The 72,089-nt window shown below is 37.8% G+C and overlaps 1 protein-coding gene across 1 annotated transcript; it reads right to left on the reverse strand.

Annotated features, from left to right (window-relative positions):
- Window positions 1–17,248: 17,248 nt before the first annotated feature.
- On the reverse strand, window positions 17,249–21,197 carry LOC104218199 (protein SOSEKI 2). Its single transcript, XM_009768633.2, has 5 exons — window positions 20,889–21,197; window positions 20,718–20,787; window positions 19,666–19,778; window positions 18,630–19,422; window positions 17,249–17,621 (listed from the first exon to the last, which is right to left on the reverse strand). Exons 1-5 carry the CDS (start codon window positions 21,091–21,093, stop codon window positions 17,498–17,500), a joined length of 1,305 nt encoding a protein of 434 aa, XP_009766935.1. The 5' UTR covers window positions 21,094–21,197; the 3' UTR covers window positions 17,249–17,497.
- Between the last annotated feature and the right edge of the window lie 50,892 nt (window positions 21,198–72,089).

Here is a 72,089-nt window from a genome sequence, read left to right on the forward strand (position 1 = left end):
CTCTTCTTCATTTTCGACACGAAGCAAGAAGACACCGAATCTTGATATGTTCTTACTTTATATTTCTTGTGAGTTGAATCCTTTTAATTTAAGCCAAAAGTATAACTTTGGCAAATTAGCTTTTACAGTCTATGCTTTTGTCAATTTTGGAACTACTTGTAGTACTTGACAGAAATCACCTCTCAAACCATTAATTTTTTACCAAACGGTTCATTAATATCCAATATATATTTAGAACTCCGGGCAATTATTTCGATCGTTTGACACTTAGCCATAAGCGCTTCATCCCATATTAACAATTTTGCTTTTCTTATAAATTTGTGATGGTTATTTAAATTGTTTGAAGATGTATATCAAATTTAAAGTGGGTGGTCTCATAATAAAATCGTTATTGGTATATCACTTGCTATTATTGTTAACAATGTTATGTCTCTTGATATGATATTTGCAAGTACTGCATGACATAGAAATATTATTTCGATTCCACCAGAGACATCTACAAAGAATAATCCCGTTATAACAGTGTCGACTCTTTATAATATAGTCTTGAAAACTTGTTCTTGTTTATGATTTAGCTTTGATTGTGTTTCCTCAGACACTTATATAATATTTTGATTCTTAATAATATACTAACATTTTAAATTTATGTTGTAATACTCTTTTTATGGAATAAATTTATGTACACTAAAAAAATTTTAAACTCGAAGAAGAATTTTACTCATGAATTTAAAAAATAATTGAATTGGATTCTCTTGCTAAATAATTAATTAAAATATCTAATTATTTGGAATATAAAAATATTTTATTCTATGTTGATCCAGATCTTAATATTAGTTCACCTCCTGTTCTGAATATTTAATCTTAATTATAATTTTATCCACCATAAATTTTATTTTCAAAGACTAAAAGATTGATCTGACATTTCGCATTTAGATCTTTATGTTTGTAGAATCATTAGTAGTATTGACTCTTATAAACCATTTTCCCCCTCTTCCTCACATATTTATATTCTTAAATATTTTTAGTTGTTGTTTAATAATTGGATATTTTTTAATATTACACGAAAAATTAATAAAAAGATATTATTTGAGTAGGAACACAATTGAAATATAATATAAAAATATATTATCGTAGAGGTATTTTTTTCTCAATTTTAACTCTTTATGCAATCCATTTAATATTACCTTTTTTTGGGTATTGGACATTATGAAGTGGTAATGTATTGCCAATACGGAGGATTTTTATGAAATTGATTTTACTAAACCATCCTACATATTTATAATAAGAAATTAATAGATAGAATTTTATTAATTTTAAAATGTTAAATACTAAACATTAGCTTCTAAAGTCGACTAATATTATTTATATAAAATTATGTATAATATAAAGTCGACTCTAGTGGAATGTTAGTCGACTGTAGAATGTATAATCGAGATTCTATGTGTATTAGTCGACTCTAGGAACATAAAAAATAGTATTAGCTTAATATATTGTGTAGTATTATGTCCTAAAACTAATAAGATTATAAGACTAATATTTAGAATTCCGATTATATCCTTTTTTATGAGTTATTATGCTTAATATTTTAACGTTATTTTTGTAAACCGACATCGTATTCATGCTTTTATAATAATATAGATTAATTACACTCCTAATTTAATGGTACCGTATATTCTTTCTATTACCACTCCCCCCACGTTTCTCTCTCCAATTCCCACACCTTCACCCACGTTCCCCTCCCACACCCACGATTTCTGTATCAAAATCCCATTATTTCTTCCATAGCCAAGGCTTTGAATTCGAATTTGGGTTTTCAAAAGACATTGTTTGTTTGGATTGGATGTTGTTGCAAAGAATTGAGAATTCTCTTTACGTCTCTCTCTATCTCGCAATCTCAAATTTCAGTAATATAAGAGGAAAGGAAAAGAGAGCAGCAATTCCACCATTGATAGCCATTAAAAAGCTTTGAAGCTTTGAATTCTAATTTGAGTTTTCAAAAATCATTATTTGTTTGGATTGGGTGTTGTTGTAAATAATTGAGAATATGATTCAGAGCTTATATCTCAATTTTGAGGGATTTTAGTGAAGATTAGACTTGGTTTTGGCTGAATTTCAGATTGAAACTCGAAGAAGAAGAAGAAGAAGAAGAAGAAGAAGAAGAAGAAGAAGAAGAAGACATGACATACATTATATTGCAGAAATTGTAGAAAAATTGTAGACTGTTGTTTATTTATTTTTGAGCTTTGCGTTTTTGTGTTAAAAGTTTTGATGGGAGCTTGTTATTCCACTTCGTCTGTTTTGGAGCTAACTTGTGCAGAGAAGAAGATGTTTTTTAAGTTATATATATTGTTATAACTTTAAATTCAAGAAAGTATGGTTGTATTGTATTTAAAGAGGCGTGAATTTGTAGAATAGATTGAATGTGAGGAATGCGTCAAATAAGACTCACAATGGCTTGTTTTCTACATTTAATCTACAACAAAACTACATATCATTTGAAAAACTAATATGAAAATACAGAATTTTAATGTTTCTGCAAATTATCTACAAAATTTCTTAGGAAGATTTATCCCTTCATCATGTTTTTTTGGATTCCATATTTAGCATAGCAGTTTCGTAAAGAGTAACAAGAGCATATAGGAGAATCACAGAAATTGTAGCATAATCGGGATTTTCGACATAATACAAATAATCTACAATTTATCGACAAAATAAATACAAACTGGGTACATTGAATTTTAATATCCCAATTCCCATTCAATTGTAGCATAATTGAGATTTTCGATATAATTGCATTTTTTGCAGAAGATTTGTAGAAGTTTAGTCATTTTTGATTTGTGAAAACAGAAAACAAAGCATCTACAATCAGAATACAAATAATATATAATTTATCTACAAAATATCTACAAACTGGGTACATTGAATTTTAATATCCCAATTCCCATTCAATTGTACCAAAATTGCGATTTTTGACATAATTGTATTTTTTCAGAAGATTTGTAGAAGTTTTATTCATTTTTTATTTGTGAAAAAAGAAAATAAAGCATCTACAATCAGAATACAAATAATCTACAATTTATCTACAAAATATCAACAAACTGGGTACATATTTGGAGTCGACATGATTCCCCTGAAATGTATGTTTCATATTTTTTATACATATTTTTGTTCAAAACAGTACTAAATCATCCACTTAAATACAATTTTTATACAATATTGTTCAACTTTGATACAATAGGTAAATGAATAAAAGAAAAATAAATAAACAATAGTCTACAATTTTTCTACAATTTTCTGCAATATAATATATGTTATGTCTTCTTCTTCTTCTTCTTCTTCTTCTTCTTCTTCTTCTTCTTCTTCTTCTTCTTCGAGTTTCAATCTGAAATTCAGTCAAAACCAAGTCTAATCTTCACCAAAACCCCTCAAAATTGAGATATAAACTCCAAACCATATTCCCAATTATTTTCAACAACACCCAATACAAACAAATAATGATTTTTGAAAATCCAAATTTGAATTCAAAGCCTTTTAATGGCTGTCAATGGTGGAATTGCTGCTCTCTTCTGCAAAAAACGCAATTATGAATGTGCTTGATTATGTCGAAATACGCAAATCTTCTGCAAATTCGCATAAAACAGAGTGTATACAAATCTTCTGCGTTATGCGACATAATTGCGTTATTCGACAAATTCGCATAAAACAGAGTGTATCACGCAGATTCGCATACAGAGTGTATCGCAAAAATAGAGTATGGAAAATTTGAAACGAAGCCGACGATAATTATGAATGTGCGTGATTTGCGTTGTGGAAGATCTGGAAGAATATTTAATTTCCCAATTTTAGCGCGTCTAAATAAGGAATCCTACAGCTACAATGATTCCTTGTTTAATGCATTGTCTATATTTTGTAGAAATACTATTAGCATAAAGGGTAATATGTAAACTATGAACATATTTGATAATATAGTTTCATATATGGTATAGGAACGAAAATTTCCCGCTTACTTATGAAACATGAGTTCGTGAGACTTCGATAAGTCAGAGATGGTGAGCCTGCTTAATTTGCCACAAATTCTGTCTCGCAACCAAAAGTTGTATATGTTGCTCAATTGTTCATAGATTATGACAAATGAGCAAGAGTTGGTACAATTCATTATACATATGGTGTTAAATTGGTTACCAGTTATTCTGTATTGGCAAAAGCTATCTATATTGTTCAATCGTTACAGCTTTTTTCTCCATTTTAAAAAGAGTCATTCTTATAATCCACAAAATAATGTTTTACCTTTTTAACTGAAGATATATGTTGTTAAATTATTGTTGAAAAAATTAATTTAATTTATCATTATTAATTTAAATAAAAGTAGGTTAGTCAACACAGTTGAAAATCCTGCCCAATAGACAATATAGTATTTCAGTATCTTCAATCTTTGTAATTTAATTAGATATTCCCAACTTCTACCTTATATTATGCGCGTATTTGAACTAGAAAATTATGTCTGATGGGCAAAATAAGTTTTTGCCCAACGATTTTTTTAAAGTAAAGGTCACTATTTAAATTTTTTGCTAAGCAGTGATAAAATCGCAAATCATTCCTTGTAGTATTTTATTGGGAAAACTACATTGTATAGCCTTTTCAAAAAATAATAGCTGACAATATATATATATATATATATATATATATATATATATATATATATATATATATATATATATACGCGTATATACACACACATAAAAAATCAGTATATACTTTTATATATTTGGCTAGCGAATAACGAATATAATTATTTTTGACTGACCGCAAAATTTATAACTTGCCCTATTTGGAAAGTTACCCTGTAATTGAATTTGAATGTAATTGAGTATAATTGAGAGGGTATAACTACACTCTCCGATTCTCAAGAAGGGGTTGAGAATCGCTGGTAATTACATGGTATAATTACAATGTTATTCATCTGCAAACTTGACTTATAATGAGTGATGTCATTAAAGTTGATAGCTATGTTAAAATGATAGACTACATTTTTTAATATTTAAATAATATTTTCATTTTTCAATCTTTAATTTTTTGTGATTCTAGGTAGGTGCTCGTATCCCCCCCCCCCCTCCCTCATTTAGTGTAATTGTGTAATTATTCTAGTTTTTAAACTATACCTCATAATATTAGAAATAGTGAGTCACTTGGCATAAAATGAGTAATATCATTAAGGCAAAATCTCATTGTCGAATGGGGTTGTAGACTTATTAATTCAGATTGCATGCATTTATTTTTCACTTAAAAATTGATAGATTTTTTTTTTGTAAAACATGTGAGTAATGTTATGATATTATATTTATAAATATTAATATTTTTATCAAGCATACAGTCCATGATGTTCTTGCAAAATATGTACTTTTATTTTTTTGAGTTAATGAAGTAAAAATATTATTAATTTACTTAATAGTATTAGTTACAAAATATGATCAGTAATCAATATATTTTCAAGAAATAATATGTATCTTACATGTCAAATTTTATATTATTTATAAAGGCATATATTTGTTAAATCTTAACTTTTAATTTTTAATAATTGATTTTATATTTAAAATGTAAGTTAAATGTGTAATTACACTTGTTCAACCAAACAGTATAATTACACAAATTCTAATTACCTTAATAATTACACAAATTCTAATTACCTGGTGGCTTTCGAAACAAACCCTATATTTAAACCGTACCAACTGTTTCCGTCTCCTAGGGGGAAATAGAAGAAGCCCAATTTAGAAAGAGAGTACAATAAATGGAGTCCAGTTTGAAATGTATGGCCTTTCATTATAATCCAATTTTAGAAAGCCACTTTAATTGACCCATTGAGTTAGTCTGTCAAGAAGTCGATGCTTAACGAGAGAGAAAGGAGAACAAACGACTCCAGCTCTAACTCATAAGAACAGCGTCCCTTAGTTCAATGAGACCATTTCAAAGCTTCTCACCGTTAGGAGTTTTTGCAAACTATCACCAAAAAAGAAAAAGATTTCTCCATCCACAAACTTCTTTTAAAAGTTGATAATATGAAAACGTTGGAATTATAGCTAAGTTATCACGTGTAAGAAATATAGGATTTGTTTCACCGACTATTCGGAAAATTTTCTTCTAGACGTAATGTAGCTAAAGGACCTGAAGATACGAGGTATTAGATTTGTCATATTGTGCAAGTATTAATTTCTTCAAGTACAAGATAGTGCTTACTTTTACTTTTTGGTTTAATACGATATACTTAAAAAAGTTCTCTTAGCAATATGTGTTTAACCAGAAAATAGAAATTTTGGTCAAAACTTAGTTTTAGAAGAATTTGGGTGACTGATAATCAAATAAGGAAACAATAATGTAATGAAAAAGAAGAATTGAATTGAAATGTAGCCGAGTAAGTAAAATAAAGCAAGGTAAATCAGTGTATTCCAATAATAATCCGTGTCCCAATACAAATGTTATTTCTCTTCTTTTATAGCTATTTCTAAGTACTACGTTTCTTTCCTCTCATAATAGAGCCATTATGAGTAATTAATGGCATTAATGTAGCGTTATAATTGTCAATCGTAACTGTTTCGTGAAGATTCTATAACGTTTCCCATCATTTATGCTCATTAATTACAGATAATACGTATTGGTACTTTTTGCTAACTAGGTTCATTCCTCCGATGTCTCTTCAAATCATCAAGAGATTCGAGTAACCGTTCCTTCTTGTTTTCTTGAATCTTTGCCCGTGCCTGTTAATGCTCGCGGCTCTTTGAATACTCTTTGCCAGCTGTCATTCTTCCATTGATCCACGTGTCTTGACATGTCAGCACATAATTAATTCCAAATGTTAACTTGTTTTTTCCAATACAGATAGTCCTCCCACTTGCCATTTATTCAGCAATTAAATATTTGGGAAGTGAATCTCATTAAAGCGAGAATTTTTGCCGTCATTCTCACTTATCATTACACCTTTTCCAAAATTGACGCTTCACATGTCACTTCCATTTAATGCATGTGACACATGGTGATTTTTGATTGGTTCTGCAATCCTTCAGCGTCTTTTAAGGCTTTTTACGGCTTCATCAATCACGAAGTGGCAATTTTCATTATGACGTTCTCATCATTACCTTTTTGTTTGACGGTTGCTTCTGAGTATAAATATATCCTTTGCCTCTTCTTTCATAGAAAAGTTTTCCATCTTTAACTTATTCAATCTCCTTTTCTCCTTCGTATAGCTATGTCTTCTTCAAACCCCGATCCTCAAAAAGTTCTTATCGTAGATGAACTTTCCCTTGCTCCTACTAGGAGCAGGAGAGGGGGTAGGCTACATAGCTTAGAGTCAGTTTCCATTCGAGGCTCTTCTTCTTCTCTACCTAGTTCTACTCCTCCTTCATCTTCTAGAACTAGGGATTCTCTTACACATAGGTCTTCTGCCAGAAGTAGGGATTCCAAGGAGCCAATACGTGAACCTACAGTAGATGAAATTGTCCCTTCTGAACTTTCTTTTTATACAAACAGAGAATCAATTAAAAACCAGGTTTCTTACTATGTCTTCTCATGATCGTGCCGATGTCTATTCTTCACAGATTACTGAAGGTTTGATCTCCGTTGTCCGTAGGGATTGTCATTGGAGGTTTGATTTCCCAATTCTGATCCCTAATGCAAATCAAAGGATTACTTCTTTCAAGGCTGGTTTTTCTTTCGTGTATATATACCCTTTTACATTGGACTTTAGACCCCCTATTGATCCAGTTATCATTGAATTCTGTTGCTTCTTCAATGTATGTTTAGGACAAATTGGCCCTATTGTATAGAGGGTAGTTGTATGTTTAAGGTATTTGGCTAATTTAGCTCAATTGCCTTTCACCTTCTTTCATCTAATCCACCTCTACTCCCCTAAATTATTCCGTCATAAGATTTTTACTTTGGTGGCGAGGAGTAAGAGGGTATTAGTCAGCCCTGAGGATGATAAGTATCGTGGCTGGTATGCCCGATTTGTTAATGCTCCTACGTCAGGGTTAGTAGGTGAAGAAAATATGCCATTCCCTGAAAAGTAAAATTTTACACGTAAGTTTTCTTTACAACTTTCTCTCTTCTCTTCTCTTTTATTTTTCTTTTAAATAAGGTCTGCACTTCTCGTGACTGTTTGGCTTTTCTTTTTTCAGCAACCATGGGAACTATTTAAGAGATTCCCAATTTTCGTGGTTGGGTAGAGAAATTATTGACCATCGCTTCGATGGAAGTTAGATCTTGGAAGTACCTCTCAAACAAGTTTGGATGGAAGGTTAAAACTCACGGTAAAATTTCATTCTTTTCCTTTTATTTTTGTTCATTCTTTCTTTAGAATGTATTTAACCCTTCTTTTTATCAGGGTTTCCTATTCGTGGTGTAAGTGCTGAGTCGATTGCAGCTTCTAGACTTTCTTTGGCAAGAGCTCAGGAGATAATCTTGAGTTCTTCATCGAAAAGGAAAGCTGACAAATCCCAGGATTCTGAAGAGGAGGATGAATGAGATGGAAGTTCTTTGGTTAAAAGGTCGCGGGCTAGAAGACGCGTCATTTCGGATAATGAAGTTACTCCTCCCCGTTCTGTTCCCATGACCGATCCTGTTGAAGCCACTTTAGTGAGTTCTGATGAAGATACTCTCATGACAGCTCGTGACTCTGATGAAAAACTTTTTCACGTGGTTTTGATAGTAAAGGCTTTGATTTGGTGTCTGATGAAGTACCTTATGCCTTTTCCCCGTATCTGTCCCAGTGGAATGCTCTTTGCCTACTTTTACTGCTATTGTTTCTGCTTCGCTTCAAGCCATTATGACTTCCTCTACAGTCCCCGCTACTAATATTTCTCGAACTGAAGTTGGTTCTTCAAGTGGAAGTAGAGTGATGAAGCAAATTACCATTAAGGTTCCTGCCGATGGTATTCTTCTGAAGAAGTCAGGCCAAGTTGACGTATGGTTGAAACCCTTGATTGGTCTAGTTGAAAAGTGCAAGCTAGAAAGTCATAGTTCTTTGACTTGGATGAATGACATCGTGCAATCATCATTGAAGGTATTGACTTCTTTTCATGTTCTATTCCATTTTCCTTTTGCTAAGATTCTTATCCTTTTTTTTGTAGATCATTCTCATCGGTACGGAGATGATGAAAAGGATTTCCCATGCAGAGCAATTGATGCATGATTACTAGATTAAGGCAGATAATTGGAAAGAGCAGTATGAAAGTTTTCAGCTTGAGATGAAAGTTTTAGAAGAAAACAAATATACCTTAGAGCAGCAGCTAAGAGTTGAGAAAACTTCTTCCAACCAGACGGGCAAAGATAAAAACCTCCTCGCGTCATCTTTTGCTGAACAGCTCTCCAAAGCCACTGAAGAGATCAGAGGTATGAAGGCCTTGTTGAATGAGAAAGAGATTTATGTTAGTGAGCTTGTTCAAACATTCACCAAGACCCAAAAAGATCTCCGAGTGTCTTCTAATAAGGTCAAGTTTTTGGAGAGTTCAGTTGCCCCTTTACAATCTTCTTACGATGCTGCTTTGGCTGAGAGGGAGGAGCTCAAGAGTGAAATTGATCATTGGGAAAGAGACTATGAGGCTCATGAGGACAAAGCTGTTGTTGAAGTAAGTTGGGCCATTTTGAACACGCGCCATGATACCCTTATGGAGGTTAGCCAATAAGGTTTTAACTTGGATGCTGAGTTAGCAAAGATTAAAGAAACCATTGAAACAACTCAGCAAAGCCAAAGTTTCTCTTCACCCATGGCTGATACTCCCGAGAATGTTGAAGGTAATCCTGGTGCGGTGGATGTCCCAGCTCACTCTGACCAAATCGAGCCTTCTGTTGCTGATGATGCCGTCTTGAATTCTTCTTCATAACCTACTCCACAGTGAAAGTTTATTTGTGAAGTTTGACTCTTTTTTTTCTTGTTGGTGGAATGTTTGGTGGTTTTACTTCTGGTCCCATTTGGGGGTAATGTTTTTGGTAACAACATATCCCTAGGTCTTTTCGGGGATTTTGTAATGACAATTAAGTTAGGACTAAGTTTACACTTAGTTTTAACTAAATATTATAAAGTTTTTGTTTCAACTTATAATACCTTCGACTTGAGTTTCTGTTATACTCTTTTAATGATTTACCCTTCTCTTCTTTCTCTATAAGTTCAGGGTCTTGCTTCTATTTAATTTCAATGTGCGGGTTTTTGTTTTACCCTTTTAACTTTTTGCATTTTTAGAAATGCTTAGTTAATTTCATGGATTTTTGAATCAAACATAAATTATAAAAGAGGACCCTTTTATATACGACACTTATTGAAGAAGACGTCTCAACTTCATAATGGTGTAAACATACGAAATGAGAAATAAGAACACACATGTTTCTTGGAATAACTTTGATAAAGTTTTCATTCAAACTTTGTCAGGTTTAAATAACATCTTATATGTATTATCTTATATAACTTTTCCGTAACTATTTTCTTTATAACAGATGTGAAAACCAAAAATATCCAAGGGTTTCTTTATGACCCATGGCTAAATATCCAAGGGTTTCTTTATGACCCATGGCTAAATACTGCCTTTAACCTAAACCTCTGTAGGAGTTTGAGATTTGTATCCACGAGTGTATTCATCATAGGTTTTTTGGATCAGACTTGCATTTTTTGGCTCGTGACTTTAGGTTTGACTTGAAAGTTAATTGTTTCTGCCTTCTTTGCCTTCCTTATACATATATCATATGTATATTATATAGTCCCCAAGTGTTTAAGCTTTGAAGTATGAAATCTCGAGCACTTGACTATTCCTTCCATGCGGTTCTTTTCCTGAAAAGGAAAAACATACGGGACTCGGAGGTACAATTTTAGATGAAGACTGCTTAACCCATTATATTTCCATCAGAATAGTTGTAACCCTAGACCAGAAATTATGTTCTTTCCTCGTGTCTTTCGGGTCGTAATTCATCATTTAGTGTGGGCTAGCTTTTTGCCTATCTTCTAAAATCTTTAGTAAAATTTTAACACTTCAAAAATAAAAATCATGAGTGGGGATACCTGACCGTTGGTATTTCCTTCCCTTAGAAGTAGTATTTCTTCAAATGGACATCATTCCAATGTGAAGGTAGAATCTTGCCATCCAATGTTTCAAGCTTGTATGCACCTTTTCATGCGATACCATGAATCTTGTATGGCCCTTCCCAATTTGGACTTAACTTTTCTGCATTAGCTGCCCTCGTGGATTGGAAAACTTTCTTGAGTACGTAGTCCCCAATCTTGAAGTATCTGAGATGAGCTTTCCGATTGTAATACTGCTCAATAACTTGTTTTTGCGTTGCCATCCTTATTAATGCAGTTTCCCTCCTTTCTTCAAGTAAATCCAGGTTTACCCGCATCTCTTCTTCATTCGACTTTTCGGTAGCTTGAGTATATCTCGTACTAGGCTATCCTGTTTCGACTGGAATTAAGGCTTCAGCTCCGTATACAAGTGAAAACAGTGTTTCTCCAGTACTTGTTTTTGTTGTTGTTCGGTAAGCCCACAAGACTCCAGGTAATACCTCTGGCCAATTGCCCTTTGATTCTTTTAGTCTTTTTTTCAAGTTTTTGATAATGATTTTATTTGTTGATTCAGCTTGTCCATTACCCACCGGATGGTAATGTGTCGAGGTAATTCTTTTAATTTACCAACTTTGGAAGAATTCTATGATTTGTGCACCTATGAATTGCAGGCCGTTATCACATACGATCTCCTTTGGCATCCCAAATCGGCATATGATGTTTCGCCAGATGAAATCTCTGACCTCTTTTTCTCGTACCTGTTTGAAGGCTCCTGCTTCTACCCACTTAGTAAAATAGTCAGTGAGTACTAACAAAAATCTTACCTTACCTTTGGCTTGTGGTAGTGGACCTACGATATCCATCCCCCACTTCATAAAAGGCCATGGTACTATAACTGGATGTAACAATTCAGCTGGTCGATGCATAGTGTTGCCATATCTTTGGCACTTGTCACATTTTGCCATAAAACTTTTCGCCTCTTCTTCCATTTTTGGCCAGTAATAGCTAGCTCTAATTATGGTTTTTACTAAAGATCTTCCTCCGGCGTGATTTCCACAATGTCCCTTGTGTATTTCTTTCATCACATATTCCGTTTGAGAAGGTCCGAGACATCTTGCTAGAGGCCCACCGAACATTTTTCGATATAAATTGCCTTGATTTAAACAGTAACGAACAACTTTTTGGCGAAGTGCTCGAGCCTTTTTCTTTTATTCAGGTAGTATTCCATACTGCAAAAAATTGACAATCTCGTTTCTCCAATCCCAAGTCAGATTATTGTAATTTACCTCATTTTTGTCTTGATCAAGCACTGAATGAAACAAATGTATCACAGAAGCATTTTCTTCATTTGTTACTTCTGCAGTGGATGCAAGATTAGCTAGAGCGTCTGCCTCAAAATTTTCTTCCCTTGGTATCTGCGTGATTTTCCAAGTTTGTAATTGTTTAACTAAATTCCGTGCCTTTTCCAGGTATTGTTGCATCCTTGACTCTCTAGCCGTATAAGTCCCCTGCATTTGGTTAACTACGAGTTGCGAATCACTTTTGATTATGACCTGCTCTATTCCGAGCTCTCGTTCCAATTCTAAACCTACAATCACATCTTCATATTCTGCCTTATTATTAGTGATTGGATGACATTTTATGGCTTGTCGTATGGTTTCACCCGCAGGTGGTACCAGGACAATGTCTAGACCTGCTCCTTTTACATTTGATGAACCGTCAGTAAATAAGGTCCAAGTACATGGATTAGACCCGTTAAATACCTGTAGTTCTTTCTCTCCTTCCAATTGTATTCCTTGGCTAAAATCTGCCACAAAATCTGCTAAAACTTGTGATTTTATTGCAGTTCTAGGTCGATATGTAATGTCATATTCGCTTAGTTCTATAGCCCACTTGGCTAATCTACCTGATAACTCTTGCTTATGCAAGATATTACGTAAGGGGTAGGCGGTTACCACAGAGATAGGATGACATTGGAAATAAGGTCTTAATTTTCTAGATACCACAATTAAAGCTAATGCAAGTTTCTCTAAATGAGAGTATCGAGTCTCAGCATCTAGCAAAGATTTGCTAACATAATGAATCGGAGATTGTTTACCTTGGTCTTCTCGAACTAATACGGCACTTACCGCTACTTCTGAAATTGCGAGGTAGATAAGTAATTTCTCCCCATCTTTTGGTTTGGCTAGCAATGGTGGATTTGACAGGTACGCCTTTAAATTTTTAAGCGTTTGTTGACATTCTTCAGACCATTCAAATTGATTTTGCTTTTTTAACGCTGAAAAGAATTTGAAGCACTTTTCTGATGGCTTGGAATAAACCTTCCTAAGGCTGCTATCCTTCATGTCAATTGTACTTCTTTTTTGCTCGTGAGTATATCCGGAATTTCTTTAATAGCTTTAATATGCGCGGGATTTACTTCAATGCCATGATTAGAAACAAGAAATCCCAAGAACTTACCTGATGACACGCCAAATGCACATTTTTCAGGATTAAACTTCATGTTAAATTTGCAAAGAATCTGAAATGTATCAGTCAAATGTTGAATATGATCCCCTGCTTGTTGTTATTTGACCAACATATCATCTATATACACTTCCATGGTTTTTCCTAGATGTTCTTGAAATATTTTGGTCACTAGCCTTTGGTATGGGGCCCCAACATTCTTTAATCCGAACGGCATAACTTTGTAACAGTAAGTCCCCCTGTCTATGATAAAGGAAGTTTTTTGTTCATCTAGAGGATCCATTTTGATCTGATTATATCCTGAATAGGCATCTAAAAACTTAATAATTCATGCCCTGCAGTAACATCAATTAGTTGATCTATGTGAGGTAATGGAAAATAATCTTTAGGTCAAGCTTTATTTAGATCAGTATAATCTACACAAACTTGCCACTTACCATTCTTTTTGGGTACTACTACAGTGTTAGCCAACCAATCTGGATACTTTACCTCGCGGATATACCCGATTTTTAAAAGTTTTTGCACCTCATCTTGAATCACTTGATTCTTGAAGGAGCCTTGCTTCCTTTTCTTCTCTTTGACATGTGTGTATGATGGATCTTCATTTAATTTGCAGGTAATTACCTCCGGTGGTATACCTGTCATATCTGAATGGGACCAAGCAAAACAATCTGCGTTAGCCTTTAAAAATTCAATCAACTTACGTTTCATCTTTGGGCTGAGGTTGGTTCCAATGTAGACTTTTCTGTCCGACTAATGTACAAATAGTACTACAGCTTCCAGTTCCGCGATCGTTGTTTTGATATTTTCATTTTCTTCTGGTTCTTGAATAGTATCGGGTCTCAAGTCTACATCAGTTTGCCCATCTTCAGTTGAGGTTCGTGTTACTGCGTCCTCAACTGAATTCTGTGATTGCTATTTTTTGTCACTTTTTGCGTTTGAATCTGCCACGGAATTAATGCTTCATGAAGCTTGTTGGTCACTATGGATTTGCCGTATTCCCCATTGTGATGGAAACTTGATAACTTGATGTAAGGTAGATGGAGCAACGTCCATTTCGTGAATCCATGGTCTGCCGAGAATCATATTGTAAGTCATATCCATTTCTACTACCTGAAATTTGGTATCTTTGACTATTCCTTCTGCGAATGTGGTGAGTATTATCTCCCATTTTGTTATGACGCTCGAATTGTCAAAACCAGACAAGGTGTGTGCCTTGGGTATCAGCTTATCATCGGCTTGCGTCTCGTTTACCACTCTTAACAGAATGATATTCACGGAACTACCTGGATCAATCAAAACTTATTTTATATTAGTATCATGTACAAGTAAAGATATTACCAATGCATCATTATGCGAGGTTAGCACGCCATCTGCATCTGCATCATCAAATGTAATACTATCTTCTTCCAGAACCTGTCGAACTCGCTTCCCGTGGGTAACTGTAATTTTTGACACTTTCTTTGCTGCTGTGTATGTTACGCCATTGATCTTCTCTTCTCCACTTATGACATTAACTGTTTTTTTTTTGGTAAATGAGGTTTTGGTGGCTCCTGCCTATTCTTTATATATGCTTGCTTTCTCTTTTCACTAAACAATTCAGTTAAATACCCTTGTTTTAATAAATGTTCTACTTCACCTTGCAACAATCTACAATCCGCCGTTTTGTGACCGTGATCGTTGTGAAACTCTCATTTCCTTCGGCCACCGTACCTTGTCTCCCATGCTCCTTGAAATAGCCACCAACTCGGATGTGCTAACATTTAAACTGTAACCACCGATCTTTGTCTTCGAGCTTCTGTCATCATCTCGTGCATCTCGCGTGTTTCGTTCTTTTCCGATCTATGATCTATGATCATACCTTGGGTTTTCCTGTTTTGAACGCGAGTCCCATCCTGCTGGTCCCATGTAAGGCTCATACCTATTTTTACCTGACCTTTTTTCAGTTTCAACTCGTCTTGAACTCACCCTTTCATCTTTGCGAGACTGAATGATAGTATCTTCCTCTATCCGCAGCTTTGTGTTGTATCTATTATAAACATCATTCCAAGTTGTTACTGGAAATTCTCGTAAACTTTCCTTGAGTCTCCTCGTGGCTTCTGAGCTTTTTTCATTTAGATTACTGGCAAAGTCCATAGCCGCCCAGTTATCAGGTACACGTGGCAACATCATCCTCCTACGCTGGAATCTGTCTACGAATTCTCTAAGCAGCTCCGTATCTCCTTGTTTTATTTTGAAAATGTCCTCCATTCTTTTTCAACTTTTTGAGCTCCCGAGTGTGCTTTGATAAACGAATCTGCAAGCTCAGCAAAAGAATCTGTAGAATTTTCAGGTAAAAGAGAGTACCATGTTATGCTCCATTCGTGAGCGTTTCTCCGAATTTTTTGATCAATACTGATTCAATTTCTTGCTTGGTCAAGTCATTGCCCTTTATACCGGTTGTAAATTCGGTTACATGATCCCGTGGATCAGTTGTTCCATCATATTTCAGAATATCGGGCATCTTGAATTTCTTTGGAATTGGTAAATGAGCGATACTTGATTTCCAAGGTTGTTGAGAATATTTGTCCATATCTATTCCTTTGATTACAGGCGGCACTCCAGGTATCTGCTATATGCGATCGCTCTGCTCATTTAGCTGTTTCTGTAAAGTTAGTACTAAATTTTGTAATCAGAATTGACTGGGTTACCTGATCCTCCATCACGAGATTCGCTAGGAGTTCCTCCACTGCACGAGTTAACGAGTCCTGAGTGAGAATTTTTCACGGTGTTATTGTTTGGAGTTGGTGTTGGTGATGTAGCACGTGGCAGTTGGTTAGCAAAAACCTGAAGAGCATTACTGACTTGTTGGGCGATTAATTTTTTTCAAAGCTTCATCAATTGCTTGATTATTTTCAAACTGCTCATTCGTATTTGATTCAGATCCGTCAGGAGTCCCCTCTCGGGATTGTCGAGGAGAGTTTCGTTGCGATGGAACTGGAGTTCCTTCATCTTGTTGATTCTCCTGATGTTGCTGATTTTCTTGATATTGTAAATTTTGTTGGTTGTTGTCGTTGACATTCGACATGATTATTTTGACAAAAGAGTCGATTTAGCAAGTAAAAGATTATCATATTCCTAGCAACAAAATCAATTTGTTTAACTAGAAAATAAAAATTTTGGTCAAAACTTAATTTTAGAAGAACTCGGGTTACTGATAATCAAATAAGAAACAATAATGTAATAAAAAAGAAGATTTGAATTGAAATGTAGTCGAGTAAGTAAAATAAAGCAAGGTAAATCAGTGTATTCCAATAATAATCCGTGTCCCAATACAAATGTTATTTCTCTTCTTTTATAGCTATTTCTAAGTACTACGTTTCTTTCCTCTCATAATAGAGCCATTATGAGTAATTAATGGCATTAATGTAGCGTTATAATTGTCAATCGTAACTGTTTCGTGAAGATTCTATAACGTTTCCCATCATTTATGCTCATTAATTACAGATAATACGTATTGGTACTTTTTGCTAACTAGGTTCATTCCTCCGATGTCTCTCAAATCATCAAGAGATTCGAGTAACCGTTCCTCTTGTTTTCTTGAATCTTTGCCCGTGCCTGTTAAGGCTCGCGGCTCTTTGAATACTCTTTGCCAGCTGTCATTCTTCCATTGATCCACGTGTCTTGACATGTCAGCACATAATTAATTCCAAATGTTAACTTGATTTTCCCCAATACAATATGGTTATTTGAGTGCAAAGATGCTAGTGCAGAAATTGGTTTTATAGATGCCCGAGCTAACCAGTAAAATCGTATGGGTTTGAACTTTGAAGAGTTCAACAACATCTAATAAATCTAACTATTTTTTTGCATCTCTACTGAAAGGGGAAAGAAAGGGGCCGGGGGTTGAGGAGGGAAAAGTTTAATTAAAAACACTACTACATACTATGAATTGAAGTTTCTAGTTAAACCCCACCAAGAACAGCTTTTAAATTGCTGAATAAAACAGAAGAAAGGTCATTTTCTGGACTGTTTAGAGGAAGACTTTTTCCTTGGAATGCATTTTCCTTTTACAGCCTTTTCCTTCTTCAATTCCTCATCTTCTGCTTCTGCGACTACTCTCAGTCCTGCCTTTGAGCTCCTGCCCAGTTATAAAGCAAAGTCACGTCAATTTATATGCTATACACTTAACCAACATTAACTTCAAATTAAAGTATACACTTTGTCACCCAAATATTAAAAGCCTCAGAAGCTTGTTTACTGTTATCTTTACTGAATTGTAAAAGGTAACCTTTTTAAAAACTTTTAAAGTAGCATTGTAGTAAAAAGTTTTTGCAAACTATTCAGTAAACTGAGCACGGAGTTTAAGAAAAAATGAAGACTTTTGAAATTTGTGATCCTAAACAAGTCCAAATGGAACCTAGAGTATTTGTGTGGTTATAAAAGTTTTTCATTAAGGATAGAGTTGTAACTTTAAGCTAAATTGTTCCCAAATTTAGAAAGGGTTCATTTTTTTTGGAACGGACCAAAAAGAAAATAGGTTCACATAAACTGGAACAGATGGAGTAGTATAACCTTACATTTAGTGGGTGTTTGGACATAAGAATTGTGAATTTCGGAAAAAAGTAAAATTCATTTTCATGTTGAAAATGGTATTTAAACTTTGGAGTTGTGTTTGGATATGACTACAAATTAAAATTATTTTTGAATGTTTTTGAGTGAGTTGGAGTCATATTAGCTTTGGAATTTTTCAAATTCCGGAATTCAACTTTAAGTTGGATTTTGAATTTTCGTGGTCTAACAGTGATTCTGAAAAAAGTAAAAAAAAAAAAAAAAAGGCCAAACGGGCCCTTATTAAATAGTACTCATCATTTAATTTTACGTACTTAAATTTGAATATGTACGAAAATTAAGAAGAAAATATAGACTTATAAAATTTGTGATATTTACCTATACCATAATATAGTATATGTTATTATGGAGAATTTTTCTTTTGAAACGGGTGATTTTAATTATTCCATAATATTTGTATTACTAAAAAAATTCTTATTAAGATATAATAAAATTTAAATTAAATTATTTGTAAATTTAGAAAGTTGCGAGGGAGGGTAAGACTTGCAAAGAATAAAAAGTAATTTTTAGAAAATACCTTTCTTCGTTATAGGAAGATGATTTCTTCAAGTGTGGTCCAACTTGAGCTGTTCGTTCCTCCATCGTCATTGATTCAACAATGCTCCCACTGAAATATTCCTTCTCCTCCGACTGCAAATTCCCAAATCGTGGATTCTCCGACATGTACTTGATCTCTTCCACCTCATTCATCTCTAAATTCTTCGCCGCCACTTTACACAAAACCCCTTTATGAAAACTAGCACTACTACTGCTGCTACTCTTCCTAGCCACCACCACCGTGCACGGTGGCGACGGCGGAGGTTGCTTCACAATTGTTGGCTCAGTCTTTCCCCTAAACGACACTGAGCCTCCGCAGGAGATGAGTTGAAAGAGGACCGAGTTTCTACTCAGTAATGACTCGGAGGCAACCGGGTCACCATCTTCGAACCGCTTGGACGTGTTGGTAATTTCATTATTAATGGGCTTGTCTGAAAGTGAAGAGGATATTGCTGAAGGAGGAGATAACGAGTTGGTGTGAGTTAAGTCGGTAGGATTTTTCCGAGTAATTGGTTGGATTAACTCGTTTTGATCATCAGTGCAAACGCCTCTAGAGCATGTGGAATTGGGTGTGGTGGAGCTAGTACTGTAACTTGATTTCTCTTCATATTCTTCTTCAATATTTTCGTCTAGGTAATGAACGTTGTTCTGAACAATTTCTGCCTCTGTATGTCGTTTTGAACCTACTGATTTGCGTTTTGGCAGGAAGTTTGACTCTTGAATTTGTTGGCAAGTGTTTCTCAGTTGTGGGGACTGAAGTTGCTGAAATTTTTCTGAACGACAAATTCGTTTTTAGAATAAAACCAAAAAAAAAGGAAAAAGTTTCATGAAATTCACTTACTTATATACTATAGTAACAATTTTTGGACATGTATACAATAACATAGGGTTAAAAAATTACATGAATTTCTGAAACTGTCCAATAAATTATTGATAAAATCAGGAGTGGAATTTTGATTCATGTTTTTTTCGTAAAAAATAATTTGATTGAAGATAAGGGAGTGGGGAGTAATTACCTGTGGAACCTTCAATAATCTCAGAACCTTTGAGAACATACTCAGCGCCTTCAGAAGGGCAGATGAAATCATTTTCAGCCAAGTCATTCCACACATAGCCATTCTTGTAACTCCTACAAAGTTAATTACCATCTTAGCAGTATTTAGAGCCTGTTTGGACATAAAAAAAAAAAAAATCACTTCTTTCCTAAATCAGTGTTTGGCCATAAGAATTATGTCCAAACACAGCTTTCACTAGAAATTTCTTTTCACTTTTTCTTGGAATTTTACATTTCTTATGTCCAATCGCCCACTTAAATAACCACAGTAAAAAATAGTGTAAAAAAATAAAGAAACGGACAAATACTAAAAATTAGTAGGGTGATAAGAGTAACTCTTATTTGTTACATCATGCTAATTAATTATCAGCTATCAATTTTCATTTACTTAAGCACGAATCTATTTCTATAAACTCACCTCAGATTTTCTCTACAAATACCTTATGACCTACATAACCATCTTCATTCTAAGCTAAAAATGTAAGCACAAAAGAAGAAAAGAAAGATAATCTCATTAATCTTCTATTCATTTAATATTTTATATTTTGAACTAAGCTCAGTTCAATATTTTAATTTGGCATAAATTTCAAATATGATATTTTTTCTTCTAATATGCATGAACTCTTCCCTTTTTCACATTTGGTAATTTCATCCATCACTGTGTTAAAGATTTTTAGGTCCCATTTGGCCATAGATTTTGGCTATCTCTTTTTTTAAAAAAAATGAAATATTATTTGTTCAAGGAATATACCTAATTTTTGAAAGAAAAAAAAAATTGAGTTCACAAAAATTGGGTTAGGCAGTTTTGGGTGATTTTTTTCCCTCTCACGAAACTTTAAATTTTCTTTTTTCAAATTAAATACATGTACAAACATAACTTTAACTTCTAAAAATAATTTTTCAAAACAATTTTAAGAACTTCTTTTTCAAAGTTTCAACTAAATCTATATGGAGCTCAGCATTCGTTAAACGAGGAGAAAAAACAGGAAGTGTAGATGAAGAAAGGGCATTTACCTTTTGCAAGACCAAGAATAGAGTGAAGGCAGGCCTCTACCTCTCAAGATGGTAAGCCTATCAATCACATCTGTGCAAAATTTGCATTCCATTCCATTTATTTCACAGCGAATATAACACCAATAAATCAAGAAAGACAAAAATAAATGAACGGAAGAAATATATAGTGACCTTTCAAGCGAAGTTGTTGATGAGCAAGATGAGTGACTTCCATGTAATGAGGATGTTCAAGTTGCCCATTTCTTGATAAGTAATACACAACTTGAACCTTTCTGAAACTTGGTCTGATCACTGATCTTCTGCTGCTTTGTGATTTCCCTCTTTCTCTTTCTGGGCTATTCTCTCTGCATATTCTTCTTCCATTCCCAACCTCCATTTTCTTTCTTTTTCTCTATATTTTGCTTTGTCTTTGTCCTTAAAAAGTAGAAAAGCTATGCCAGAGTAGTTAATGGAGAATGGGAGATTGAGACAAAGGAAAATACAAGGCCTACTCCTCCATCACTGCATATAAGCAATAGAAATTCACTGTATTTTTTTTTACTGAGTCTACTGCTGCTGCTACTATGCCTTGAGATCCTATGGAGAGGGAATTAGGTGTTAAGTTGATCACCTTTTTAATTCTCCTTCTCTTTTGACTTTTACCGGTTTTTAAATTGGGTAAACCTTCGGTCAAATCGGAAGAAAAAAGTGAATTTATCGTAAAAGGATAAAATATTTAAAATTTTAAAGGACCTTTAAGGTAAAATAAATTTAGTTTTTTATAAGTATAGATATTTAAATTATTTTTATAATTTGTGATTTTAAAAATGTTATGACATTTCTATAGTAGTAAAGGCATGCCGTTGCCAATGTAATTTCTAAAAATAAAAATTAATAAAAAGATATTGTCACATAACCTAAACAAAGAGAATACATATTATCAACTAGTATTTGGACATAGATCTCGTTAAAATTTGAAAAAAAGAATTTTGGAAGATAAGATGAAATATAATTTTTGGAAGTTGAAATTATATTTGGACATCTATTTTACTTGATAAAATAAAAAATTTGTGAGTAGAAAACTTGAAAAATTCATCTTAAAAAACTGTCCAAAAACTTATCACTTTTTAAGGTGGCATCCTTCACATATCTACCTACTAAGCTCACAAAATTTTGAGACCAGTTTTAAGTCTATGGTGATAGCCTTTATTCCAGTGTATATTATTGCTTTTAATATAGGGAAAGCTGGCTGTGCAAAGTGCAATCTAGGTTGCTGACCACATTGTATTGTATTTACTATGGCTCTCAATGTCCTCCTACTTTTTAGCAGTGTTTTGTCGTCCAACTTTTATCCCATAATCCAAGTACTTTGTTAAGTTGGATACGTACTATAGACTAGTTGTAGATTATGAAAAAGACTTTGTCGCTGCAACTTCATTATTCTCTTTTGGATTATTTTCCAACAATACCCAGCTTTCTGCTGAGAAAACTTATTGGACTACTCTGACCACATGTACATCCTGCTACAATAAAATACTACTCGTAGTCTAGCAATGGAGCTCGGCACAAAGTTTAACGAAAAAGAATTAACACTTTTGAAACTTGTGATCTTAAAAGTCTAAGAGATTAAAGTTTTGTGGGATCATAATATTTGTGTAGTTATAAAAGTTTCTCATTAAAAGTAAATCATTTAAAGTTGAATTAATTTCAATTGTAGAAATATGTCATTCTTTTTTAAACAAACTAATAAGGGAAGTGTGTCATCTACATTGAAATAGAGGGAGTATTTTAGTTTGATTTGTCACAAAATTTAATTAAAAAAAGCAAGATTTTTGAAATTTGTGATTTAAATATATCATAACACTTCTGTAACAATTAAACTTTTGAAACTTGTGATTTTAAACAAGTCATAACATTTTATGTGGCTATAAAAAAATTTCATTAACAAAAATATATGAATATGTCAATCTTTTTTAAACGGACTAATAAGATATCTTTACCTAACGTGTTTTCAATTCGAGGATTCAATTCTACTCTAATATTTCGAATCACAAGAGTAAATGTTAGTATAAGAGATATTGGTGGAAACATAAATACTTCTCGATTTTGGTGAAGAACAGTAAGATTAAGTTCTGGTCAAAACTAACGTTATGGACCTGGTGGAAATTAATACTCCATGTCTTTGTACTTAACATTGTATAAAATTGTTAGAACAGTTGTATGCAATGCAGTCGCCCAAATTATATATAGATTGTACCCTGAATCTAAGTAACAACAAAAGTAATCTCAATTTAGCAGAAGAGTGCGTTCAATGGATTGGTAGTAGTGGTGTATATCAATCATGTTTTCTTTGTCCACAATAAATGTTTTTGCTGAAACCAAACTCTACGCTTTTTAATCCAAGCTTGAACTCTGCTTTCAAAAAGAATTCTCTCTGGGTCTTATTCTCGTGGATACAACCATTATCACACCACTCATACCGCCGGAACCTTCGGAAAAGAACAATCAGATGGATATAAAAGAGACAACAACACACTCCTACAACGAAATGTTTCTCGATAAATCGGTAAGCCAGCAAAATGAATACTATGAGGAAGATACCCCCACAATCTTCAAAGATGATAAAGGGAAAAACATTGAAGGATCAATCCCACTATCACAAGACGACAGGAAATGCCTTTACTCCCATGGTGTTACTCTATAATCATAAAAATCTTTGGACGTAGAATGTCACACCAATATTTCCGCTCAAAGCTAATTGATTTATGGAAGTCATCCGAACAGTTAATCTTGATTGACCTAGGATGAGACTTCTTCATTGTCAAATTTAGTCTAGAGGAAAATATGGCTAAAACACTACATCTAGGACCATGGTTTGTCTCTGGGAATTTCCTTTCAGTCCGAAAATGGGAACCAAAATTTGTACCATAAAAAGCCACCCTCTCTACCACAACTATCTGGATTCACCTCCCACAACTCCCAACATAGTTTTACGACAAAGAAATACTAGAGAAGGTTGGCAGAAAACTAGGCAAATTACTAAAAATAGACTCATGCACCTCCTCCACCCTGAGAGGAAGGTACGCACGCATATGCATTCAAGTACCCTTGGAAACACCAGTGGAAACATCTGTGATAACTGGAGACCACAAACAAAGAGTGATTTATGAAGGGGAAGGCACATTATGTATGACCTGCGGAAGAATTGGGCACATATAAGGAAATTGCAATTACAAAAAAACAGAATCACCCACACCGCAAGAGGCACTAGAGACTTTAGAAAGAATTACGAAACAAGGTGAAGAGAATGAATGGAAAACAGTTACCTTCCAACCAACAAAAAGTGAAAGAGAGGAATAGTGGAGTATCAAACAACAACAACCAACACCATACACCACAAGCTCAGCGGATCCAGGTAAACATATTCGACGCAAACTCAGGTGAGTTTCTACAAACAAAAGATGTACAGTACAATTCTAAGGCAAGCAAACCCAGTCCAAAATTATACAGCAAGTCCAACGGCCCAATCAATAAACAGAACCCCACCCCCACTCTCGTGCAACTACTTCCACGCGGCCCCAGCCCAAAACTAACTCCAAACATAAGGTAGGAATGGGGCCCAAGGAAACTGACATACCCTCCACCCTCGATCCCCACTTAGCCTCCCAAGACGAGGCCCTTGCTCTAGGCCTATCCCCTGACACAAAAGATCTCAATTTTGGATTTTGCAGGGCCGGTCACGATCAACCAATTGGGGCCCTCACCCAATTGGAGACTACCAGCCCAAATATTCAACCCTACACCATCACCTACGCGTCCCTACCTTTATCTCAGAGGAAATCTCTAATGGGAAAAACTCAACAAACACCATGAACACTTAAGTGCCTCACCTTAAATCACACTCAAATTCAGGTGAAAAGACACTCACCGTCCATTCTATAAAATATCTCATTAATTCTGAATGCCCCTCCCTAGGCACAATAACTGATGCCTCTTCCAGTGACCAAGATTTGACACCGAATGTCACAATTATGAGTCAGTCCTCTAAATTAATCCCCCTCATTACCCAAAGTAGTAGATAAAAAAAATACAAAAATGAAAAAAAAACTAACACCGCCCTCCTTCGTGGCCTCACTACCACTACCACTGGACTACCTACCAATATCCTGGCTGGAGTCAGTGCTGCAGGGACATGGTTTAACCTATAATTTCACCCTAGTAAACCAACCCGTGACCTTGATTGTCTAGAATCCGGCACACTTAGCGAAGGTAATGGTGGAAGCACTGAACAAGGCTTTGGCTGCCTTTGGACCATGCCTATGGCAGACGATGTTGAACAAAGACAACATGCAACCAAACATCGACCCAATGATGCTCAACAATCAAATGTCCCAAGTCTTTCGTTAATACCATTCTTCCCAGACTTGGGAATGGAGGATCCAGCAGCGGAACAGATCTTTGTGACCATCGATCCCCAAATTTACCAAACACCATCACTTTCTGCTCCACCAGAGAAGAGTACGTCTCCACCACTCAGCAACATCAAAAGGGAAATCGACAAGGCCATAGATCTCCTGAAAAGGAAAAACCCACAAGATGCGGAAGGAACAATTTATGGTCTCCTTCGAACAGACTCTCTCATACTGGACTCGGTCAGGGCGATAGAATTCAGTGTGGAGCCCAGCAAAGTTGTTGTGCCCCAGATCGATGACCATATGTGGATTGAGCCTGGTATCTTATCAATCTCAAGGAATCATCAAGCCGCTTCTCAATCTGACTGTGGTACTCAGCTTAAAGGGGAAAACCCAAACGTCTCCGAAGGGGACACCTCAGGGAATGGGAAACCCCAGGAAGGCTAGCATCCAAACATCCAACCACCCCTAATGAATTACCTCATATGGAATGTTAGGGGTGGCAACAACGCTGAGTTCAGAAGGTACTACATGGATATGGTCAAGCTGCATAAGCCAGCTATGCTCGTTCTGCTAGAGACCAAGATGGTGGACCACAAGAAACTGGCTGAGGAACTACATTTTGATCTGATAATTCAATCGCCGACTATTGGTCTATCTGGGGGGGGGGATCGTGCTTATGTGGAAAGAAGACAGCGTTAGTGTGGATGAGGTGTCCACCACCCCTCAGGGGATCCACTCCATGGTGAAGTTACTAACCATACCCCTTGGTTATTATTAGCCATCTATGCTAGTAATAATTTAGCTGACAGAAAACTACTCTGGGAGAATTTCGTTACCATCTCCAAAACCTCCACAAACACCCGGTTTGTGGGAGGAGACTTCAATGAAGTCTTGAAAGCTAGGGATAAATTTGGGGGTAACCCAATAAACCCTAGTCGCAGCAATTTGTTCTGGAACTGTCTTAGTGAATGAAAATTATTAGATTTAGGTTACAAAGGAAGAAAGTCACTTGGTCTAATAAGAGATACAACAATATGACCTCTCTTATTCTTGAAAGAATAGATAGGTGTTTTGCCAATGAGAGTTGGATTTCACAGTACCCTGAGGCTACTGTGTTTCACCTTCCTAGGACCCTCTCTGATCAATGCCCCATCCAAGTTATTCTAATAGGGGAACCCTTCAATAATACAACTAGACCTTTTAGGTTTGAATCAATATGGGCTAGCCACCCAACTTTGTTCAACATCATCAGTGAGGCCCCCCCTCACCCCCCCAATTCCACCCTTATCCAATCCACTGAGTCTTTCAAGAGAATTGTGAATCAGTGGAACAGAAATACCTTTGGAAACATATTCCATAAAAAACGAAGAATCTTAGCTAGAATTGTAGGAATCCAAAGATCCCCTAACTATCAATTCATCAGCTACTTGTTAAACCTAGAAAATAATCTGACTAGTGAGCTAGATTCAATCCTCAAAAATGAGGAGGACTTCTGGAAGCTCAAATCTAGGATTAACAGGCTTAATGATAGGGATGACAATACTAGAGTCTTCCACACTTTGACTCTCAATAGAAGGAGAAGAAACATGATACTCTCTCTCAAAGATGAGAGTGCAAACTGGCTATATGACCAAAAAGACATACAAACAGCCATAATGTATTTCTTCATAACCCTTTATACCTCCTCTCACTCACAAACTCCCATTTCCACCACCAGCCATCTAACAATGTCATATACCCTCTCTAACTCCCAAAGGGATAGACTGGATAGATCCCTTGAGATTGGAGAAATCAAAATGAATATCTTCTCCCTCAAGCCCTTCAAGGCTCTTGGCCCTGATGGCCTCCACCCCTTCTTCTACCAAAAGTACTGGAGCATTTTGGGCAACTCTGTTTCTGACTTCTGCAAGCAATGCTTCACTACTAATTCCATGGATGAAACCATGAACCAACCTCTGCTTTGTCTCATCCTAAAATTCCTCGAAGCTTCCATGCTAAAAAACTTCAATCCAATTGGATTTTGCAACACAATACAAGTCCATCACAAAGATCATTGTTAACATAATTAAGCCAATGATGCCTAATATAATAGGCCCCAACCAGACCAGTTTCCTTTCAAATAGGGACAATGCTATCATTGTGCAAGAGTATATTACTCACTTCAGGAAAATGAAAGGGAAACAGGGTAATATGATTCTTAAATTGATCTGGAGAAAGCTTTTGACAGGTTGGAATGGTCCTTCATCAAGGATACACTCCATGCCTTCAACTTTCCTCCTGGGCTGACCAAGCTAATCATGTCTTGCATTAGCTCTGCCAGCATCTCATTCCTAGTAAATGGAGGTAAAATTGAAGCTTTCAAAACCTCCAAAGGCATCAGACAAGGGGATCCCATATCCCATTACCTTTTCATGATGTGTATGGAGAGACTTTCTAGGTCAATTGACCAGGTAGTACTGGGCAATCAATGGAAACCTATAAGTATCAGTAGGTCTGGCCCAATAACCTCACACCTTTTCTTTGTTGATGAACTCACTCTGTTTGCTAAGGCAAGCAACAGGAACTGCACCTCAATATACTCTATCTTGTAGTCCTTCAATGACAATTGTGGACAAAAAATCAACCTTACTAAGTCCAGAGTCCTCTTCTCCTCCAATACATCCCGGGATACCATGGAATGTATCACTAATGCTCTATCAATCCAAGCTACCACCTCATTTGGTAAATACCTTGGATTTCCCATATTCCATAAGAGAGCTACTAGTACAGACTTTCAGTTCATAATAGACAATATGCAATCCAAACTGGCTGGCTGGAAAACAAGTTGTCTCAACATGACTGGCAGGACCATCTTGGCTAAGTACTCTCTAAATAGTATCCCTAACCATATCATGCAATACATCAATTTTCCCATAAAAATCACCAAGCAAATTGATAGAATTCAAAGAAATTTTATTTGGGGCACCATCCCAAATAGGAAAAAAATGCATCTAATAAATTGGGACAGTGTTACAAAAAAGAAGGCCAATGGAGGGCTAGGGCTCCAAAAAGTTGAATTGAAAAATAAAGCAACCTTTGCAAATCTGGCCTGGAGGATTTATCACAACATATCAAGATTATGGGCTAGAGTTTTCATCTCTAAGCACTGTAATTGGAACCATACACCTAGAACCCTTAGATACCCTAAATCTTCCACATGGCAATGCATCCTCAAAGGCTGGGATACTTGTAGAAAGGCTAGCAAATGGGTGGTCCATAAGGGAAACAAGGTCAGCTTCCTAAATGATGACTGGATCCCCAATCAGCAGCCATTAGGGACATTGTAGAAGGCCCTATTACTCAAAATTATAAAATTTCAAAGTAGACACTGTCTACAACTCAGGAAATTGGGATCTCTTCCCCATCTCTATGGATCTTCCCCCAAATATATCTAACATGATCAATTCTGTCTTTATCCCCCCAAACCCTACTATGGAAGACCAGCTAATCTGGGGACTAACTCCTAGTGGGACCTTCACCAACAGCTCTACCTACTCTTTCCTTAGCAAAACCAAAAACAATGTTGAAATGGAGGAGGAATGGAACTTTAATTAGATCTGGAAACTACATGCACCCAACAAAATAAAGAATTTCATCTGGCTACCTACCCATAAAAGGTTACCTACTGGAGGATACCTTCACAGAATTGGGGTTAACTATAACCCACAATGTTGTTTCTGCCAAAGTTTTGAAAAAATAAGTGACCACATCTTCTTTGAATGCATTAATGCAGCCCAGTTCTGGCAAGAATTGCTATCCAAGGCCTCTATTGAGAGTAGGCAACAGAACCCCATCTTTTCATCCCAACAATGGCTATAACTTAGAACAAGCTTAGAAACAAACCTTTTATGATCACATTCCTTGAAAATACATCCTTCATTTCCGTTTCTGGCATATCTGGCTATACAGAAATCATAACTTGTTCAATAATAAAAAAGATAGAATCAACATTACCAATAGCATCTCTAAAGCAACTGAATACTTTATGTTGGTAAAAAATATAACCATCAAAAAAACATTTCAAATCGCTATAAAATGGGAGCCCCTAGAAGAGGTTTTTTAAGCTAAATACAGATGGGGCCGCAAGGGGTAACCCAGGCATAGGAGGAATAGGTGGAGTATTCAGAAATTACAATGGGGATTGGATTATGGGTTATATGGAAAATATACCACATACAACCAACACTTTGGCTGAATTTAAGACCCTCATGAAAGGACTACAGCTTGCTGAACAAAATGATTGGGTCCCTTTAGATATCAACACCGATTCGGCAGAAATAATACAAATGCTACTTACAGGTAACCTAACATATGATTCTATGATTTGTGAATACAGGTTGTTAATGTTGGATTTTGTTATTAATAACAAAAGAAGTGTGAATGGAAAATGGTGGAAAAAGAAATGGAGGGAAGTGAAATTTTGAATGAGTTCACTTTACTAATGCACTTTATCCCTCATTGGTAGAAGGAAAGAAAATCTTTGTGTATATATAGAGAAGCTCATCTTTTAGCTCTTAAAGAGCTAAGAAGAAGGCAAGCCTCGCGCCGTCGTCGCTCGCTCGCTCGGCTCGGCTTCGACTTCGGATTTGGATTTAGATTTGGATTTGGATTTGGTCAAAGATCGATTGATTAATTAATCTTTTTGGACAAAATTATTTTCAATTAATTAATTAATTAATTAACGAAAATTCAATCCGGAATAACCCATGACCCGTGACCCGGTCCGATTTGGCTCGTTTTCTTTCCCGGATTATTTTAAATCTGTTTTAATTTTCCCGCAAAAATGCCCAACAATTATGGATGTTCTGAAATAGTGTCAAACCTGTTCCAACAGCTATGATTGTTCTGAAAGGTTGCAAACCTTTTCAGAAACAATACCAAATTGGCTATAAATATACCTTCTAATCCCAAAATATTTACTTACCAAATTCTCTGATAATATTCTTCTTCTTCTGCAAAAAAAAATTCCAATGTGTTTTATAACCTTCGAGTGGTTCGTTGTTCATTGGCTTTTTTGGTACCGATACGCTGGTGAGTTAAATCGTTCTATCATGGGAGGATATATTCCAAATCCTCGGGTACTTGAGGGAAATAATTTTTTTAAGGCCACACTGTGTATTCAGTGGGCTCGATTTGTTCCTATAACGATTCAAAATTTATTTTGAAGTTCAAATACTGTTTTCAGAATTTATTTCTACTAACTTTCTGTTTCTGTTTTCAGAAAGATTACTGTTTTATTTATTTACAGCAATACAGATTGATAATAATCTTAAGGAAATTATATTTATTATATTATGTATTCTGTCTTTTTCTATTCTGATTTGAAGATATAAACACTTCATCAGAGTATTGAAATTCAGAAAACGATTTGAAGAACATAAAAAACTTCATTGTTTTCTGTAAAACAGTATATAAAAACTTCAGTTGTTTTTATTACGTACTGTTTATTGATTACAGTATTATTTACTTTGCTGGTTTTGCCATTAATTGATCCCTTCTGTTGTTGACAGTGAGAAATGACAATTGATAACAAAAATCCTTTTGCGACTGTTGGTGCAACGACGATAGCCTCGTCAAGCCGCACTGCTGTTCCTCCGGCCGAGAAACCGGGGAGATTTTCTGGAACCAACTTCAAAGGATGACAACAAAGGGTGTTCTTCTGGCTTACCACACTTGGTATGCAGAAATTCACTAGTGAAGAGCCTCCAGTGCCTTTTGCGGACATGCCAGACAATGAAAAGTTCATGGTTGTTGAGGAGTGGAAGCAAGCAGATTTTCTTTGCAAAGGCTATATCTTAAGTGCTTTAGAGGATGAATTGTACAATGTGTACAGTGCAATGAATACTTCGAAAGAATTATGGGACGCACTTGAGAAGAAGTACAAGATAGAAGATGCATGCTTGAAGAAGTTCGTGGTTGCCATGTTTCTAGACTATAAAATGATAGACAACAAAACTGTGTGAACCCAAGTTCAGGAGCTTCAACTTATTCACGTCCTTATTGCTGAAGGTATGGTCGTGAATGAAGCATTTCAAGTGGCTGCTATGATTGAAAATTTGCCTCCTTAGTGGAGAGATTTCAAGAACTATCTTAAGCACAACCGCAAAGAAATAAAGTTGGAAGATCTTGTGATACGTCTAAGATCGAGGAAGATAACAAAACAACCGAGAAAAAGTCTCGTGCAAATTCAACGATCATGGGAGCTAATATCATTGAGGAGACTTCCCCAAAAAGTAAGAAGAGGAAGAGGTCTTCTGGACAAACTAAGGAGCAGAACAAAAAGAAATTCAAGGGCAGCTGCTATAATTGTGGAAAAGTTGGTCACAAAAGCCCTGATTGTCATTTCCCGAAAAAGGATAATAAGAAGGGGCAAGCCAACATAGTGGAGAAGAATGATGACATTGATGATCTTTGTGCAATACTTTCAGAATGCAACCTAATTGGAAATCCGAAGGAGTGGTGGATTGACTCTGGATCCACTCGACATATTTGTGCTGTCAAAAAAGTACTTGCGACTTACTCTATTGCTGGTCCCGAAGAAGAAATTTCCATGGGAAATAATGCAACAGCCAAGATTGAAGGTTATGGGAAGATATTCCTGAAGATGACTTCTGACAAGGTGTTAACGCTTAACAACGTTCTTCATGTTCCTACTATTAGGAAGAATTTAGTTTCTAATTCTTTACTTGTAAAGAATGGATTCAAATGTGTATTTGTTTCTGATAAAGTTGTTGTAAGCAAGAACGAAATGTATGTTGGAAAAGGCTACCTCACAGAGGACCTTTTCAAACTCAATGTAATGGTTGTTGACAGTATGAATAAAATTTCAGCTTCTTCTTTTTTATTGGAGTCAAATGATTTATGGCATATTTATTTAGGACATGTCAATTATAAAACCTTGCGGAAGTTAATTAATTTAGAAGTATTGCCTAAATTCGAGTGTAATAAATCGAAATGTCAAATATGTATTGAATCTATGTTTGTAAAACATCCTTATAAGTCTGTTGAAAGGAATTCAAATCCTTTAGACTTAATTCATACTGGCATTTGCAATATGAAGTCGACACCATCTCGAGGTGGAAAAAAGTATTTTATTACTTTTATTGACGATTGCACTAGATATTGTTATGTTTATTTGCTTAATAATAATGATGAAGCAATTGAAGCATTTAAGCAATACAAGAATGAGGTAGAAAATCAATTGAATAAAAAGATCAAAATGATTAGAAGTGATAGAGGTGGAGAATATGAATCTCCGTTTGTAGAAATATGTTCGGAATATGGAATTATCCATCAAACTACTGCACCTTACACACCTCAATCCAATGGAATTGCGGAAAGGAAAAATCGGACATTAAAAGAAATGATAAATTCTTTATTAATAAGTTTCGGATTATCGCAGATTTTGTGGGGGGAAGCTATCCTTACAGCTAACCGGATACTCAACAAAGTACCCCACAACACAACACAATCTTTTCCATATGAAAAATGGAAAAGAAGAAAATCCAACTTGAAATATTTCAAAGTGTGGGGGTGTCTAGCAAAGGTACAAGTTCCTTTACCTAAAAGGGTTAAAATTGGACCAAAAACAGTAGATTGCGTTTTTATTGGATATGCTACAAACAGTAAAGCATGTCGGTTTTTGGTTCATAAATCCGATAATCCCGAGATTCATGTTAATACGGTAATGGAATCAGATAATGTTGAATTCTTTGAAAGCATCTATCCGTATAAAACTGAATGCGAGTCTTTAAGTGAAAGACCTAAACGACCTCGGGAAGAACCGAAGGAAAATACTCCAAATATAGAAGATCTAAGGCGTAGCAAACGTCAAAGAACATCTACTTCCTTTGGACCAGATTTTGTGACATTCTTGCTTGAAAATGAGCTTCAAACTTTTACCCAAAGGCAACATCCAAGCAATTTTAGCTTATCCTAAAGTAACCTCAACAAGCATCAATTGGGACTAACAATTGCCCTCAATGCGAATGCATCATTAACACATTTAAACTTTGAAAACTTGTGGATCAAGTGTGACACAAGAGCATCAAGAGTTGACACATTTCATCAAAGAACTTTTCTCAATTACTTTGGCCATTGTGGAACCCAAACTCACACATCCTCAACTCTCCCTAAGTGAACCTCACCTTTTAAAGTATTGACACACAAACCGAGGTTGATGGATTTTCACTCATCTCTCTCAAGGAAGAGGCCACAAGTCCGACTCTAAGTACCATATGCTTGCGCCTTATGTAAGTATCCACTAATGTAGGTTCCCTTCAACTCAAAATCATGTAGGGCTTTTGTGGAGTCATTGTGAAGGCTTTTGGGTAAGGGTAGGACATATTTTTGTTCAAGTGGGTTCAATCTTCCCTTAAGCACTTCTTTTGATTCATTTTGGCACACTTTCTTGACTCATTTGAGTATTCACTTCTTTTTCAAGGGGTTAGAGAGACACATTGTCACCCTTTCTTATGCAATTCAACACATTTCTCCTTTTCTACTTTTTCCATACCCTTTTTCACTTTTGTTTTCTTTGAATCCCCTTTTTGACCTTATTCAATTAGGTCTTTCTTTTTAATTTTTTTTTATTACCTTTCTTTTCTTTTTGCTTCTGTACCTTTTACCACATTGTTTCCTTTCTTGTCTCCCCCCAAACTTAGATATTTGCCATTTACTCAAGGGAAGATTTGGGTGCCAAGAGAGGGTATCATTAAGAACGGGTATAGGCTTGTAGCTTTGGTTCTTGAAAGAAGAAGGTTCAAGGCTCAAAAGGGTTAACTAGGGATCATTTCATTGGTAGGTCATGGAATTGTTCAATCTTAGCATTTTGGATCAAGGAGAGCCTACAATCACTTCTCAAGCCAAATTTCACCTAAGATTTCGCCTCAACAAACATTCGGGGCAAGTTCTAGACCATCGGCTCGGAACTTGGACTCGCAAATCGAATTCTCACCACACACTCTCAAGGATTGCTAAAGATATCGAGTCGAGGGCCCACAACGACCTTAGTTATGACTCAAGTGCACAATGGTCCAATACGACCACATGATGACTGTTTGGTCAACACAAGAGTCTCAAGGCCACGACTTTCACCATCCTAAGCACAACATTATGTCTTTGACCATGGGATAAAAGGCAAATGTGTTAGGACCAAGTGAAGCTTTTCCTGAGGTACCTTTGACTACAAAACTTGAAAATCAAAAAAGAAAAAAGAAAAATCAAAAACGGACTCAAACCCTTAAGAAGGTTGTCACGCTATCTCTCATTGGGAAGAGCCACCCGGTTCGCACAACACTCTACCCTTGGAAAGAACCGTGGCATTAAGAAAACCAAAGGCTTATTGCAAACGGCAACACAAAACAAAAAGGTTACGAGCCTGCTATGAAACTAAAAACAAAATTTTTTAACGAAAATAGAAAAATCGAATGAATATGTACAATAGGGGAGTAGAATATACAACGGGGGGAAATGAATATGTACATAAAGTAGAAAAGTAACTCGAATGAAAAGTTATGTACTGGCCAACTATCAACTAGCAACATAAGCTAAAAGTCAAATAAATATGTACAGTAATCTCAAATGTATCAACCATCAAAATACAAAATAGTAGGGCGCACCCCCACGAATAAAAGCTGGCATTGTCCCCAATGCCAACTACCAAAATAAGCATATAAACAGAGAAAGGATATAGAGTGGCTCCTCAAGCCTGATCCGTCGTCATAGGCTGATCAGTGGTCACCTGGTCCTCTGTACTGGCGGGAACCTCAGACTGGTTCCCAGACTATTGCTGCTCTGCTGCTGGGACAAGGGCCGGGTCATGGACCGGCTAAACATCTGGTGGAGCACTGAAAGTATCCTCTTGAACCTGTGCTACCTCTATCACAACACCCTCAGTGCTAGGAAGCTTCCTCTTCTTCCTTGGGTGCCTAGGCTCCTCCTCTTGTTGTGGCTCCGGTACAACTACTGTTGGTGGAGGTGCTGACTCATCAAAGAACAAATCTAAAGGCAGCTGGTCTGCCTTTAGCTTGTCAACCTCAGCTCGGAGCTCCTTCACCTCTTCCTTATATGCCCGGGATTTTCTCATCTTCTTGTGTTCTCTGGCAAGTTCCTTTAGAGCTTTGCCCTGTGCATCAACTGCCTTTGTCAAGGTAGCCTGAGTAGCCAAAATCTTCTCCTGGTTGGCCAGGAGTGTCTTCAATGTCTCCTCAATGGACTGAGGAATCTCAACAAGGGCTGGAACAAACTGGGCTGCAACTGTGGTAGCCAAAGTGGACAACTTGGATGTCAAGACTGACATCCAGTTGTTCAAACTGGCCAATGTCTTTGCTAACTGCCGGGCCGTGAGGGGGTTGGATTTGGATGTGGGAACCACTGGGCCAGTTGAAGAACTGGGACCTGTAGAGGAGGATGGGATGTCCGGAACAGTAGTGGCAACAGGAGTAGGTGGCTCAATAGAGGCCTCTACCGCAACTGGCTCCTCAGACTGGCCAGTCGGGGCAGAGGTGGATGTTTTTTCCTTCTTATCCCCCTTCGGGTTGTCCGACCCCTGAATATTAAACCATGAGAACGGGGACACCGGCCGGACTCCAACATCGAAGGGGTACTTTTTTACCTTTGCATCTTCAAAGTACATTGTTAGGGTGTTCGGGTAGGGGTAGTTTCTATCTGTATCAATGCCAATGGATATGATAACACTGTACATAACATTCCCCACATTGATGGGGAAACCTGCCATGATGGATGCAATGAGAACCACTCGGGCGATTGAAATGGTCTGGTCATGGGACGAAGGGTCCAGCCTGTTGCATACAAAAGTTAACCATCCTCTCGCCTCAAAATTGAGGTCTTTTCGCAGTGTTTTCTTCCCCACCTGAATCCACTCCGGAACAGTACCCTGCTGAGCTAAGAACTGTTCCACCCAAGGACGAGCTTCCTCTTTCAATGCTAACTTCTCTCTATACAGAGAGTCATCCTCATTATTGAAACCCAAATATTCGTTCAACGCGTCTCCCGAGAACACTATCTTCTTATCCCGCACTTTGGTTGCAATTGACCCTTCTTTTGTGTGGGCCACATTGCTGTAGAATTCCTTCACCATATGCTCATTTGCATCGACCAACTCATCTTTAAAGAAATCCCACCCCACTCTAGTAAGAAATTGTTCATGGACTCGGGGAAGGTAGGGTAACAAATCCCGGGTGACTACTCTTCTTTCTGGAATCACCTTCTTCTTGGGCCACACTTCCCGGAATTTATGAAAGGCCACCTCGATGACAAATCTGTCCTGCCATACAACTGGGTTTCTAGTTCTTTCAATTCCCCCAACTCTAAGTACCCCACTGTTCGGGACCTCCTCATCACTCTTGTTTTTATCTTCTGCACCCTCCCCGGATTCTGAAGCTGTGGGGGAGGTGGAGTATTTGGCACTGCCTGCTTCTGAGCCCTCAGACGACTCAGGTTGTATAACAGTTGGAGCTTTCACTGGGCATGTGGGGGCTTTCCCCGAATCAGTTGAGACATCCTGGGAGGGGAGGTACTCACTCCCCGACTGCTCTTCATCACTCATCACATGCTTTCTTGTTTTTAGCTTTGGTTGTGGAGTGAGTTTCTTCAATTTTGCTTTACCTCACCGGGAGGGGTCAGCTCCTCGTCCGGGTTGTGTAGCTCCACGCCCACATTGTTTAACCATTTCCTGCACACAAATAATTCTAACATTATTAGTTCAGGCAATTGCAGAGTTTCAGTACAGAACAGAAACACAGATAGAGAACAGATGATAGCAGTGCGGACCGCACAAACAAGGCATGCGGACCGCACTGACCAAGTTAGGAAATGAACCCTCTTTGATTAGGAACTATGCGGACCGCATGAACAGGGGGTGCGACCGCGTGGGGGCCAACGCGGTCCGCACAAACTGGTCATGCGGCTGCATTGGCCATACTATTAAAAACTGGTGCCCTCTGAACCTCACCCATGCGGACCGCGCAAACATGGGACGCGGCCGCATGAACGCAGTTCAGGGACTGATCATTCTTGGCCTTCACCGGTGCGGACCGCACAAGCAGGGACGCAGCCGCACTAGCCATCTTCAGAAACTTGGCAATATTTTCTTTGGCCAGTGCGTACTGTACAAAGTGGGATTGCGTCCGCACGGTCACTGTTCAAAGACTGTGCACTTTTTGCACAGTTGTTTTGCACTGGTTCAATCACAATTCCTGCAACATCTCACAAACCATTAGCTCAAAAATCCTAATCTATAACAGAAATCAACAAAGAAAGAAAAAGACATGGGTTGCCTCCCAAGAAGCGCCTGATTTAACGTCACGGCACGACGCATGTTACCATCAAAGTCACTTCAAATGAATGAGTGCCACCACGGGGGTGTCATCAAACTTTCCCAAGTAATGCTTAACACGATGCCCATTGACCCGGAAAACTTCACCATTTTTGTTTTTGAGATCAATAGCTCCAAATGGGGTTACACCAACAACTTCAAATGGACCACTCCACTTAGACTTAAGCTTTCCCGGGAATAACCTCAACCGGGAGTTGAAAAGAAGAACCATTTCACCAACTTTGAATTCCTTCCCTCGGGCATACTTATCGTGAAGGTACTTCATCTTGTCCTAGTACAAGGACGCGCTGGAGTAGGCATGAAATCTAAACTCGTCTAGCTCATTGAGTTGCTCAACCCGGAGATTTGCAGCGACATCCCATTCTAAGTTCAATTTTCTCAAGGCCCACATAGCCTTATGCTCCAATTCCATCGGAAGATGACAAACTTTCCCAAATACCAACCGGTACGGAGACATACCAATCGGGGTTTTGTAAGCTGTCTGATAGGCCCAAAGAGCATCATCTAGTTTCTTCGACCAATCGGTCCTATTGGCATTGACAGTTTTGGACAAAATACTCTTGATCTCTCAGTTTGAAACCTCAACTTGGCCACTCGCTTGAGGATGATAAGGAGTGGTCACCTTGTGATTTACACCATACTTGGCAAGCAATGAATCAAAAGCCCGGTTGCAAAAATGAGAACCACCATCACTAATGATAGCACGTGGAGTGCCAAACCTTGTGAAGATACTCTTTTTCAAGAACACCACCACATTTCGAGCTTCATTGTTGGGCAAAGCGACGACTTCGACCCATTTCGATACATAATCAACCGCTACCAAGATATAGGTGTTCCCACAAGAACTCACGAACGCCCCCATAAAGTCGATACCCCACACATCAAAAATGTCCACCTCTAGAATTGTGTTGAGAGGCATCTCATCCTTTTTAGAAATCCCACCGGCTCGTTGGAATTCATCACATCTCTTGACAAAATCACCGGCATCTTTAAACAAGGAGGGCCAATAGAAACCGCAACTAAGCACCTTAGAAGCCGTCCTCACCCCGCCATGATGGCCACCATAGGGAGAGGAATGACAAGCCTCCAAAATACTCAATTGTTCTTCTTCCGGGACACATCGGCGAATCACACCATCGGTGCAAATCTTGAACAAATATGGCTCATCCCAATAACAATCCAAACTATCCCGCTTGAGCTTCTTCCTTTGGTTAGAAGAGAGCTCATACGGGATTATACCGGTCACAAGATAATTTGCCATATCGGCAAACCACGGCATATCATGCATAGATACCGCAAGGAGTTGTTCATCCGGGAACGCATCATTGATTTCAAGGCCGTCAGAAGGCCTCCCCTCTTCTTCCAAGCAGGACAAGTGGTCCACCACTTGATTTTTACTTCTTTTTCGGTCCATAATTTCTAGATCAAACTCTTGAAGAAGTAGCACCCATCTCATCAACCTTGCTTTTGAATCTTTCTTGGTCATCAAATACCTAATGGCGGCATGATCTGTATGGATAATCACTTTGGCCCCGATAAGGTATGGTCGGAACTTTTCCATGGCAAACACAATAGCTAGCAACTCCTTCTCGGTGACTGTATAGTTTCTTTGAGCTTCATTCATCGTCTTGCTTGAGCAGTACACCGGATGGAACATCTTGTTGATTCTTTGGCCCAAGACCGCCCCTACCGCAACATCACTAGCGTCACACATGAGCTCAAATGGCAAGCTCCAATTGAGTGCGGTAATGATAGGGGTTGTTGTCAACTTGTGTTTTAGAAGCTCGAAAGCTTCCATGCGTTTCTCATCAAAAACAAACTTGGCCTCCTTCTCTAACAACTTGCACAACGGATTAACTACCTTAGAGAAATCTTTGATGAACCTTCGGTAGAAACCCGCGTGCCCCAAAAAGCTCCTCACCCCTTTGACAGAAGTAGGGGGAGGTAACCTTGAAATGACTTCAATCTTGGCTTTGTCAACTTCAATACCTCTCTTCGAAATCTTATGACCCAATACAATACCTTCTTCTACCATAAAATGGCATTTTTCCCAATTGAGAACTAGGTTTGTATCTTCACATAGGGCCAACACATGGTCCAAATTTGTCAAACATTCCTCAAAGGAGTTTCCCACCACGCTAAAATCATCCATAAAGACCTCCAATATATCTTCCACCATGTCGGTGAAAATTTCCATCATACATCGTTGAAAGGTCGCTGGGGCATTACACAATCCAAACGACATCCTCGAAAATGCGAATGTGCCGTAGGGACAAGTAAAGGTCGTCTTTTCCTGTTCTTCCGGGGCGATGAGAATCTGATTGTACCCCGAATACCCATCTAAAAAGCAATTGAACGACCGACCCGCAAGGCGATCAGGCATTTGGTCGAGGAACGGCAACGGGAAATGATCCTTTCGAGTCACCTTGTTAAGCTTTCTATACTCCATACAAACTCTCCATCCTGTCACCGTCCGAGTAGGAATCAACTCATTGTTAGCATTGGTTACCACAGTCATCCCGCCCTTCTTTGGTACGCATTGCACCGGAGAAGTCCATGAGCTGTTAGAAATAAGATACACCACACCGGCGTCAAGCCACTTGATAACTTCCTTCTTGACCACTTCTTGCATAGCTTCGTTGAGTCTCCTTTGGTGTTCAAGTGAGGGCCTCACATCCTCTTCCAATATGATCTTATGCATGCAAAAGGCGGGGCTTATACCCCGTATATCCGCCAATGTCCATCCTATTGCCCTCTTGCACTTTTGTAGAACCGCCAAAGTGGCGTCAACCTGTACGTTAGTCAAGCAAGACGAAAGAATAACAGGCAAAGTGAAATTAGGGCCCAAGTATTCATACTTGAGGTGAGGAGGAAGTGGTTTCAACTCTAACACCGGCGGCTCCTCAATAGATGGCTTGGTTTGGGGAGTTTTGCGATTCTCAAGATCCAAGGATAACTTCCTAGGCTCATAAGAATACGAGCCCATACCATGCAAAGCGTTTACACATTCAACTCTCCCAGCATCATCATCAACATCCATGTTCAAGAGCACGGCTTCAAGTGAGTCCTCAACATTCACCATTGCGCTTGTGTCATCCACTATTACCGCCGTGACAATGTCAACAAACGAGCACACCTCGGTGCTATTCGGTTGCCTCATAGATTTGCACACATGGAACACTACCTTTTCATCACCAACACGGAAGGTCAACTCTCCCGCCTCGACATCTACCAAAGCCTTCCCAGTAGCTAGGAAAGGTCTTCCAAGGATAATTGGCACCTCAAAATCCACCTCACAATCCAAAATAACGAAATCGGCCGGCAATATGAACTTATCAACAAGAACAAGGACATCATCAATAATCCCCAAAGGCCGCTTCATTGACCGGTCCGCCATTTGAAGCCTCATAGAAGTTGGACGAGGTTGTCCGATTCCCAAGGTCTTGAAGACCGAATATGGCATTAAATTGATACTTGCCCCCAAGTCACAAAGGGCTTTTGCAAAGTTGGCACTTCCAATGGTACATGGGATAGTGAATGCTCTGGGGTCCTCAAGTTTCGGAGCCATATAATGTACAATTGCGCTCACTTGATGGGTCATCTTGATTGTCTCACACTCCATTGATCTCTTTTTGTAACCAAATCTTTCATGAACTTTGCGTACCCCGACATTTGCTCGAGTGCCTCCACCAAAGGCACATTGATAGTCAAACTCTTCATCATCTCAATGAATTTCTTAAATTGGTTGTCACCCTTTTGCTTGGCCAACCGTTGAGGATAGGGCGGAGGAGGTCGAGGTAAGGGTGCTTGGGCTTTGGGAACCACCGGCTCGGGAATATCAATCACGTGTTCCCTAGATGGGTTCACGGCCTCTTGTGTTTCATCCTCAACCTCATGAACACCAATCCGCACATCATCTCTCACACTTGGTTCAACTACATCTTCAACCACCAAATGCATTTCATTATCTCGTAACTCATCTTCATCCACCATAACTTGGTTTCCTCTTGAGGCATGCACATCACCGCCTCTTCCACTTCGCGTTGTCACTGCCATCACATGATTATTGTGCCCACCCTTGGGGTTTACTACTGTATCACTTGGTAGAGCACCCTTTGGGCGAGTATTTAAAGACTGAGAGATTTGGCCTAATTGCACTTCCAAGTTCCGGATAGATGTGTTATGCGAAGCTAATTGGGCCTCGGAATCTTGGTTCTTTTTCATCATTTGCTCGAACATGCTTTCAATTCTCCCCATCTCGCTTCCGGACGAACTCGGACCTTGAGAAGGAAAGGGGGTGGATTGTTCGGTTGTTGGTACATGGGGGGCCTTTGAAAACCTTGCCCCCGGTTGCCTTGGTTCCCGCTATTGTTCCACCCTCCTTGATTGTTGTTGTTGCCCCAATTATTGTTACTACCATGCCAATTTCCTTGGTTGCCTTGATTACCCCAATTGTTGTTTTGGTTGTTGTTATTCCAATTACCTCCGCCTTGTTGTTGATTGCCACAATTACCTTGAAGACGCCAATGTTGATTTGAAGAGTTACCTCTATTCCCTTGATAGTTGTTGACATATTGGACTTCTTCGCTTTGATAATCATAGCACTCATTTGAATAACCACCACCATTATTGTTGTTGTCATATTGTTCACAATTACCTTGAGGTTGTTGTCCTCTTTGCCTCATTTTCAACATAGAAACACCTTCCATTGCGTTAACTTGGCGCGGGTTTTGGACTTATTGCAATTGCGCCTTTGCCAATTGATTCATAGTTGTTGTAAGCTCGGCGATAGCTTGGACATGATCATGCAATTCCTTGTGTAAATGGATGGCCGTGGGGTCACCTTGGGGCACGTTTGCTCGGCTTTGCCATGCCGAAGAGGTGTCGGCCATTTCATCCAGTACATCACATGCCTCTTGGTAAGAAAGTTTCATAAAGTTCCCTCCGGCCAATTGGTTCACGATGTATTGATTTGTGGTGTTGATTCCCCGATGAAAGGTTTATTGAATCATAGCCTCGGTCATATCGTTATTAGGACACTCTTTCACCATTGTTCTATATCTTTCCCATATCTCATGCAAAGGTTCCGTCGGCTCTTGCTTGAAAGCTAGAATTTCATCCCGAAGATCTGCCATATGACTTGGAGAGAAGAACTTGGCAATAAATTTGTCCGCCAATTCATCTCATGTTGTAATATAATGATTGGGGAGCCTTTCTAACCAATCCAATGCTTTACCCCGAAGAGAAAACGGGAAAAGCCTCAATCTCAACGCATCCTCGGACACATTTGTCTGCTTGCTACCCTAACATGTATCCACGAACCCCTTCAAGTGTTTGTAGGCATTTTGATCAAAGGCACCCGTGAAATAACCTCTCTGCTCGAGCAAGGTCAGCATAACATTTGTGATTTGAAAGTTCCCCGCCCGGATTCGGGGAGGAACAATAGCACTGGCGTATCCTTGATTTGGTAAAACTCTGGGAGCCACTCTCGGTGGTGCCGGAGGAGGGTCTGGAATATTGTTGTTCTCATTTGCATTTATATTGACATGTCGGCCCCTCTGTGGAACTTAAGGTAAGACCTCATCTTGTTCTAGATCCTCTACCTCCTCCCCCGCTATCACATTGCCGAGAGGGTCATTTGCATTAAGAGCCATTGTACCTGATTGATCGACACAAACAAAATTAGTAAACAAGAAGGAAAGAGAAGAAAAACACAAAATTAGCTACACAAATAGTCAACACCGTAAGCTCCCCGACAACGGCGCCAAAAAGTTGATCGCTGCAAACTCAACCTTACGCAACGGTAGGAAGAGCGGGCGCTAAGACTTTTACCCGAATAGTGGTATCAGGGTCAATTTCCACATGGAGCTTGGAATGGAGTTGCGTATTTGTTCAGACTAGGAATGCGTGTTTGCTCCTAATTGTACTTCTATCATTTTTTTGGGTTGATTCCTAATTGTATCAACTACAGTTTAAGCTACTTTATGCTAAAAGGAGATGTTCTAAGTTGTGATTAATATAGAGAAAGGCACTAGGGTCGTGGCATCACCTAGGTGGTTAACTAACGGGTAGAGACTACTAATAATAGATTGACATAGTTGGGGTCAATGTTATAACCGTTGCACAATTATACCCACTCTCACACCTCTCGGTAGAGAGAGCAATTTTGCCCAATTGACTCTCTCGAGACCAATTGGGTAGGCCAATTAGACCAAGCAACTAGGGTTCAAGTAGGGTGATTACTCTCTCGAGATTTAACCCGTTAAGTGGGACTACCATTTCTCATGGGTCCACCCCAATTCCTTGTTGGGTCAATTTTGGGGTCATAGACTCTCTTTCTCAAGAAGAGTCAAGACCCACTAAGCTAGAATCAATGTTTGCAACCAACAATCCCTAATTAAACCATAAAATTAACCCAAATAACAAACACCCAATATCAATCTATCATTAAGAAGCTACACTCATTAATTACCCACACTAGGGTTGAGCCAAACCCTAGCTAATGGGTTTAGCTAGACATAATTAAAGAAGAAAATGAAGAAATAGAATATGAAACAACCATATTAATTAATTGCTAATGTTAAACTACAATAATCTATGATGAAACTAAGCTAAAAATGTCCAAGATAGGCCAAAACATAAGTCTCGCGAGTGCAGCAGCTATCAGATGTACAAAACTTGACCTAAAAATGGTAAAATATTCTATTTATAGTGGGCTAGAAAAACTAGACAAAAATGCCCCTGCGGGGTTAGTGCGAACCGCACAAAGTTGGCACACGGACGCACTGGGTTGCTTGACCTCTGAATCTTGCTCTCTGAAGATGGTGATGCGGACCGCACAAAGTTGGAATGTGGCCCGCACAAAGTTGTTGTGCGGCCACATGAATAGTTTTGGCAGCTTCTGAACTTCTTGGACGCGGACCGCGTGACCATAGAGTGCGGCCGCATGGAGAGGGACGCGGGCCGCATAAAGTGAGACGCGGTCGCGTGGTTTGCTTCTGGAATATGACACTCTCTGAACTTTTTGGACGCGACCGCATAGCAAGATTGTGCGGCTGCATGAGTGAGACGCGGGCCGTATGAAGTGGGACGCGGGCCGCATGAAGTGGGACACAGCCGCATGAGCTTGACTTGTAGTTTCACAGTCTCTGAACTCCTATGGTGCGGCCGCATGACATGATGGTGCGGTCCGCACCAAGTTCTGAATGTCCTTACTTTAATGATCTTTGACACTTGAGCAGGTTTCACTCCGATTTGAGCCGATCTTTGACGATTTGTCACTTTATAGCTCAAACCTGCAATCAAGCGCAATTTGTAAGCATTTTGGGACTATTTTGTAGCAAATTACACTCAAAGCGCAGGCAAGTATGGGTATAAAACATGTTAAAATCCTACTTATCAGCAATGCAGCCTTTTTTGAAAGTATTCGATAGCAAATCTTTTAGAGTTAGGGTTGGCTTATAGTTATTCAATTACAGATACCTCCCTCTCCTAACCGACCCTTTCTAAAATACTCAAAAAATCCCTTTTTTGTAAATTCTTTTGAACCTTGCTTACTCGGCCTAAGCAAGCCTGGCTGAACACCCGAAAGAAGTTTTTTCTCCATCGAACGGGAATGGACGAAGAACGAGGAGGCATTCTTCATAGAGAAGAGCCCTGAGAAATTTCTTCAAATTTCAACAATTATTACATTTTTAACTCAATTGATTTTTCAACTAAATTTTCCTTAAACCGTTTGAGGTTGTACTTTACTTAAAAAGGAATTTCTTCATGTTTTGATTTATTGATTTCTCGTATTAAAGGTAATGACTCATTCGATATTGTAATTTAATTGAAAAGGGTATTTTCTTTATCAAATGATTTCAAAAAAAAAATAATAACTTCATCTTCTCTTGTTGATTTCCTAATTGGGTTGGAAGTTGTACTCTACCTTATGTTAAGTGAATGAGGCTCCTTGAACATTCTTAATTGTGTTGGGTTATGGACCTATGAACTAAGTAATATGAGGATATTGTTGTGCAATATGAGACAGAAATATGTGGGCATGAGGTGCCATGAAAATATGAAAGTGGGCTGACACCTATATTATTATTTTTGATTATGAAATGAGGCGTCATAAGGTGACCTTTACTCGAAAGAATTATATTCGAAGGATGCTTATTTGAAAGATTCTTATTTGAAGGAAATATATTCGAAATATATTTATTGAAAAGTATATTATATTAGAGATTATTACTTGAAGGATTTATAGGCGAAAGATTTATATTGAAGGACTTGATTAATTGATTGCACTTGTATTTATTATTTGTTGAGAAGCATTTATGGTGTTCTTGTTGCCTGCTATTTATATCACTGGTTAATCATTGTTGCCATCATTGTTATCTGCTTCCTATTATTTTACGATATACTGCACAGGTTTATTTAGTAGTCTGGTCCTAGCGTCGTCACTAATTCGCCGAGGTTAGGCTAGGCACTTATCAGCACATGAGGTCGGTTGTGCTGATACTACACTTCTGTATATTTTTGTGTACAGACCCAGGTATTTGATCGATAGTAGCTATTCGTTGCGGTAGAGACTCAAGGTAAACCTGTTGCAGCGTTCGCAGTCCTCAGAGTCACCTTCAATTGCACTTATTTCCATTTGTTCCCTTTGTTTCGGAACAATGATGTATTTATTTTGTATAACTACTCTTAGAAAGGCTTGTGACTTGTACCACCGGTTTTGGGAATTATAAATTGTTAAGAGTTATTGAATTTAAAGTTGGCAAATATCAATGTTATTTCAGTTAATGTTAGGCTTACCTAGTTTAGAGACTAGGTGCCATCACGACTCCTTCGGAGAGATTTTTGGGTCGTGACAGATATATTCCAGAACCTCGAGTACTTGAGGGGAATAATTTCCTTAAGGACACACTGTGTATTCAGTGGGCTCGATTTGTTCCTATAACGTTTCAAAATTTATTTTGAAGTTCAAATATTGTTTTCAGAATTTATTTCTACTAACTTTTTGTTTCTGTTTTCAGAAAGATTACTGTTTTATTTATTTACAGCAATACAGATTGATAACAGTTAATGCAAAGGATGGACATGGTCGTGGTGAGGGACACGTACAGGGAGCAGAATAGGGTGGCAGATGCAATGACAAAAGAGGCAGCAAAGCCAACTTTTATGGGTAGATCAAGCTTACTAGAAGTTTCTCCGATGTTTGCAAATGATGTATTTTGGGCAGACATCCTAGGAACTGAAGTTGTTTGGGCAGACATCCTAGGAACTGAAGTTTGCAAAGTGGTATTATTCTATTGCATATAGCAATTGGATAATAATTCCGGAATTACTAATACCGCTATAAAATACGCGATAAAGATGCCCTTCTCCAAGGTTCTTCCCTCAAATCCTTCAAAAAAAAAATTAAGGTTAAAATTGGGAATAAAGTTTATTCCTGCTTGTCAGTATACACCAAATACATTTATACTCCATGAATATATTTTTATCTAATGAACTAAATATGTTTACTAAATAATTCTATTAAGTATTATTTAATTCCCATAATTATAATCCGGAATATCTTTTTCCCAACCAAATGACCCCCAATTGAACGAACACTGGACAAGGTTAAAAAGGCAAACGGTGAGGTCCACTGAATGGTCTGGGATTCACTCAAAAGTGAAGTTGTGACTTGTGACATCGCATCCCAATCCAATCCAAAATGTGACTACACAAACAGTGCCCATTCTTGTCCTTTAAAAATTGTGGACTTGTTGTAAGCAGGTCAATTTGTCCATGCATGGATAGCACGTGAATGTGCATGCAAATTTTCAGACCCTAGCCCTAGTATGTCATTCACTACTATGTCATTCACTACTATGACTTCTAAGGGGAGCAAAAGAGGCAATTCTGAGCTTCATCTGTAGTTGCGTGGTACAGTCCCCTTTCAGGGTAAGTGGATTTTCTTATTTTTAATTTAATAAAGAGTTCTTTTATTATATTTATTTAAGGGAGTAGTCAGTGGAGAGAATTATAAGGTCCGGAATAGTATCTTCTCCCATCTCCAGTAAAGTAAAATCTAGATAGTCAATTAATATTTTCCAAAACGAATATAGATTGATGTTTTTTATTTATTTATTAGGACCATAGCAGGGGTGGATGTGCATTGTGCAACTCAATTTCTCTATTTTTTAGTGCAAAGCATATATAGTTGTAGTAAATTTGAACCCACAATATTAAAATATTATAATACTAAAAATCCTAAATATCGAATTCATCAAATTTAAATTTTAGATTCCTACTAGGGACCTAGGGACGATGATGACTAGAAAGTAATATATATTTTTCAAGAAAATTATAAACTTGCCAATTGTATCAAAGGAGAAAACTTTGGTGTGAAAAACTGGAATGGTTGTAATCGTAAAAAGTCAGTTTTTGAAATAAATCATGGGCTTCAACCGCGATAGTATTTAATTTTTGCATTTATATCCGGTTTTGGGATCACAATTGAACTTATACGTACTTTGTAAAAACATTTGCAAGCCTACCCACTTTGCGATCAACTTCAGACTTATCGGGTCTGAAGTTAAAAAACAATTAGTCTGAAGTGAAAAATTTGAACTTCAGATGCACTTAAGGCCAAATAAGTCTGAAATCCAACCAAAGATTTCTGCACTTAAGGCCAATAAGTCTGAAGTGAAAGAGTTGCAATTCAGATGCACTTAAAGCCAAAATGTCTGAAATGCAACAAACATTTTCGTAGACTTAAGACCAATAAGTCTGGAGTAAAAAATTGTACTTCGGATGCACTTAAGTCCAAATAGGTCTGAAGTGCAACCAATGGTTTCATGCACTTAAGGCCAATAGTCTGAAGTAAAAAATTGTACTTCAGATGCACTTAAGGCCAAAAGGTTCGAAATACAGCAAAAGTTTTCCTACACATAAGACCAATAAGTGTTGTGGGCTTTATTTTTTTCACTATTGCTTAGAGTTTCTTCTTTTTCTTTATTTTAATTACAAAATGCGTTCGTTATATTTATTGTTGCTTTGACAAGTTGATGACTGAGATTTGTTCTTGATCATATTTGGAGGTTATATTTCAAATTTGAGCACATTTGGAGCAGATTTATGAATTAAATTGTATATTGGATTGTTAAAATTCGAAGAACAAATTTTTATTTTTGGACAATTTGCACTTCAGACCTATTTGGCCTTAAGTGCCTGAAAACATTGGTTGCACTTCAGATCTTTTGGCCCTAAGTGCATCTGAAGTGCAATTTTCCACTTCAGAATTTGGATATGAACTTTACCTTTAATAAATTAGAATTTTTTTTTTGAAAATTTGTGAGTGGAAATTGAATGTTTGTAATATTTAAGTTGAAAAACCAACCTAGAGTGATCTGTGTTGCATCGTCTGAGCCAACAATCTATCTCATGAAATATACTCCTTATATAATTTTGCTCTACATCTAACTTAGGTAGGTACATAACCCGGGGCCTTTCAGTTTAGCTGGTTGGAGAGATGTGGTACGCAGTACGAGTCTATTGAAGATATCTCAACTGAGTCAAACCCTTCAAAGTTTGATTTCAAAGCCTAGCTCGATGTTTGTCAACAAAAAGTAAGCTGTCAGGTACGAAATCCAGGTTACTGTTTTAATTTCTAGACTAACATAGTAATAAGTCACCACCACTCCACATACGGGCGAGTATTTATATGTTACCGTAATTCGTATCCATAGAGAATGCCAATTGACCCAATCCTATGTAATATCCTACGGAAATATTGTGGTAACGAAAAAAGATGAAATTTAGCTGACGCAGTTGACTTTAAGATAGTTGAAAGAATCTAGGTATCCCTTTTTTCGAGTCCGAAACTTAAATAATGAGTTTTGGAACTCAAAATATCTTTATACAGTTAAAAAAGAAGAAGAAGCTATCTTTCTAACTAAAACGCAGTATTATATTGTATTTTAGTTTAACGAAAAGTTAGTCGTTAAAGGAAAACGTAGTATAATACTGTGTTTTAGTAAAGCGCAGTATTATACTACGTTTTTCTTCTTCATTTTAAAATCGCCCTTTCTTCCCCACCCACGACAGAACCTCCCCCCTCCATTAAAATACTCCTCACAGCAGCGCCCCCCCCCCCCCGATTTAAATAAAAACTCGAGTGGACCCCACCCGTCATACAAAAAGTGAAGATTGTAGGTCCTGCATACAACCTAAGCCTTCGATTGTTGTGGTTTCCTTGTTTCGGGCTCAAAATTTTAAATTTCCGACATTTCTAAAAACATAAATCGAGATGTTCCGATTTAGTTTATGTCGAAACTCGTATAATAAATGCATATTTGTTGTCTTGAATGTGTTTTCACGTTGTTTTGTGTTTTGTTTGCGATTAAATTTGTATGTTATTTTTATCCGGATTAAATTATTAGTGTTTAAAAAAAAGTTAAAAATTGAGAAATAATTTTTCTTGTTAATAAAAATGTTCATAAATTTCTTTTATTGTTTTATATGTAATTTCGTGAATGTTATGTTATTAAAATATGTTTGTTGTTTTTATTTAGTTTAGATTATTTATTTGCTTAAAGAATAGTGGCCTTTTAGCATAGTAAAATATAGAGCCTTATAACGTAGTAAAATATAAAGCCTTTTAATACAGTAAAATATAGATCCTTTTAGCGTAGTAAAATATAGAGCCTTTTAACGTAGTAAAATATTGAGCCTTTTAGCGTAGAGTCTCTGTAGTTTAAGTATCTACTAACTACAAACTCTATCCAATTACACTTTACAAAAATTAATTATTTAATTTATAGAACAAACACAGAGAACTAACAAATTAATATATGCTGTCAAATTAAATATTGAGCGTGGAACTCATAGATATATACCCTGTCTAATTAAAAACTTAAATATTTAATTTATAAAACTAACAAAATTTTAAAAATATTGAAATTGACATACATAAGAATTCAGGATAGCTTGGTGCTACTGAGTCTCAAATATCGAGCCTGGAACCTATAGATATTTACTCTGACCAAATAAATAATTAAATATTTAATTTATAAAACTAACAAAATTTTAAAAATATTGAAATTGACACACATAAGTATTCAGGATAGCTTGATGCTACTGGGCCTCAAATATCGAGCCTGGAACCCATAGATATATATTGTGTCCAATTAAATAATTAAATATTAATTGTTATAACACAAACTAAATTGTAAAAATATTAAAATTGATACACATAAGAATTCAGGATAGCTTGGTGCTACTGGGCCTCAAATATCGAGCATGGAACCCATAGATATATAATGTGTCCCATTAAATAATTAAATATTAATTATTATAGCACTAACAAAATTGTAAAACTATTGAAATTGACACACATAAGAATTCAGGATAGCTTGGTGCTACTGGGCCTCAAATATCGAGCCTGGAACCCATAGATATAAAATATGTCCCATTAAATAATTAAATATTAATTATTATAACACTAACACAAATTTAATAGTGTTTAATTTACAGTAGACGACATGGACGTGCCGCCTGTGCATCCTGGACCAGTCTCGGATCAGATATTAATGTTACAAGGCGATCATAGGTCCGCCTACATATGGGAGGGACAACTAGTGGAGCAGACTCTCTGCGCTAAGAGAGTGGACGGCGTGTGGGACTTTTTGAGGGAGAGAGCTTTCCATCCCCGCGTAGTCGAGCACCTCATTAATACGGGCTTCTATAGGATTTTTGAGATTGGGCGGCTGCAGCTCGACTGGTCTCTGATCACGGCGTTGATAGAGCAGTGGCGACCGGAGATGCACACTTTTCACCTGTCCATTGGCGAGGCCACCATCACGCTTCTGGATGTTCAGGTTTTATATGGGCTGCCTGTTGATGGACTGGCCATTGAACTGCCTCAGTATATGAGATCTATGACGCGTGCTCAGTATTTGGACTTGCTGCAGCAGTTTACTGGTTTCAGACCACAGGGTGAGGATGTAGCTAGAGGAGGCAGTCGCATTGCTGTGACAGCTATCAAACAACATTTGGAGGTATTGCACCCCGACATCACCGGCGAGACAGAGGATCTACATATTCACTGGTACACGAGGTTGGTGTTGCTCCTTCCTTTTGGGGGTGTCTTGTTCCCGAACACTTCGGGAAGTCTAGTAAGTATACGCTTTCTACATCATCTTCAGCAGCTAGATGAGTTACCCCAGTACAGCTGGGGTGTTGCTGTTTTTGCTTACTTGTACAAGAGTATGTACCGGGCTAGCATGGGCACCCAAAGCGACATATGCAGCAACATACCAACAATCCTACAATCGTTGAGTATGGCCGGCAGGTGGTAGAGCTGGCTCTCCAGACACTGTAGCGAGCCAAAGAGGATGAGAGGTTAGATCACGCGGCTGAGTATGTGGCGCCAGAGCAGCACCATCGGGGTAGGCCTGTCCCACGAGGCAGGGGTCGGGCACGAGCCAGGGCTGCCCCATGAGGCAGGGGTGCCCCACGAGGTCGTGGGGGACGGCGAGGAGGTGGTCCCTTGCAAGGGGGCGTTGATGCACCTGTTGACCCGCCTATTGAGGCACCTGATGAGGATCTTGGAGATGATCAGCCAGGTTATTTCCCTCAGCTAGACGAGCCTTCCAACAACATGCCATCGTACAACCTTCAGTTGGATCTACCAGCATCGCAGGTCACCCCGTCATATCATTGTTGATCACGGGTACATTCGACGGAGATGTAGAGCAGTTCTTTTCAGGCCCATCTACTGCAGCTGAGGATCGACCGACTCGAGACGTGGATGGCGGGCGCAGGTTGAGTTTTGGCGCATCCCCGGCGGTTAATGCAGATCTATCACAGGCGCATGTATGTTCGTATTACTGTTAAATTTTAATTTGTTTTCTTTTCCTTAATGATTTGCCATAAATTAATTTTTAATTTTCTTATTAAGGTTTCGTCCCAGCCCATCACGGAGCCCACTGTATGCGATGATGAGGACACCACAGATGCTTATACTTAGGAGCCCGATGAGACCATGGTGAGAAAATGTTTTTGACTTAACACACACATTACTGATATACATTTTCATATGCTAAGCTTAGTAATTGTTTTGTAGGTTGCTGACGGAACGACGACCCCTTCTACCGATCCTTCCAGTTGTACTGGTGATCATGCGGCTGCGCATCCTCACATAAAGGGGCGACTTGATGAGGATGGTCCTGATAGTGTACCCGGGCGACAGGGGATGCGCGTCAGGCCAGCGGCTGCACTGAAGCACACAGGCTGTGGGACTCATTGATTTCTTTTTGTTTGTATTTTGTGTAAATACTACATTATGTAAATAATGGTAAGAATTGTATTTTAACAATTTTATTTTAACATAATTTAAACAACAATTTTATTTTAATAGTACAACACAAACACAAACATAGCAAACCTAACATAACATAAATTCAGTACAATTAATGAAAACACATGACAAGGGAAACATAAAGATACATTACTACGCTCAACATGTACATTTCATTGTTTAGTCACGACCGCCTAGTATTCTCTTCTCCAACCACTTGAGTTGGTCTTCCAGCTTTTTTTTCTTCTTCCACCTCCTTGAGTTTCGCCTTCAACTCCGCAACTTCTTGTTTGGATTGTCGCTCTCTTTTCCACTGCTTCAACACAAACTATGAAGAGAATACAACTTGTCTTTATAGTATCCCTGCTCACAGAGTTCATCAATCCATGCCTCAAAATTGCAAACAGGTTCGTCGGGTTGCCTATAAAACTTGTTCATACACGCCCAGTAGCGGCATCCAGCTTATTCCCAGCAATCGTGAATCATGCATCTTTTGCCGCACTCGCACCTTGGGACATAAAGGGGTTGTTGAGACATTTGTTAAAGCGTAAAGAGAAACCTTGGTTTTATGGAAATTTTTACTATTGGTTATTGTTAAGCGCAGAAAATAACTAGAATGCGCTCGTTATTTATAGGCAAGATTTCACACAAAATGTAGTATTATACCGCGCTATATATATTAAATTTTTCTTAAAGGAAATAGTTTTTTCTCAGTCGGTTTAGTTTTTTCAGACCGACAAGAAAACACGCAAAACGTAGTATTGTACCGCGCTATACATATTAAATTTTTCCTAGACGAAATAGCTTTTGCGCAGTCGGCTCAGCTTTTTTCAGACCGACAAGACGACACACAAAACGTAGTATTGTACCATGCTATACATATTAAATTTTTCTGAGATGAAACAACTTTTGCGCAGTCGGTTCAGCTTTTTTCAGACCGACAAGATAATACACAACACGTAGTATTGTACCGCGCTATATATATATTAAATTTTTCCTATTGGTTATTATCCTCTATTTTCTTGTACGTTGCTTTAGTTATTTTCTTCGATTCCTTTTTTAAGACAACGGCTATTTTAAGAAGCTAATTTTCAAGATGGATAATAAAGGATGTCTTGATTTTATAGTTTTTTTTTTAATTTTCATATATGTTGCTTTAGTTATGGTTGTTGTGCTTTTATCTCTTCGAATATTATGTTATGAAATTTCAATCTTCAATGATTGATCTTCTTTACTAACACCAATAAGTTGAATGTTTGAACTACCATATCATCATCCCAATTCAAAAGGTCATGTTAAAAAATAAGATGTAACATGATTGTGGAATATAATTTTATTTGATAAATATTGTAACATACACAAGTACAGACACTTATTACAAAACAAAAAAAGAAAACAAAAGACTAGGTGTATCCTTGATAGTTGGGTACATTCGTCGAACTTGCACCAGGAACCGGATTACCACCGCCACCCACACTAGCTAAAGGATATTTACGACGGTCGTGTCCTGTTTGCGAGCATATGCCATATTTACGCGCATAAACGATGTCACCAACATCCATTTGGTTGCGTATACGCGTTCTCTTTTGCACTTGCAGCTTGTGCAAATAGTCCTTGTTACATACCATTTTAAAAGATTTCGGCAGCCAATAATTCTCAGCACCCAATGGCTGCAACTGCCCACTATATGTGTCTATGTATGCAACAATACTGTATTACCTATTAATATAGTTGGTTGCCCCTAAACCAACTTGTTGAAATCACTTTAAGGTATGTGCGCACGGCATGTGGTAAATGGTCCATTTCCCACATGAACACAACCTGCTGGCTTCATTCACCGTCTGTAGATTATTCCCCCGGTGCCCGCGGATAGCGGTGCGAACTTCAAAAATACCCCGGTCGTGATCGTATTGTAAAAATGAATGTAAATGTGCTCGCCTCCTGTACTTCTCAAATATTCTCATCAGTATTGGCATAAATTGAACACCCCTGTCCATCAATACCAATGCAGCTCTATGCCTTTCAACAAACCTCTCCGCAATCTGTTTGAATGTCATCCGGACCATGGCAGTGACATGCAATCCACATGTAGACTTCAACAAGCCGTTGAATGACTCCGACACATTTGTAGTCAGGGCTCCCAATCGTCTGCCACCATCATCATGCAATGTCCATATGTGAAGCTCATGTCCTATCAGCCAAGTATAGGCTCGTGGATCTAACTGTCGGATCGCTTTCATGCGCCTCGTGAATTTGCACTACTGGTGCTCAATTGCAGCCATCCACATTAAATCATGCAAGGCCTTGTCATGATATTTCTTCTAAAAATTGGCCTTCAGGTGTCTCACACAGTAACGGTGGTATGCATAGGATTCCTGCCATTCAGGCAAATGCCGTACAGAACTTAAAATACCACCATGTCGATCAGATATTAGACAAATACCTGAGCGCTGTTTGACAACGTGCTGCTTCAAGTGGTTCAAAAAAAACGTCCATGTTTCTTCACTTTCATTGGCACAAATGGCAAAAGCTAGTGGAAATATTTGTCCGTTGGCATTTACTGCAACTGCAATCAAAAGCTTAATATCATACTTTCCATAGACATGCGTACCGTCTATGAAAATTACAGGACGACAATGCACAAAACCATCAATTGCTGGTTTAAATGACCAGAACACATAATTGAAAATATATTCGGGTCTATCCGGACTCCGCTCACGCCTCCATTCAACAACAGTTCTAGGGTTAAAGTATTACAGTGCGGCCATGTACCTAGGTAGAGATGATAATGGCTTATACCAGTTACCATAAATAATTTCAAAGGCATGTTTGCGCCCGAGATATGCCTTTCTTTTGGTTATAGTACACCCATACTCCTGGTGGATGACTGTAATACACTCTTTAATCTTGAACCTAATGGACACTTCCAGGTATGGAATCAAGACAAGAGAAATCAAGTCTACATCCAGGTTGAAGTGATTCTCATTGAATGTGTCCATTTCACATCTGTGGGTGCTAATATATTTACCCACTTTTCACAACCCTAATTTCTTCTTGCTGGTACGCAACATCCAGTGACAACCCATAAAGTCTTTACGGCATACAACCTTGTATACCTCCGTAGTTGACTCCCTTACCGTCATCTCACGGCACTCTCTTACGTTGTAGATTTTTATAGCCCTGATTAGGCGAGCTTATCGGGGAAACACATGCCCTTTGCCAGCACCGCTGGTCTAGACTCATCCCACATTGCTGACCGAAATTCGTCAGCATCCCTTGTGAGGGAATCCACGTTCGGCATACTTGGCAAATTATCAAGGTATGGAATATTCCGCTCATAAAACGACACGTGGGACTTGTACACTCTTGGTCTAACGAGAGGTGGAGGAGCATGCTCCCTCGTCAGCTCAGGTTCGACATTCATTTCCTCCTCATCGTCACCCTTATCAGGGAAGGGTGTGTCATCTCCAGACTCATCGGCATTGTTGTCATAATCGCTATCATCTTCCTGACTTTGCGCATCTGCCAAATCACGAGTCAATACGTCGTCTATGGGCAACTATGTGAGGTCAGGAACATCAAATTGCTCATTTTCACTGTACAAAAAGAACAAAATGATAAGCTACTCAACTAGATAAATACTTTACATATAGCTATATCACTTTATTTACAAGTCGTACTGTGTTAACGTTCCATGATGGACATTTTCTTGTTGGTGATGACTCCCGGATGGACCACCGTGACCTAACACGTCACAACTACGCATATTCCAACTAGGAGCGGGGTCATAACTTGTAAAATTCATATCCGGACGGTACCCCCTATGAAAAATATGAGTGTTAATACAAATCCGATTCAAACATAAAATAAACATCGCTAAAGCGTAGAAAAATTGAAGTTTACCAGTCGTCTTGTGGATTATATAAAGTCGAAAAATTATTTTCTCGCTGCTCATTCGCCGGTGGTGACAAGTTTAAATCAAGGCAAACTTTTTCATCAAGAATCTGTCCGGCAAAAACTGCTCGAGAATAACCACCCGATGACTGGGGGTTATCCCTTCTATGCCCACCCTCATTATTGGGAACGTCTTCAACCTTGACGTATATTTCCAACAATTTTATTACAATAAATTCCCTGTATTCATCCGGAATCCGCAAAAAATCTCTAAGAGTTTCGTCATCTTCTATGTTAAACTCAGAATAATAGGCAAATCCATGCGGAGTCACAGAATACGGAAATCTACCGGTTACTTTAAGGTTCACCGAACATTTCCTCACACTCATTTTTTTACATACCAATGATACAAATTTACCGTACTCCATTGTAAGCGGCAATTTAACATGATACTGTGGAGGTGAACTATACCTCACAGAGTTATTCTCCATTACAACCTCACCCCCAATATAATGAAACCCTTATTTTTGGCTCTTCAGACATTATAAAAAAATGCTTGATAACAAGAAGAGAAGTATGAACGGAAGTTTGAAGGAAAGTTTTGAATGGATTTTCATAAAATCCTAACGCCTGTAAATAAGGCAAGTCCTAGCTTGGGGTGCAGATTTTTTTTTATTATATAAAATGCAGTATAATACCACGCTTTATGTATTTGAATTATTGTTATGTCAGTTATCCGCAGAACACTTATTGGTAGGCCCAAAAATGAAGTAAATACTGCATTTTAGTAAAATGCAGTATTATATTGCGTTTTACATAAAAAACGAATTATTTATGTCACTTATCCGCAGAACACTTATTGGTGGGCCCAAAATTGAAGTAAAATGCAGTATAATACTGCGCTTTAGTAAAACGTAGTATTATACTGCGTTTTACATAAAAAACGAATTATTAAGTAAAACGCAGTATTATATTACGTTTTCCTTTAACGGCTAACTTTCCGTTAAACTAAAATGCAATATAATTCAATTATCCTTTATAAATGTAACCATCATGCATGGACAGGAGAAGGGTGAAATGTTACATTAGATTTGACCTTTGTCCGCAGTGAGCAAGTAATACTGTTACTGCTCTCCAGTTTTGCAGTGTATAAAGTTGTGTAATTTGGGCACTCCATCTCTTCAACTGACTGAGCTTTGATGTCGACTAACGTAGTGACATAGATGACGTTTGATAATTGGACTTACATTTGTTGCTGAATAGGAGTATGTAATAACTTGAAGCATTGTGTTAAACACTTAAATGACTCAACATAAAACAATTAAAAAGGTTCAAATATTTCCTCACATTGCTTCCACTGATTAGTGTGAGGCGCATATTCGAATCTTTTTAATTGTTTGCGAGTATAAAAGGCGCAATTTTAGCCCCTTTTCATTTTTTATTGCACGGTGAATTTTCAGCACTTAATTTATTTTATCCTGAAATTTTAAAAATTTGAACTTAAAAACTGAAATTCAAGATACACTGATTAATTTTTAAATAGCAGCTCTTTAAAATGACTATTTGATGTCATTCCTACAAATAATGGAGAAGAAATTCAACGAAATAGCAATAAAAATTATACGGGGCACCCTATTTGGTCGCCCCCATTTAACATGTACCTACTTTTTTTATTTTTTTTTTAAGACTTGTACCAACTATTTAAATAACTTCAGGTCTTTTTCTCCTCTTTCTTTTTCTTCTCCATCTTCTTCGGGTAATATTGATTTTATATGATGTTTGTGAACATATTTTAAGGTAGTTTATGATGTTTTACAATGGTGAGCTATCACTACCAAACTTTCGAGTTCCATCCAATTTTTCAATCTTAAATATTACTCCCTTAGTTTCAATTTAAATGACATACTTTCCTTATTAGTCTATTCCAAAAATAATGACACATTCTTATTTTTTTGGAAATAATTTAACTTTAAACTTTTTATTTTACCCACTCTACCCTTAATGAGAAACTTTTATAGTAACACAAATGTTATGACCCCACAAAACTTTTGTCCTTGAGCTTTTAAGACCACATATTTCAAGTCTACTTTTTTTACTTAAACTTTGTATCAAATCAAACTATATCATCTAAATTGAAATAGAGGGAAGTACAAACTTTCAACTTAATTCCATGCTTCAGTGTCGCCTTGAGGCACTAAACAAAGTAATTTTATAAAAATTTCTTAAATTTATCAACTGACAATTAGAGATGGGAAATAACTATTGTATTATGAAAAATGGCCAAAACTACCCCTAGACTATTTGATTTGGTATAAAAATATCCTCCGTCCATTTATTGAGCCAAAAATGTCTCTTCTGTTATCTTTATGGCTCTCTTATGCCCTTATTAACTAACTGACTTATTTGAAAAATATTTTTAATTAATATCCACGTGTCACCGTCCCATTGGTCTAAATTTAAATCTTTACTAATTTTTTAAAGAAAAACACCCACTATGGTTTCTTCAAACTCCCCCAAGAAAAGGACATGCCCCATTGCTGTGATGACCCGATAGGTTATCTTATGAATTAAAATCAAATTCTATATTTCAAGGCCTTAAAAACTCATTTGATCCCTTCTCGGTTTGCGTACGAAGGTCGAACGTATTTCCCGATAGCTTTTATGTGGAAAGTTGATAAAAATAAGGAATTTTGCTTAAAAATCTCATTTGAGTTGACTTCGGCCAACATTTTTGGTAAACGAACCCGGACTCGTATTTTAACATTTCCAGTGGGTCCGTATCGAAATATGGGACCTGGAGAATGCCCAAAATCGAATTTGGAGGTCCTTAGCCCGAGTTATGAATTCTTGTTGAAAATTGAAAGTCTGAGAATTTATTTGTTTTTAAGAAATTATTGATGTTTGATCTCATTGGTATCAGGTCCATATTTTGGTTACGGAGCCCGGTACAGGTCCAATATATTATTTTTGACCTATTTGTGAATTTTTGGTGGGAAATAGAGTCGGTTTGACGTGATTCGGACGTCCAGTGAAAAAAAATAGATATATCAAAGTTTTCTTGAAAATTTCAATTGATTTGGTGTTTAATTCATAGTTCTAGGTATTATTTTGACGATTTGATTGCGCGAGCAAGTTCATATGATATTTTTAGACAGGTGTGCACTTTTGGTTTGGAGTCCCGAGGGGCTTGGGTGTATTTTTTGATCTTTGGTTGAGAGACTAGTAAAGTTAGGAAATTGGGAGTTTGACTATGGTCAATATCGGGTTAAGACGATCTCTTTTCAGTGTTTTGAATGCGCGAGCAGCTTCGTAGCGTGTTTTATAATTGAAATTCATATATGGTTTGTGTCCGGGAGGTTCCAGATGAGTTTCGGGGTGGTTTTGGATCATTTCGGAGAAGTTTGGGTTTTGCTGGTTTCTGATGCGACACTGTTCATTCGCAATTGCGAACCTTTTATGGCAATTGCGAAAATACTGTTCATTCGCAATTGCGAACTATTTATGGCAATTGCAAGAATACTGTTCATTCGCAAATGCGAAGTTTTGTTCGCAAATGCAATACCTGCAGCTGAACAAAAGATGACTTAGACGGGATTTTTGATTCATTTCCCAATTTTCAAAACCTAAACCACAAGAGGTGATTTTTCAAAGAACTTTTATTCCCCAAATCATTGGTAAGTGATCTTAAACTAATTTCTTTCAATCTTTCACTATTTTTTCATAAGATTCAACCAAAAATCTAAGGTTTTTATGGTGAAATTGGGGGTTTTTGGGTAGAAACTAGGGATTTTCAAATTTGGGAATTCAAACCTCAAATTGAGGTCGCATTCCAAAACCAATTATATATCCGGGCTCGAGGGTGAATGGGTAATCGGATTTTGGTCCAAATTTTGGGTTTGGACCAAGCAGGATCGGGTGTTGACTTTTGTTGACTTTTTCAAAAATAGCCTAAATTGAATTCTTTGAAATCGTGGGTAGGTCCTAAGGCTTTATTTGAATCGTTTGGTTGGTAAATTGCTAGATTCTATTGGTCTGGAGGCTTGTGTGAAGAGAAAAGCTGTGATTGAGCTGTGAGTTTGACCGTTGGAGCGAGGTAAGTGTCGTGGTTAATCTTGGCTTGAGGGATTATGTATTATTTGCCTATTTGCTACGTGCTTGGATGTTGAGTACAACGTATAGATGAGGTGACGAGCACCTATGCGTTGTTGTCGAGTCATAGCATGCGAGTGACTCTTATTCTTGTAACTGTTGTATTTTTTGATTATATTGTTCATGCTTAGACTAGCTATTCGTTATGTTGAGCAACTATTATTATGTTTTATGGAATTTGGTATTGATTGAGTATTGACTCAAAGTTGAGGTTGGTATTGTGGAACTGAATGTTGAAGTAAGACTGGTTCTTGACATTTCTATCTCTCTGTTGTTATTGTTCATTATTTTAGTGAGGGAGAGTGTTAAATCACGAAGGGTGATGTCATGCAATATTTTTGTGAGTGAGAGTTAATGCACGAAAGGTGATGCCGTGCCATGATATGTGAGTGTTAATGCACGAAGGGTGGTGCTGTGCCGTTTCTTTTGTTTATATGGTGAGAAGCTGTTGATACCCAATTTCCCCTCATATTTTCCAAATATATATGTATACTTTCAAAATAGTGCACATGCATCATCATCTGATTTACAAGCATGCACAAGTATTTTTCATAATTTTTAAAGGCTTTAAATCAATTTTTCTGCATTTTATTACATAAATATCCAATAATTATCCTTCATATTATTTTTATGATGATTTAACCACATAAATTCATCATTTATGCCAAAACAATATTTAAATATTTTCAGTGCATTTTTAAGGCCAAATTGCACATCTTTGCAATATTAATGTATAATTACACTATTTGTGCAGAAAATAATTTTTTATATTTTTAAAATGCTAAATAACTATTTTAAATCATTTTAGTGTACAAATGATATTTTTGTTATTTATCTATTATTTTTACAAATTATTTATTGGTTAAATTTGGGTCTCTGGCCCAATTTTCAATTAATTTCGGACCTAAGCTACCCAATCATAACCCAAACCCTTAGCCCATTTACACCTACCCAAATCCTTATCCCAAGACTCAAGCCCAATACATAACCCCTTAACCTAGTCCGGAACCGACCCAACCTTGCCTAAATCCCAGCCGTTGATCACAAATGATCAACGACTCACAAACAACCCTGCCTTTTCCTTATATCCCCACCTCCAAACCCTAGTGACCATTATCCCAGCCCCGACGCCCTTGAACTCTCTCGAACCTTCTCCCTCCTCCGTAAACCCTTGCGCCGTCACCCCCCAAATCCCTCCGATTCCGGCTCAAAATGGAATCAATCCATGATCCCCTTATCTTATTGATCCCTCCTCCCTACTGGTTACCCGTTTATAGTATTACATAATTGCTTTCCTAATATGGCAAGCAGATCTTGTAAGAATCGAACCTAAAATTGGTTCAAATCCTTAACTTGCTGTTTATTCCGTCTGTGTTCATCACTTGCTTTTTGTAAGTACAATTATTTTCCGTATCTCTCACTGATTCGTACTTAACCCTAAGGTTAGGTTTTTCAGATCCTCTTTTGGTTCGAACCAAAACTGGTTCAGGCTTTAATTTTAAGTATTATCCCGTCTATATTCGTCCTATTATGTATAAATCTGCCTATTTTTGTCAATTTCTTTTACTTACCCTAAATTAGGGTTTCAAACCCTTTTCATTTAGACCAGATCTGGTTCGATTATGTGTATCTTTTGATTAATTTCTTGTCTATGTTCATAGCATGCAATATGTAATTGATAGTCTTTATTTTCTGCCGATTTTGTGGGGTTTACCTAAAACTAGGGTTTCAAAATTTTTCTTCTTTACTGATTGCTTGAATTAATTACTTTTCATGTTTATGTGTTTAGTTCCTGCACTATTTAAACCCCTCCCCTTTCCCTTTTAGACAAACTCGGAAATAAATATATTCTCACTAAGAAATCTAGGGCTTAGTTCTATAATCTTTCTGCCTTCTCTTGTTTACTACTGGTCTTGGCCAGCTGAAAGCCAAGGCCAAATATTCTAGACTCTCGACTTTGTGGTATTATTCTAGTTTGCTTGCTTAACTTGTGAGTGACTATCCTTTATCATTTCATCTCTATGTATCCCTGAACTATGTTTACAATCTAGCATGTTTAAAGTCCATTCTGAGCATGATTCTGCATGTCTATATGATTCTCTTTTAGTCTTATAGTTGGTACTGTTAGTTCTGAGATTGGTTATCTTTGAATAATATGAATCCTCTTAAAGGATAACTTATTGCTTTAACTTGTCTCATGCATACTGTTTACTGGTCCTGAACCTGTTCTGAACTTAGCATCCTTAGGGTGCTACTAGTATGGAATTAGTTAATCAATCCTAAACTTTATAGATTTGTATTGTTACTTAATTCATGTGCCCTGCCAACTTGTTTTCTAACATGTCTTACACCCCTCTAGATTCATGTGATAATCTGACTGTTTGCCTTAACACTTTGCCTCAATGTTGCTGTGATTAAACAATGTTGTCCTAAAATGTCAGCATTCACACTTAGTGTAATTAGGTCTTTTTCTGACTTAACCTATTTAAAACTATGTACTTTGCAAACCTTGCCAATTGGTTTCTTAGTGCAATTCTACCTACAAATTCTGTGTTCTAAACTCTGTTATGATGGTTTTCTTCTAAAATCAACACTGTTTTAAATCTGTCCCTGCCTCCTTTTATGTGTTGCTACTTTTTTTTAAACTCCTACCCTTAGGTCCTTTAGGTTCTATCCTCAACCTCCCCAGTGTGAGCTCTGCTTAGGGTCCACGTGAGATTCATGTGAACTCTGACACACCGGGGTTTTGGTTCTTAACCTCTTTGAACAACCTCTGAGCATTTGTTCTTTAGTGTGAGCATTTCCCTGGGTCCCTGAGGCCCTTGAGAACTTTGACACACATGAGATCTGGCTCTATATGTGCTATGTATGAATCACTCATTATGGGTTGTTCTGTACCCCTGAAATGAGCCATAGAACTGATATGGTTTCAAGGCCTGGGTTGCCCAGGTGTATTTGGGCCTGATAAAGGCTCTCTATAGTATTTTCAGTATTATTATGTAATTTATTTATTAATCTGGCATGTAATAATGTTGTAATAAACAAACTCTGGGGTATCTAGTAAAATTGGGAAGGGTCTTTATTTTCTTTGCTAATTCGGGTAGAAATCCTGCATATAGAATCTCATTTGTGCTGTGGATTCTGCTTATATGTTTTATGGTATTCTTGCTAAAATCGTATGAGTTCTATATTGTGTTTACTTACGAGAAACCTGCCTATAGGACTAATATTATGACTTGTTAGAAATCCTACCTATAGGATGAATCAATTTATCCTATAAAACGTGTTAGCAATCATGCGTATAGGAGCAGTATTTGACTAAACTATTTTTCTGGCAATGTGTATAAATTTTTGTCCATATACTGTTTAATCATGCCTGTATGATTAAAAATCAGTTCAATAATAGATATCATGCCTATAGGATTAAAAATCAGTTCAATAATAGATATCATGCATATAGGATTAAAAATCAGTTCAATCATAGAAATCATGCCTGTAGGATTAAAATAAATTCAATGCTAGAAATCATGTCTATAGGGTAACATTCATCACACTCATAGAAGTCATGCCTATAGGATTCTACTAAATGATTCTGAATACGATTGTCACTATCGACATAAGATTGAACAACAATTATGGATTTGTAACTGTGATTTACTGTTATTCATTACTGCATGAAACACCCAGATGTTGTACTAAATAAAATCAGTAGGCAAAATAATATGCCTTGACACTCGCATTAATGAAACTGATTATGTATATCACTGCTCGCCTGTCTTCTCACATAGATATCCTATCTATAGGATTCTGCGATTAATAAAACCTACTAATCAGTTGCGTGCATTTGTTGTTTATGTGTGGAGGTCAATATGAGCCCATATTTGTTTTTATGTGAAAATTCCTAACTGTTTTGCTTGTCGCCTAGTATTTTATAATTTTGAGCAACCTAGGCTTAGTCTAGAACCATCCCAAATAGAGGTCCTTATGCCTCCAGGGCCATAAGTAAGAGACAGGTAGTGCACGCATAGGAAACAAACTATAATCAACTAGAGCTCTTTAAGTAACAACTTAAAGATAGTAATCGGGTAGCAAGAGATGATAGTCTGTGCCCGCTTGATAATATGAGTAACACCCTTATCCTCGAGGGAGTTGCGAAGTATTATTTATGTTGCATGGGGTCCCATCCTTATTAAATAACTCTTTCGCTTCTTTATTAGACTAATTCATAATTGAGTTCGGGACCCACAATTGTGGACTTTGAAGAGTGCCTAACACCTTCTCTTCGAGGTAATTTCGAGCCCTTACTCGATCTCTGGTGATGAAAACTAGTATAATATGAGTTATCTGCTCCAGGTGCAGGTGGGGACTCTAACTAATTCCTTTTCCCTATCCTCTCAAAGGAGTTGTCAAATGTCGAAACCCGATTTCGTGAGAAAACGGGGGCACGATAGCATGGCGACTTTGCTGGATATTATCTTTAGGCTCTTACCATTACGAACTTGATCTACATGAATTAGTATTTCTCGATAAGCGTATTTTTGTTATTTTGCTATCATTTGAATATCCCACTCGTGTTTTCCTTTTTATTGCTACATGCACATCCTTTTTCCTATTTCCCTTTTATATGAACTCATACGCAACTCTTCGTTTAATTCGATTGCAACGTGTGTTTTCCCTTATTTCCTAATCATGCTCACTTGTTCCCGATATTTAATTTTGCTATATCATGTCTCCCCCCAATCCTTACCCCCTTTATCTGCTTTATTACAATTCCTTCATTTCGCGAACTAACTTTTTCCCCGTTTTTCTTTCCTTTATGTCTTTACGTTCATTCAATATTGCATTTGTTTTCAAACATGTGAAAATACTTGACAACGTGTTATTTTTTGCATAAAGCATGCTCAATATCATATTCCACTTATGCGTACTAATACCATAGCGACACTTGATGAGTGTTCGTACTCTTCCTAAAATCACCCTTTAAATTTGGAGAGCATTATTTGCGGTAAAACTAGTCGATCAGCGGTGCAATCGACGGTTCCGTGCCTTTCCCTATCAAGATGTCTGCTTGAGGGTACCGGTCTAGACTTCTATAAAAACCTTACTCTGATAATAGCTATACATGCATCATGATCAAACCTAGCATGAGTTAATATGTTGTCTGCATAATAACCCTCTAAGAAAAACTTTGTCCAAAGTCCACCGGGATTTCCAGAATCCCAACAGGCGCAACCACGATATGTGCATTATTTGGAGAGATAAATGGCTACATGCTAATCGTTAATGTATAAGTAGTCGAATTCGGAGGGGGCAAGGGTCTAACTCTATTTATTTTTGCAGAAAATGAGGCACGAAGTCGCCAGGCTCGACATGGTCCGACATATACCACCGTTATTGCTGGATTGGTGGGAAAACTTTTCGCCAAGCGACAAAAATCACGTGAAAAGGGTTCTTGGAAACTTACTTTCCTTATAGGTCATCCAGCCAAACAACATGCTGATCGAGGCTGCTACTATGTTCTGGGACGGAGAAAGGGTTGTATTCCGTTTTGGCAATATAGAAATGAATCCTTTTTGGAGGAAATAGGAGGATTCGCTCGATTACCATAGTCCCGTTTTACTAGTACCAGAAAATAGCACGACCAGGGGGTTTCTGAAGATGATGGGTCTGAGAAATAATGACGAGTTGGCATGCCTGAAGAAGTCCTACATACCCTTTGACTTCCTCTATGAACGATGCAGACACAACAAATCTTACCGTATCTTTCATGATGAATTCTCCATCACTTCCCTGGGTTGGACTCATCGTAGGGTTTTTGTATTTATCGTATGCTTTCTGGGTATGATAGTGTTTCCAAGCCAAGGGGACAGAATTCACACCAGGTTGGCCATGGTAACCAGAGCTTTAATGGAGAGGATCGAGGGACAAACATATACTATTGTCCCGATGATTGTAGCAGAAATATACCGGGATATGGATCATTGCGAGAAAGGATTCAATCATTTTGGGGGTTGTAACTTGTTGCTGCAGATTTGTTTGTTAGAACATCTTTAGAGAGGCCAATGCCGCCAAGAGTTTCCATGGAGACTATAGAATGATCACATAGCTTTCCACTATCCGAAAAGAATGACCTTTATCCAGACAGGTTTGTACACCCAGAGAATGCTATAGAATGGGTACAATTTTTTAGCAATTTGACCGAGGACAAGGTTCATTAGATGTTCGAGTGGTTCCCTACTAGCGAATTCATCATCAGATCCAGGGATGTTCCGCATCTGGTGTTTATTGGGTTAAGGGGCATACATCCCTATGTTCCTATCAGGGTCATGAGATAAGCTGGTAGAAAAAAGTCATACCGCGAGTCTCCAAAATGAGTCACAACAAAGAAGATTTTTTGGAAGACACCGTTCAATACAAATGTGAGGCCCATCACATGTGGCATTTGAAGATTATCGTAGAAAAGGATACCATCGAGCCAGATCAATATCACGCAGGTCATGTGTACTTCTACCCATCATGGTTAGAAGATAACATAACAGGAATAGTCGAGCTAGGGGCTGGTCAAGGAAACAGGGTAGATGAGGCTGCTGAAGCACATGTGAAGTATGAGAGGCTACGCAAAAGAGCCCTTAAGTCCGAAGCCAGGAATTTGGAACAACACAAGTTAGACATGGAGTCATTAACGAGTGAAGGTAAATGGCTACGAGGTCGACAAAAAGGTTGGAATATTTGGAGCAGGGTCTAATGGAACTAGAAGGGAAGATGAGGAAAAGGGTCGTGGACTGTTAGAATGCAGAGGGGAATGAAGGAGGACACCTAGCAAGGGCGTGCTTCTAGACATGCACGACCTGGGGAATCGAATCGACGGAGCCAAGAGGGTCAAATATAGAGAAGGTCTCTCCGGGACCAAGTAGATTAGGTTTATCTGTTTTTTGAATCGTTTTGGAATTCAAATGTAATAAGGCAGATGCCATTAGTAACTCTTGTTTATTGTTGTTTTTATTTTTGTCTTATTTATTACATTAATCAAATGAGGCATTTATCGGCATTAAATTTCTCCAAATCTACTTGTCGCTAGGCTTACCTCGGGACAACGAGGTTCCCCAAATTAGGACACGAATTTACATTTCTGCAATACGTGTTTTAATACTACAAATACTTTTCAGAATCCTTACTGACTTGTTTACCTTTTTGCATTTTTTATTTTGATTATTCCCATACCCTAAGGTTGGTTCGCACATACTGGCATCGTTGGCATATCACACCAGATCTAGAGGCCCTCCATCTCCTCCTCCTCCAAGTAATCCGAAAAGCAAGGGAAAGTCTAAGATGGATGATATGAGTGGTATCTGGATAGAAAATGTTGCGCACATGGAAAATGTTGAAATTTCAGATGGTCGGAGTACTCCAGCACAAAATGATTTGATCCTACGGTTGGAACAGAAATTACTAGAATTGTAAGGGGAACTTGAGCAAGTCCGCAACTTGGTGAACCTCTCACTCACCCTAAACGTCCTAGATCTTAACCAGCAAAATGCTCAAAACCCAGCACCTCCTCAAAACACAACAAACCAATGTCCACAAAATCCTCCCGCACCCCATCAATACGCAACACCTCCCCAAAATCCTAATCCTCTACCAGTACTAACTCCTCCTCAGCACCAACATCTTTTGACTCAGTACTAGGGGTGTGCATTCGAATCAGTTTATCGATAAATTGAATCCATTATTTGTTATCGATTTATCGATTTCGAAAATTTCCTTATCAATTTTGATTTTATCTTCTTCGGTTATTCAGTTTATCGATAAACCGATAAGATATACTAAAAAGACAAATATATCCTTATTCTATAATACCCTTTCCTTTACCCTAAGTCCCTAACCCTATTATTTCCTCTACCCATTCTTCAGCACCGCTTTTATGCGATTAAATTACTATCCTCTGTGCCCGATTCATCATCTGGCTTTGGGGGTTGGCCGACACAAGGATTCAGGCACTTTGACTGTCCTTGCTCAAGACGATGTTGGTGGTCTCGAGGTGAAACACAAGACATATGGAGAATGGATACAAGTTAAACCAACTCCAGATGCTTATATTATCAATGTTGGTGACATAGTTCAGGTATGACTTTTGTATCATGCTGCTTATTTATTGATAGAAAAGCAAAAAACTTTTATTGAGCCAATGTCATTTTCTTGGCATATTTAAAGCTCAAGGAAATGAAGTTCAAATTAATGGAAAATAGAATTAGCCATGATGATGTAGTTTTTTAATACCGTTGGAGTGTTGGTGGCATACATTTGATGCCTTACTTTAGTTTTGTTGCATGTATTTGTTGACACAATTTTTATGTTATAAATGGTGTTCGTCTTATTTTAGCTTCTTTTTGTCCATATTAGTTAGACGTGTTTATAGCGATATACTTTTCGCGGAATCCCGCAAATTTTCTTATTTATGTAATCGATAAGCCCCAAAATTTGATAAATTGAAATCGAAAAAATTGAAACCTTATTAAAACTATAACGATAAGCATATGTACAAATCGATAATCCATAAGTAATTATCGATAAGGGTCAAAATCGAATCGATAAATCGAATGCACACCCCTACTCAGTACCCACAAACCACTTACCATACTCCTTAGAATACCCCACAACCTATCCATGATCCACAAAATTCAACTAATGATCACCACTACACTCCAACCCCCGACACCCACCAAAACAATCCCTATACGTGGAAACTTTACTCCACTCTACTCAACCAATCTCATACACTCTAGAATCCATCGAGAAGGATCTGCTCATTAATAATATGGCGGAGGAGCTCAAGAAGCTCACAAGCCGTGTCCAGGGTGTTGAAAGAGGCAAAGGAATTGAGGGTCTAAATTATGAGGATCTATGCATTCAGCCAGACGTAGAACTACCGGAGGGTTACAAACCTCCTAAGTTCGAAATGTTTGATGGAACGGGTGACCCGAAGGTACATTTGAGGACATACTGTGATAAGCTCTTGGGAGTTGGGAAAGATGAAAGAATTCGCATGAAGCTGTTCATGAGGAGTCTCTTTGGAGACGCCCTATCTTGGTACATCAGTCAAAATCCCAAGAAGTAGGTTAACTAGGTAAGCATGGCATTGGACTTCATGGACCAATTCAGGTTTAATAAAGAGAATACATCGGACTTCTTGTACATACAGAACCTTAATAAGAAACCAATGAAAACTTTCCGCGAGTATGCTACTCGATGGAGGTCAAAAGCTGTAAAGGTCAGGCCGACACTAGAAGAAGAGCAGATGAACAAATTCTTCATTAGGGCCTAGGACCCACAATACTATGAAAGGTTAATGGTCATCGAAAATCACAAATTCTCTGACATCATCAAACTAGGGGAATGGATTGAAGAAGGGATAAGCGGGATGGTAACCAATTTTGAGGCATTGCAGGCTACGAACAAAGCATTACAATCAGGGGGTATATCAAAGAAAAAAGAAGTAGGGGCAGTGATGGTAGCCCAAGGTCCAAAATCTCCACTCATATACCAAACACCTCCACCCACATACCAACCTTCACCTCTTAGATATCCTCAACCCGCTACCGTCTATCACACTTATAACACCTAGCCAGCCTATTACCATTCACCTCCAACCCATCAAAACTATCAAAAACCCAGACCCAATTTCGATTGCAGGCCGCCCAGAAAATACACCCCTATTACTGAGCCCATCGACCAACTATATGAAAGACTAAAGGCTACCGGATATGTCATCCCTATTCTCGCTGTCGCCATGGAAAACTCTTCCCAATGGGTCAATCCGAACAAAACATGTGAGTACCATTCTGGCATGAGCGACATACTATTGACGAGTGCCGCACTCTGAAAGACAAGATTCAGACCCTGACTGATACCAAAGTCATACAAGCAAAGGAAGCCGCACCCAATGTCCGCAATAATCCCCTCCCAGATCATAGGGTTGAAGGAGTAAATGTGATAGAAACTGATGAAGAATGGGATCCTTAAGGGTCAATTGAGCTTATTCGGGAAGGTGACGACCCTAAGAAACTTGCAGTCACACTCACTCCTATTGTGGTATAGATATACATCCACTGGTCGAAGTTGAAATAGCTGCATCAGTTCCATTTGAAATCGAAGTGACAGCACCTGCGACTGCGCCTACTCCATTTGAAGTATAAGTAGCCACACCCTTCACTATGACGGTAGCATCCACACCACCATTCAATTCCAATGCCATACCTTGGGATTATGTTGCCGAAGCTAGGAGAAAAGGAAAAGAAAAAATGGAAGAGTATGGTGCTGCAAAGGGGATGACCAGAATTGGAAGAATCTATACACCTGAAAATTTTGGAGGAACAAGCAAGGAAGTTGATGCCAAATACACCCATCATTAAAACTGGTCCAGATGATCTCTGGAGGAAAGTAAATGCAAGAGAATACTCTGTTGTTGATCATCTGAACAAAACACCTGCTCAGATTTCCATTCCGTCGCTGCTATAAAATTCTGAGATGCATAGGAATACGTTAATGAAAGTGTTTAATGAAGCTTATGTGCCCAACAACATAACTAGTGGAGAAATGTCCAACATGGTAGGGAAAGTACTGGAAAGCCACAAGATCACCTTTCACAAAGATGAACTAACATCTGAAGGACTAAGTCACAGTAGGGCACTGCATATCAGAGTATAGTTTGAGGACAAATTCATTGCCAGAGTCTTAATAGATGGGGGTTCAAGCCTCAACATTTGTCCATTGATTATTCTGAAAAGGTTGGGCAAAGATTTCCATGAGATACGAACAGGGAGTATGAATGTGAAAGCATTTGACGGGTCTCAAAGGGCCACAATTGGGGAAATTAACCTTTGTTTGCAGATGGTCCCGACTTGATTTGATGTTGAGTTTCAGGTATTGGGCATATTTACTACGTATAATCTTTTACCGGGACAACCTTGGATACATGCTGCTGGAGCTGTGGCTTGTACGCTACACCAGGCCGTGAAGTTCGAATGGAATCATCAGGAGGTAATCATTCATGGAGACAGAAGTAATCCCATTTACACCAGTCATGTCACGACCCAAACCGATGGGCCGCGACGAGTGCCCGAGTCCTACCTGTCGAACACCCTTAAGCAAGCGACTAAGATATAAACATGAATAATATCTGCTGAATTACGAGAATAACATGCATG

This window comes from Nicotiana sylvestris, chromosome 5, assembly GCF_000393655.2.
Source record: "Nicotiana sylvestris chromosome 5, ASM39365v2, whole genome shotgun sequence".
Lineage (NCBI taxonomy): Eukaryota > Viridiplantae > Streptophyta > Magnoliopsida > Solanales > Solanaceae > Nicotiana > Nicotiana sylvestris.

Coding starts and splice junctions, on each gene's coding strand:
- LOC104218199 (XM_009768633.2), bottom strand. CDS start 21,093: ATGGAGGTTGGGAATGGAAGAAGAATATGCAGAGAGAATAGCCCAGAA. Junction 19,779..20,717: donor TATTCTTGGTCTTGCAAAAG/GTAAATGCCCTT, acceptor TTAACTTTGTAG/GAGTTACAAGAATGGCTATG. Junction 17,622..18,629: donor TCTTCCTATAACGAAGAAAG/GTATTTTCTAAA, acceptor ATAACTGGGCAG/GAGCTCAAAGGCAGGACTGA.